The sequence below is a fragment of the Anopheles coluzzii genome, chromosome 2 (assembly GCF_943734685.1).
Source record: "Anopheles coluzzii chromosome 2, AcolN3, whole genome shotgun sequence".
In the NCBI taxonomy this organism is placed as follows: Eukaryota; Metazoa; Arthropoda; class Insecta; order Diptera; family Culicidae; genus Anopheles; species Anopheles coluzzii.
This window is the reverse complement of record NC_064670.1, coordinates 44205672-44277760: the sequence shown is the minus strand read 5'-3', so window position 1 is coordinate 44277760 and position 72089 is coordinate 44205672. Positions and strand designations below refer to the sequence as shown.

Genomic DNA, 72089 nt, shown 5'->3' with positions numbered 1-72089 from the left:
TCTAGAGTATGAATGATACACGCCATCTGGCCACCAAATTATCTAATTTACTTAACACTTTGCATAGATTGAATGAAATTTAGATGTTGGAAACATATTAATGGATAAAGTGTCGTTTTTAATATGCTGCTATAACTTAAACATACACCCAAATTCCGATGTTTGATTAACTACTTTTACTAATTTAGGAAATTTGTTTTTTCTTTCTTTTTTGCGTTTATCCTGGCTCAAAAATCTTTTCAAAAAGTATTGCAAAAGCATCTCATGGCCGTTCGTATCAACTAATACTCAATGTTTACACAATGTTTATAAAGAATGAATTTCGCAATGTGCAAGAATTTGGATATAGAATACAGCTTTTAATGGCATGAGGTAATAAATATACTATGAACGAGTTCCAATCTGTTTCCACTCTGTTGGTTGCCGCAGGAATGAAATTTGCATAATTTGTATGCGTGTTGAAACTACTACATCTAACAGTAATACAGCGTGGAAAAAGATGTCGGGTCAATGGAAACTTTTGACCGGAGAGATGGTTCAAAACTTTCGGGATCACAGTCCCACCTCATGGTAATTGCGGGTAAATTTATGCAAAGGAGAGAAAAAGGCAGGTTTCAACATGCAGCAGAAAGGTAGTAAACTTTATACCCAACAGGAAGGTCCTGCTAACGTTTTGTGACAAACACACTTTGTTCCGGTAACCATTACTTCATTTTTCATTGTGATAAAAAGAGCCACAAGTACACAAAAAGGAAACGTTGGAGCCACCAAAACGTCAACATTTCAATAAGTTGGAGTGAAAACATGATATACGACATTAATAATGACAAATGTGACTACAATCTAAACCTGCGCTCATACCATTGCATGCTGCTTTAACTGCGATTTCTTTCGGTCCAAGATTCTGAAGGATTCACCCCGAATATAATTCTGGAATTATTTTAGATAATTGTCATTTGTCTAGTCTTGGCGCTTTGTAACACTTTGAAACAAAACTAAACCACAAAAGGGTGAGGACAGGCAGAAAAGCATATTATGAATTCATACAGTCGGTTGAAATAAAAGAATTATTAAATAGATAACGACAACTTTTCTGATTGTCATCCTGTACAAACTCAGGAAGAGAGATTGAACATGTGTGATGTTTTTGTGTTTTGTGGAGGAGGAGGTATAAAAAGATTACGAAATACCAGAAGAGTCCTTACAAATATGACTACAGAATGGTGTGAAAAAATAAAAAAGAACGAAAAACCAATTCAATGTTAAAACAACAGCAAGTGGCGCAACAGAAGGCAACGTTCTTATAACCGACCGGGATAGGTCTGCAAATCGGCTTTGTTTCCGACTATATTTACGATTTACGTTTGTGGTTTACGCTGCCAGCGAAAACAATGAACGTGTGATTAAATAAATGCAGCATGCCCAAAAAGATTAGCCAGTGTCAGTCAGTATCTAAGGTATGCAAGCTGCATTTGTATCTGTTAGTATAGTTGTTGTTCGTCAACTTGTACGACTTAACAATATGCCCGTCATGGGTTCATGCCCCGAATAGACCGTGTCCCCATACGTAGGACTGACTATCCTGCTATGGTAACAATAAGTACATTAAAAAGTATGCTTCATAGGTGCAACTGGAAAATGTACATCACCCACAAATTAAATTTCCAGTTTTTATTGTTGGATAGATGAATCAATATTGATCACTCGTGTTCCTTTTATCTAGTATAGCATGCTGGCTTCATTATTAATATTGTTCAATTAAATTTCGTTTGAGTAATTGATATCGGGGAGCGAAACTCTTTCTGCGACATGTTACGTCGTTTGAGCTGCAGGGACAAAAAATAAATTGTTCCGCAAGTAAACCAGACGAAAGGGAAAGCAAATACTTGAGGCTCCAAGTTGAAGACTATTTGCTGTACCAAACAGAAAAGTAACGATATCAGGCGGGCCTAAATCATTGATGTTTTGAAAACGGACGAAGAATCGGTAAATATATAGCAAAAGAGTAGTACGACCACGGAAACAGCTCCTAAGCAGTACCAAATGTCTTCAAATGTTTTGACAAATTGCTCCCATCCTGATAACAAACACTCGAAACATCGAAAACGAATCTTTTTCATTTTGTTGCGAATATATCTGAGTGTTTTCTTAAATCTCTCTTTTCCTTCTTCTGATTTGATATTTAATCGTACAAATATCAATTAACTATGTGTTTTAACCACTTTACCCAGAGTACAAAAGCTGACTCTTCGATCCGGGGTGACTGTTGTCTGGAGCGAGTCATTGTATCGCAAGAGAGAAAAACAACAGTAGCACGCATCCAGAAACGCATATTGAACCTTAACTCGACCCGACTCTAACTCGCTACACCTATGGGTCGGAGTAGCTTATGCTTTCTTGCGCCTACTGAACATTCGGGTCGACCCGAACTCGTTTTAACTGCGTATTGGATATGATTCCGACTCCGATCTAGCAAACCCGTTACACCCACGGGTCGTAATCGATTCCGACTTGCTCGCACCCGACTCCGGGTCGGGTCGTGAAATGAATCGTAAGCCCCACCACTACTACGTATGACAGTTTATTTCAGATCTTGTTATTAGCTGAAATGGGGTCAGGCTATTATTTCATCTAATTGGAGATGGGGTTATTAAGTGGCTGACCTCCTTTCTTAATAGTTGATATTTTGGGACTGACGACGCTTTCCCAATGATACATAATTGGAGTTATCTCGCCGAGGTTTCAAGTGATAATGTTTTGTAGTAAATCTGCTATAATAAACAAATTATAAAGGCGGGCTACATTGTCCGTACTCGCTAGTATCATTTTGATTTTCACTAGTGCATATGGCGGCGACTGACCGAAGCATTTTCCCAAACAATTAATAGCCACTTCAGAAAATATGTTATGTTCTATATTTTTCACTTAAACTGAACTAGAAATCTTTGTAGTTTATAGATAAATATGTTGTGCAAGTTTTTTATCCATATTAGCATCAAATAACTACTTAAATTTCAGATCCGGCACGACCAGACCCTCAACGACCAAAAAACAACCATCCGCCACCAGAGGCGCTAGTGAAAATCGAAATTACACTAGCGAGTACGGACAATGTCCCTCGGTCTTTAGAAACGCAGCACAGGCACATATCGACAAACACCGAAAACAGCTTAGTGTAACACCGTAACAGCTTGGTCAATACGGTTCAATAGACATAACCACCACTTCAAATTATAATTGAGCACTAAAACCACCAACAAGTAGTACGAAGTCAATCGTCAATTTCCTCAAAAAAAAGCTTTGAATCACATTCAGCTATTTATTGATATTTGCTTGCTCGTATAAAAGATTATTAGAATTAAAATAAAAGTCTTGAAAATCTCGTTTTAGTATTCAGAGGCCATTTAGTAAAATGTAATGAAATCAAGCAAGATAATGTTCGAACGTTTACATTCTTTAACATTACAACGTTTTACATTCTTTAACAACCTATCTTTAATTTTTTTTTAATTCAAGTGGCTTATGTTTTTTTTTTCACAAAAACTTGTCAATACATTGCTTGCTGCGACATTATGTGTTACTAGTAGAAAAAACTTATTTAGTTATCTATCAAAAAATAATATTAAATCATACTGACAATTACCCATGATTGTGTGGCTTGGAATACATGCTTGGTGCAGCATTTGTGTTACAGAGCCAAAACTCAACAGCCACAAACAATACTGGGCAGGATAACAATTCGCGTTGAGCATGACCAATTAATCAGGCGACATAAACTCTCATTTTCGGACAACCACGCTTCCGTTCGATTGAATCCAATAAATAATTTAGTATGTTTTTCGAAACCAAAATGTTATGTGGCTACAGATTCATTTACAGACTAAATTGTTTTCAATGTTTGCGTGATTATCAGGGCATTATTAAAAATTAAATGTTGATCTTGTGGTTGATTGCGGAATCGCTGATCCATCACTTGCTGAAATTTCTTGGTATAAAAAAAAACAATAGACAAAAGTACAAGAGAATCTTTCTTGCTCAAGGCTTATAGAAAGGTTAACTTTATTGAAAAAATGTACTATCAAGATGACATAAAGTATGTTCAGCTAGACTCTTTACGGTCGTTTAATAGCCACTATTTAATTACCATTCCCAAATGCGTAACAAAATGCATATCGCTTACATCATTTCAAAACACCTTACATCGCCATTGCATGGGAGTCGGAAGAATGCCTTGTTAGACATCGGTTTTAAGTTAATGTATGCAATGTAGCTATGAATACATTATTTATAATTATATTTCTTTATTGTCCATTTCCAAGAAATGGCCTTAGCAAACAATAGCAAATTAAATAAAAAAAAAGATAGTCTACTTATCGGTTATTTAAATAGTTATTTGAAGTGTTATTGTATGTTTTTTGTAACATCTATTTGTATCTGACCAATTCCATAATCCTAGCGAACATTGTCGTAGATGTAGAATTTTTTGTTTGTTACAACCGTGGTTGATCAGTAGTAGTAGTAGTAGTAGTAGTAGTAGTTTTTATTGATTTGAAATTTGTGTACAGTGTACAATGGGTACTCTTGTAGATTTGTAATGGGTTCGAATTCGTTTTCTTTCCTCATTGTTTGAACAGTTTAGCTAGCCCTGCCAAGTTGAATTTTTAAACTTTTTTTTTGTGTTTAGGATTGTCGTTGTTGGAAAAATTAGAAGAAAAAAACCCCCGAGCAAAATTTTTGAATGAAACTAATCCTAACTAACCTATTTTAATCCTACATTAATCCTACGACCTAAGCTATATATTAATGATGAATTATTCATTAGGATTTAAGTGCTTTAATGTTTTGATAGAACTATAGTGCAAGGTTTTGTACCAAAGAGTTTTCGTTCATTTGACATTTGATGATGTATTGCCTGGATATTTTGTCGATATAATCTTTTACTTTAGATGTTTTTGTTCTTGAGTGCAAATCGCTAGTTCTGTACCAAGGTGGGACATTGAGTATTATTTTAAGTAATTTGTTTTGACAAACTTGTAGTTTTTTTATATGAGTTTTGGCACAGTTTTTCCAAACTGGAGCTGCATACGTTAGCAATGGTCTGAAGCAAGCATAATAAAGCAGTGTCTTGTTATGTGTGTTTAATTTTGATTTTCTATGCATGAATGGATACAAGGTTTTCAGGGTTTTTTCTACTTTATGAATGGAGTTTTCTATGTGGGTTTTGAATGTTATGCGTTTTTCAAAGGTTAAGCCGAGATATTTTACGGAATTTTTCCATGGAATTGCTATGTTGTTTAAGTTTATATTGTTTTGAGGGAGTTTACGCCGGTTCGTATATCTTGTGAAGAAAACAGCCTCAGATTTTGCTTCATTAATCTTTAGTTTCCATTTGATACAGAATTTACTATACTTCCTAAGTCCCATGTTTAAAGATCTGACTATTGCTTTAGGTTGTTTAGAAGATGCTGTAAGGGCGAAATCATCAGCGTAAAGGTATTGTTCGCAATTTTTCATGACTGGCATATCTGAGATGTATAAGTTGAAGAGTAGTGGTGATAATGGGCTGCCTTGGGGCACACATGCTACTGGTGTGAATGATGTTGATTTAATGTTGCCTATATAAACGTTATTGTTCCTGTTTGTGATGAAAGAATGAATGATTTTCACTAGGTATGAAGGGTAGTTGTTAGATATTAGTTTGAACAGTAAACCCTGATGCCAAATAGTATCAAAGGCTTTTTCACCATCAAGTAATACTAGGCCGGTTGATTTCCTTGTTGATCGATTTTTTAGAAGCTGTTGCTTTAATCTATCTATTTGATGTGTAGTTGACATGGAAGGCCGAAAGCCGAATTGGTATTTAGGGATGATGTTATGTTCATCAGTAAACGAGCGAAGCCGTGATGATACTATTTTTTCGAATATCTTTCCTGTGCAGTTGAGTAAACTGATTGGTCTATAGTTTTCTGGTTTTGTTGAATCTTTACCGGTTTTAGGTATTGCTATTATTTTCGATTTTTTCCATATTTCTGGGAAATATCCAAGCCTCAGGCAGCTATTAAAAATTATTGTCAAATAAACAATGGCTTTGCTAGGTAACCTTTTTAATGTACCGTTATTTACATTATCAAGACCGACTGATTTTTTGGTTTTGAGTATTTTAAGTAACCGCTTGATTTCAACGGGTTTTACCAAGCTGTCATGAGTGAGATTATTTATGTTTTGCCTATTTAAAAAAGCTCGATTTACTGATTGCACTTTTCGTTCTATCGGGCTATTCAAGTTGAAAGTAATTTTATGAGCGTTTTCAAATTTCTCTTTTAGTGCTTCGCATTTCTCTTGCGCACTCGTTAGTGTTTTGTTTTCTAAGTGTAGTGAAGGGATGGAATATTTTTTGTTTTTTATAATTCTAACAAATTTCCACAACCTATTTTTATCTTTATATCTGTTGATTTCAATTAAATTCTTATTCCAATTAGAATTCCGTAGGTTATTAAGTTTAAGTTTAATTAAATTGCGAAGGCCATAATAAATTCTTTTAAATTCTCTATTTCTTCTATGTCTTTGCCATTTTTGACGATACATATTACGAAGTTTGATTAATTTTAGAATGTCTTCGGGAATAATTAAGTTGTATTGACCCGGAATAATAGTAGGGACAGCCAAATTGTGTGCTGTAATTAAGGTTTCGTTTAGTTTAGTAATCATGTTGTCTATTTGCCTATGATTAACTATAAAATTATGATTGATATAAGGCAGATTTAGGTTATCATTTATATGATTTTTAAATGTTACCCAATTTGCTGCTGCATAATTATAAACACTGTGTGGTGGCTTAAAGCATGGTGCACTTTTTTTAATTTTGAAAAATGTTGGTAGGTGATCGGAGGTTAAGTTAGTGAAGGTTTTAGGAGTCGAGATATCATGAAGATTATTAGAGAGAATCAAATCCAAAGTAGACGGTAGTCGTTTCGAATCGGAAGGATAGAACGTTGGTGAGTCAGGGTAATGCACGGAAAAGGAACATTTTTGCATCAGATCAAAAAGGATTTTTCCTGAAGAGTTTGTTTTGCGGCAATTCCAAAATCTATGATGGGCGTTAAAGTCTCCACATATAACATAACTGCTTTGATATCGAGTCAAGACGGCAATGTCATTGCTGAAATCTTTGTAGTTTTTGTTTGAACCAGGATGGTATGCAGCCGTTAGCCTAATGTTGTTACCATCCTTAGTTTTTACTGCGATTTGCACTGCTTCCATTACTCTAAGCACAGGCGTGTTTACTCTATTGTGAACGATATCTTTTGCAGCGACCTTGGTCGCTACGATTCGCGTAACGTGTAAATGCGACTCGGGTGCTGATAATGAAGTGAGAGCGATCGGCACAGATCGATTGGAGAGAGAGATCGTGAACGGCGAAGAGAGATCGGAGAATGGAGACAGAAGCGAGGGCGGAGAGAAGCGGCTTGCGTGTAGTTCGGGTGTGTTTAGAGTGGTGGTTAAATTAATGTAGCGGGAAATAAAAGTTAATAAATAAAGTTAGTTATAATCTCTAAAATATTAATCTTTAGTTGTTTCATCTGGTGACAGCGGTAAAGCGCCTACTTTGTAGCGCACGTAACGTTATTTCTGGCTGGTGTTCTAAGTGATAGTGTAAAAGTAAAGGTATAAAGTATGTGGTGAAGGTAAATTGCAGCGTCATAGTATAAAGTGCTAATTATGATCTAATTATAAAAAAAAATCATTTTTCTTTCGTGTAACTAAGTTAACAACAGTTTATTTTTGTTACTATCATTACAATCATAGTCATCACAATCGGTAGGCTAATCAAATTAGTTGGTAAATTTTTGCAATCATAATCCGTCATTTTATTTTAGCCGCGTACGTAGAGAGTAATGAACCCTAAGGTGTTGGCGCTTAGAAACAGGACTGTCAAAATCAATAACGGTAACGTGGATAAAATTCATTCAACAAATCTGCAACACAATCTTAATTCAACTACAAATAGTGATCAGTGTCTACACAAAGAATATAATTATACGGAACACCTCAGAATTCTTAAGGAAGACTTTTTCAACCAGAGTATTGAAATCGAGCGTGCATTAAACACTACAATCCACAAAATGGGATATGAATTTCCACTCGAAAGGGCAATGTTATGTATTCCGGAATACAACGGAAATGCAAATGATTTAGATGGATTTCTTTATCAAGTTGAATTCTTTGCTAAACAAATACCAGCGGGTGAATCGGAGGAAGATTTAATTCGAACCGTAATGTTTAAATTAAAAGGTAGTGCAGCTGGTTTCTTTCATCGCATATTAGACGAATCGTGGGTAAAAGTAAAAACAAACCTTATTAAGCTGTTTGGAGAAAAAATGAGTTTGGAAGCCATTTTCCAACAAGTGGAAACACTACAACAAGGGGGAAATGAAGCTTTTTCCGCATTCAAAGAAAGGGTTCTTAAACTCAAAGAAAACACAATTAATGCAGATAAAAACAACACCGAGGACTCGTACGCCATACGAAACCTAAAAATACACTTTTTAGCTGGTTTGAGAAATTCGGAACTGCAAATACTGGCGAGAATGAACAAACACTTAGATTTCGATGAACTTTTAGAGTATTTGGAAGATGAAGTGGTTCAAATTGAGCACATGCGGAAAATCGAAACAAGGTTGAATCGCTCAGAAGCGCATAATACTCCTCAAACCAGTTACTGTAGTGGCTCATCTGCACAAGGCGTGATTGACGAAAGAAACCTGCAGCAAGAAGAATGTAGTGCCAATAGTTTTAGACGCTGCAACAATAGCACTAATTTCACTAACCCTTCAAATTCAAATAGTTTTTGGCAATCACAACACAATAGTACGGCATATAACACAAATACTCGTAACATTAACAGTAACTTTTCTCGGCCAAGAAGATATTTTGCTCCGCATAGTAGTTCCTACCATAATAATTATACACAACTAACACCATCACACAATTCAACACAACCACAAAATTATTATACACAACATTTTTCACAACAAACACCACCACAGAATCAACATGAAACTAATAATTCACGGGGGCAAAATCAATATTACCACCAACCATTGAATTCCAACACACATACAAAAAACTAAATCAAGGAACACTATGTGATGAAACAGTAATTAATAGTGTTCCGAAAAAACAGAAAAATTTATTTTTGCTCAGTCCTAAAGAAGAATATATGGATAACATAGAAGAAGTACCAAATGTCTGTGGAAATGAATATGAATCATTGGATATAGAATTTACTAGCGATGGTAAACTAATGGTTCATATTTTATCGCAGAGCTCAAAAAAATTAATGATAAAGTATTTAATTGATTCGGGAGCTTGCTTCAATGCATTGAGTTGGGAATCGGCAAAAGAATTAGGGCCTTCTTCCATAAATTACAATGACAAAATAACATTGTCAGGGTTTGATGGAACTTTGTCCGAAACCATTGGCTCAATTTATGTTAATTTAAATGTTGGAAAATCTTTATATGCTATAAAATTTTACATACTTAAAACACTCAGCGTTCCAGGAATAATCGGAGCTAGTTTTTTAAGAAAATACACGTTAGGAATAGGAAAAAAATTTGAAAACATTCATTTGCAAAAGAATATAAATGAAAATGAGAAGGAAAAAGGGAGCGAGGAAGCGAGTATGATCAAGAAGAAAAAAAATATCGGATAGTAGTCGATTTTCGTGCTCTCAATTTAATAACTAAACCTTTCGTATATCCTATTCCCAGAATAGATGACATCATGGATAATATTGGCAATAGTAAATTTTTTTCTACCATAGATTTGAAATCTGGATTTTTTCAAATACCCATCGCACTTAAAGACGCCGCAAAAACAGCTTTCTCTACAGCTAAAGGGCACTATGAATTTTTAAGAATGCCAATGGGCCTCAAAAACAGTCCTTCAACATTTCAGAAGCTGATGAACACTGTGATTTACACCATACAACCAATTAAAGCTTTCGTTTACTTAGATGATATTGTGGTGTTCGGGGATTCAATAGAAGAGCACACCAATAACCTACTAAAAGTGTTTAATGCTTTAAGAAATCACAATCTCAAAATAGAACCGTCAAAATGCAAATTACTCCACAAAGAAATAACATATTTAGGCCACACTATCAAGGAAACAGGTATTAAACCAACACAAGCAAATGTGAAAACAATTTTAGACATGCACACACCAAAAACCCTGAAGGAAGTACGATCGTTTTTAGGAATGATAATTTTTTATGGTAAATTTATACCAAACGTTTCTGATATTAGAAAGCCTTTGCATGAGCTTTTAAAGAAAAATGCTGAATTCATTTGGGATAAAAATTGCGATGAAGCATTTAAAACGTTAAAAAACCTACTTATCTCTGAACCAATTCTAGTGCGACCAAATTTTGAAGATTGTTTTGTAATTACAACAGATGCTAGCGATTATGCTCTTGGAGCAGTATTATCGAACGAAAAAACAGTAGAATGTCCGATCGCTTATGCCAGTAGATCCTTGGTTGGAGCCGAAAAACGGTATCACCCTATTGAAAAGGAACTATTAGCTATAGTATGGGCGGTGGAACACTTTAAACATTATATATATGGAAACAAATTTATCGTATATTCCGATCATAGGCCCCTAGTCTCTATATGGCGCCTTAGAGAAAACTCGCCGATTTTATCTCGACTTAGGTTGCGCTTGCAAGGATTGGAATGTGAAATACGATATAAGAAAGGGAAAGAGCACGTGGTTGCCGATTTTTTATCTCGGCTTCCAGAGCTAAAATCGAGTGAAAATCAAAAAGAGGAAGAAAACAATACGGTAGCTGTGTTCACACGCCAACAAAAGAAACTTCTTATGAATCCTAATCAAGGTAAGAAACAAAAAGAAAAAGTGGAAGAAAATAATAACATCCCTGAACATGAAGATCACTGGCAACAATTATTAAAATTAGATGTACAAAAAGAAACAAGCACTGAAGAACTAAAGAGGACAGAAAAGTTGGAGAAAAACAAACAAACACTTAAATCAAAATTTCAAAATTATAACCCGGGGACAGAGCGAATTCAGATTGAAAAACATGAAGTAGATACAGTGCTTAAAGAATTTCATGACTCTCCGGTAGGAGGACACGTGGGTGTTAAAAGAATGAAAAAAAGGATAAAGGAGTTATTCTTCTGGGCTGGTATGGATAGGAATATTGAGGGCTACGTAAAAAGTTGCAAATCTTGTCAATTAAATAAGATTGGTAGATACAACAAAATTCCTATGCAGATTACTACTACATCAACTTTTCCTTTTGAAAAGTTGTACATGGATATTGTAGTACTACCAGAATCAGAGAGGGGGAATAAGTACGGATTGGTAATACAAGATGATCTCACAAGATATTTGATAGTTACACCAATAGCAAATCAAGAAGCAACAACTGTAGCTAAAGCATTTGTGGAACATGTCATCTGTCTTGTTGGCGCTCCTGTGGAACTCGTTACTGATCAGGGAACAAACTTCATGAGTGCGGTTATGAAGGATGCTTGTAAATTATTAAAAATTAAAAAAATCAACACGTCAGCATACCATCCGCAAGGTAACATAGTCGAAAGAGCTAACAGGGAGCTTAAGATATACTTAAGACAGTTCGTCGGTAAAAACTATAAGGTGTGGGACGAAGTTTTACCATATTTTTCCCTACAATACAATACATGTATTAATTCGTCGACTGGTTATACTCCCTATGAATTAGTTTTTGGTAGGAAAGCTAGGTTACCAACTTCCATATACAAACAAATTGATAGGAAAAGGATGTACTCGGATTATTCTGAAGAGTTAATAAGAAATATTGCAGAGACACATTTCATAGCGAGAGAAAATTTGATAAAGTCAAAAGAGAAGCGTAAATTAATATACGATCAGAACGCAATAGAATGGCAACCTATGTGGGGAGAGATGGTACTCGTCAGAAATAACCAAATAGGAGTAGGGCAAAAGTTGCAAGGGCTGTGGAGAGGACCATACGAAGTGGTTGAAATACCGAGCGACCAAACATGTATAGTAAAGAATGGGAAAAAAATTAGAGAAAGTACACAACAACAGATTAAAAAAATTTAATTCATAAAATGAAAATGGGAAAACAAAAAGAGTAGAAATAGGATAAGGAAGATTCTTATATTCAGATTAGGATTTAGAAACATTAGAATTAGTAGTTTAGGGATTTGAAATCAAGGAAGACATAAATTGTAGGATAGTCTTGGTAGAAAAAGCTTAGTTACCAAAAAAAAAAAAAAAAAAAGTAGAAGTAGGATAGACAAGGGTCATAGGTTAGATTAGGATTAAGATACAGAATACGGGGTTTGAATTTTAGGAAATTATTATTTAGCTGCAGGATAGAGCCAAGATATAGTTAGTTTAGATTTCATTTATAGCTTTAAGTGATTATGTACATTTAGGAAGTAAGGATTATTAAAAAAAAAAAAAAAAAAAAAAAAAAAAAAAAAAAAAAAAAAAAAAAAAAAAAAAAAAAAAAAAGATTATCCCTAACTAGTTCCCTAAGCAACAGTAGCATATAGCCACAAATATCCACACGGCATATCCACACAAGCACGTATCGATGGAAGCAGCATTAAACAGACACAGGCACAAACGAGATATCGAGTTGAAGAAAAAAAACGTAGCACACACCACTAGCACAGGAAACAAACGCTATACGGGTTGAGCTGGTGAGGTTGAGCTAAGACGGTTGAATGATGGTTGAATGATAACTTTGCTCCCCCAGTTCCCAGTCCAAGAAGGCAGCTTATAGTCAGAATTATGCACCTAAAATATAGAAGGCCAATGAATTATTAAGTCACGCGGACGGACTTTACACGTATGTTACGTTGTTCGCACGTGAACGCAGCAGCAAAAAGAGCGATGAAAACGACAGCCCAGCACAAGGAGCGTTCTGACGGAAGTCCCTTCTGACGGCCTAGATCTATCATAAGACACATATAGATCACGAGATAACGATAAGAAATTGCTTGCAAAACAAATCGTACTATATAGTTTTCTTGCAAAACAATTTTCGTTAAAAAAAAAAAGTAAAAGGACATGCAGCGACCTTGGTCGCTACGATTCGCGTAACGTGTAAATGCGACTCGGGTGCTGATAATGAAGTGAAGCGATCGGCACAGATCGATTGGAGAGAGAGATCGTGAACGGCGAAGAGAGATCGGAGAATGGAGACAGAAGCGAGGGCGGAGAGAAGCGGGACTTCGGTGACGGCTTGCGTGTAGTTCGGGTGTGTTTAGAGTGGTGGTTAAATTAATGTAGCGGGAAATAAAAGTTAATAAATAAAGTTAGTTATAATCTCTAAAATATTAATCTTTAGTTGTTTCACTTTTCTAACTAAAATTGCAACCCCTCCTTTTGCACTGGTAGTTCTATCAGCTCTATGTATAGCATAATTGTTGACACAAAAAATAATCTCTGGTTTTAAGAATGTTTGTGTAACGGTCATGATGTGAATGTTGTTCAACTTTAAAAAATGGGCTAGCTCTGTTTTTTTTATTAAGAATGCTATTTGCATTCCAGTTTACGACTCTAATCTTCTCACTCGAATCAATCATCGCGAGAAACAAAATTTGCTGACTACTTCGAAGATCGCTGTGATAACGTCTTGTTTTGATTTACATTTTTGTAAGCGGTTAAACACTTCTCCCACAATTGGGGCTATTTCGTTCGGTGCAAACAGGTCATTGCTACTTGCTGTGTTTCCATTGTAACCATTAAACGGTGTTTGTGTGGGACGGTTAGGTGCGGTCTTGTATCCCGCTACATTATTGGTTTGTTGCAACAGTGGGAAATTGCAACGTGTCACATCAAAACCAGGAGGAATTTTCGGTGATTTTTGTTTTTCTCTTGAAACTGGTCGTTTAGGGCAGCCGTGAAAGCTAGCTGTGTGATTCCCATCACAATTGGCACATTTTAGTTTGTGATCGGGAATTTTGCCATCACCTGTTGACGAACTCGCAGTGAGCGGGCAGTTACGCGATTCATGCTCACCGGCACATTTATTGCATTTCGCCCCATGGTTACAGTTATCTGCTCCATGGCCATACACTTGGCATCTTTTACATTGCATTGGGCCGACTTTTTTTGAGAAATAACTCCATTTTACGATGCAATGCGCTAAGCCTCTGATTTGTTTTAAAAACGACATGTTGATTGATCCAGCAGGAAAATGTAGCAGATATACTGCATGATCGTCATACCGCTTATTTTTGAGCTCAAGCTTTTTGATGCTTGTTGGGAATACGTTTTCTTTGTTTAAAATGTCCTTAACTTCCTCATCAGGCAAATCGATCAGCCCGTGTAGAATAATCTTGGTAGATTTATCCTCCCCTAACTGGTATGAGTGAAAGGAGATATTGGTTGCCTTTAGATGTTTAACCACACATCGAAAATCATTAGTATTAGAGACGTGTACGATTGTCCCCGTATAGGTAGCTTTAGTGGTGTATCGCACTACACCAGCGGCGATGATCAGTTTGTGCACATACGACACAGATGTGCTTTTTATCACGATCGGTGGAATTTTTTGATTCGTTACGCTTTTTGCAGTAGTATTAGTGCTAATGTGTGGTTTTTTAGCACTAGCAGCTTGCAGCTGGTTGATGTCGCTTTCACAATCACTTAGAAGCTCGAAACTATTTTGCGATGGGTCAACACACATACTCTCGTTTTTGAACTTGCCTGCGTTAGGAGAGCTAAGCTTGAGCCGCTTGCTCTTGGTTCTTCCCCTGCCTCCCATTCTTGGAGGAGAGGTCAACGCACATTTATACCTAATTGTAATTGTTTTCTGTTTGGCGCACAGTCCGAAAAATACGTCCTATCTCAACCGAGGCTGATTGGCGAGTGGCGTGGTTGATCAATGCCTAACTAATTGTATATGTGAATTGAAGTTTTATTTAATAGGAATTTGCTTTATACGGTTATAAATCACAACGATTATCGTATAAAAGGTTTTTTTTTTCTTGAACCACGTCAAGTTTCTTTGCTTATAACTGATATTAAAGGCAGTTATTTGGTTCGAATGATACAGAAAAAGTGTAAAAAATGGAGCGATTAATTACCATTTATTAAAGTAACAAAATGTGAGAGTAACAAAAGGCACATGAAGTATAAGAACATGATAGAGCCGTTGGGATTTCGTCATTTTCGTTTTTTCCAACTCCATATTTAATTATCAATCACTACATATTCTAATTATTTCTCCATAATAGCAAAAGGCAGCATTTCGAGATGAACATTTTGTTACGACATTAGGTGACACCCCTATTGCAACGAATAATATCATCTTATCATTGGGAAAACGACAGTTGTCGGTCAGAGGTAGCTTGTATCACTAATGCGCATTGCTATATATGTCTATCCATAGCAGGATTGTCATTCCTGGTTTTGGAGAGTCGGTCCATATGGGAAAACTATAACGGGCATGTTGCTAAGTCGTTGCTAAGACCAGCCAATTTTATCATACGAACGAATGCCATAATTACAAAAAAGAACTTTCAAGAAAAAAATTTAGGTAAAGATCAATTGTTTGAATGATTTTATTAGAATTGCTCTAAAACCAACAAATCAACAATATCTGGCAGTATGTGATAGCATCTATACATTAAATCTATACGTATTATAGTATAAAATAACCAATACGTTTTCTTAGTATAGTACTAAGATAGAGTTTTCATTAACTTATTGTTCTTATTTATAAGTAAATATCAGTGTATGTCTTTAACAAGAGCTTTTTTTACAATCATTTGATTTTGCATCGTCGCATTCTGTTATTTGTTGTGGCATATACTTAAAAGAAAAAATGTTACGCGAAATTTTCTAAAGCTACCTTTCTACTAACGTTAACAATCAACAGCCTTTCTGATATTCATGTAGAGTAGAAACTTGCCGTCATACCTTCCAAATATTCAATCTAGACACGTGTACTCTCGACGCTGTGCAATGCTTGAATGCCTCTGCATTTCGTGACGGTCAATTGAAGTTTAATTGAATTTGATTTTAATTAAAACCCTGAAATTTACTCCAGCACTTGCGTGAACTGAAAGGCGGAAAACGATGGACAAACCGATTTCGTTACTGATACCAGACGTCTCCATTGTAGAGGATAAGAAGAAACTGGAGTATAGCTTTTACGGAACGGGGTTGAGCCGGAGATGTTACAACTTTCCGGCCGTGAGCTTTTTCGTCGGGCTAGAAAGGAGAAGCTCGAGAGGTAGACTGCAGTTCAGGTTGTATTTCCTCTAGCTATTGTTTTCCGCACAATTCAGGTAAAATCAAAGTTAAATAATGGGAAGGGGCTTATTTTTTAAATGCGAACGTCACCATTCTCTACTTTTACTACCTTTTAATCCTTTGAAATCGGATCTGTTGGGTAGGGTTTGAAGTTGACTCCTGAAACTGTTGCGAATGATTGTGTTGTAACAATATTCATTTCTAACGTTGCTGCTTGTGCTTATAAGCCGTAAAATAGCGGATGCAAGAAACATTGTTCGAGAGGGCAAAATAAACCATTTGATCGTTGGTAAATTTGCAGTTCAAATGCGTTTTTTTTTTAAATTTTATCCAACCGTCAGTCGGCTTACAATATGCAACAAAGTTCAAAACCTAATTTTACAGGAAGTTTTTTATTGATTCTTTGAAAGTTGATACAATTTGTCAGTTGTAAAAATATCTAGTTTCTGCATGTCCTTTTATGTTTCATTCCATAAGGTCCATTCACCGTAAAATATATTAAATGCATGGTATTTTATTTTTAAATATTATTTTAACACGTTGAGCTTTCTAATACAAATAATGGGGGCGTTTATGATACTAGCCAGCTTTTTTAAATGGAGTTGGACAGTTGGTGGCTGAAATTATGTAAACACTCCATAGAAAACTACACACAAAACTAGGCTCAGTATTTCATCCAAGATTATTTCATACTAAAAAATATATAAACAAACGCCGATTCGATCGGTTTTGTTTGCAGAAGGATAGATAGATTTTTCAAGATAAATAAGAGTTCTACAGCTCATTTCATACAGAAAAAATAAAACAATACGATTTTAAAATGCATCTTTGTTTGTTCACAAAGGCGGACCGCAACTGTCAAATTGATACAACCCATCGATACAAATTTGTCTTGCATTACAAGGTTGATGCAAGTTGGCTTTTACGACCGTTGGTGCTAGCAATAAAGAATGTGATGAGATCCCGTACGCTTACATAGATGAATGATGAATATTGTTCCACTGACAGGCTGAAATCACAGGTTGTTGGCTGGAAATATAAAACGGGTGAATAACTGTTTTGATGTCAAGGATTTTTTTAAAGAAGATATCTCTATCACGTATACCGTTTGTAAATATATAAGAGCAAATGGAGCAAAGGCAATACAATAATGATGCTTTGATTTAGTAATGATTTCTCCAATGGGTAAAACTACAACAACCAAACCACGTTTTTAAAAGCGTTTCGCAAGATGTCAATAACATATACCACATTTTCAGCAATATTTGTAGTTATAACAATGGTTGGTGTACAGATACACATATTATAAAACTCAAAACAACCAGTATGATATACATTTTTAATCGATTCTATCTGGCAGAACAGTAATACTTACCCACGCAAAAAGGTGTCGACTCAAATCCCGTCACTAATCAACAGTGGAAACTAACTAGAAAAATAAGCGATGCACTTCTAGTGCTTTATCGTTGACACTTAAACCCGTTGGTATATGCCATAAAAAAATCCTAGCGTGAGAAGTTGTCAAACGATGCAAGGAAGCAACACCTGTACACGGCTAACAAGAGAGTGGTTGTGAGGTTGGAAGGTTGTTATGCAGACAGATGGTTATTATGCTCATCGACCACCCAGCTGTGCTGGTATATTCAGCTGGTAGCCTTTAAGGAAAAGTTGTTGGTGTATTCTGGTGTGATCATTATTACTGTTTCTATTTTGTCTTGCATTACAAGGTTGATGCAAGTTGGTTTTAACGACCGTTGGTGCTAGCGATAAAGAGTGTGATGAGATCCCGTACGCTTACATAGGTGTAGTCTATGCCGGTTAGCCGAATTTGTGTGGGTTGGAAACCGCAGTGTTGTTTTCACGCTCCTATGTTAAGATGTGGGTTTATTCCATAGTAGTGTGTTTTTGTTCTGAGACCTGACGTGTGTCTTGCTTTTGACGGGGACAATGCGTTCATGATGGTTCTAATATTAGTTGGTGATAATAGTTTTCTTCATCCCAAACCGTTTTTTAACATGTGTAATCATTTTAGCTGTTGAAATGAGTAATAGCCTTTTAGATATTTTAAAACAGTAAAGTAGTAAAATACATAGCAAAACGTAAACACAAATATTTGTTGCTGATTTGATATGTAGATAAAACCACTTATTAAATTCATAAAAAAATACAAAAATCGTTGACTCACATTTTAATTTACCGATTAAAACAAAATTTTTGACGCTTTTTTAACTTGCCAAAGCCAGCTCGAGGACCGCTATTGTAGCCTAACGAGAACTGTCTATTTTCGGTATGGGTTCACAAAATTCTTTCTTTTCTTTTTTCTTTACTGCATGGAAGCATGGTTTCTTTCAGTGTTGGAATTGTGTGTGTATGAATGTGTGTGTGTGTGTGTATGAAAGACTCAACGAAGGGACCTGTATTCATTCGTGTGACTCGATCATTTGTGAGACGTGACTTGAAGTTCGATGCAGGCTTCTTCTTCGTAGCCTCTTTCCTCCGATCTAGATTAAACAAGAAAAACGAAACAGAGGAAAATAAAGTGTTGACTGACGATAAATAACTTTGCTCTCAAAACCTTAATGAAGATAAGACATCCTATAGGCGATGAATGTTTCTTTTTTGCTTGAAGAGAGCGAACTTATGCAGCATGATAAGGCCGTATTTATGAACACTATTCAAATTGATTAGGAATAAGGAGGTCCTGTGTACCAGGACTGTACCAGTCGTCAACTCGTCCTAAAGACCTAACAATTTGTCCGGCAAGGGTTCAAGTTTAATAAAAACCGCCTAGGTGTAGCAAGGACTCAGTAAGTTAATAAATAAGTCTCTTAAAAGAAAAATAAGCTGGCATTACCGCGTAAGTCGTTAAGCCAAAAAATAAAAAGAAGATATGAGCGTGGTATTTTTAACACGAAAATAGTTTTTCTTCAGTGAAGCGGACAATTAAACATGATATGTGATGGTTTATATTGAATTCAGTACAGATGAGAGCCACCAACAAAACACAATCCGTTGAACCAATCAAAAGGTTTTTCCTGAGATTGCTAAATTTATCCTTGTTTAAATCACTCAACTACCAGGTGAGGAAAATTCATTTTCAAAATTTGTTAAAACTGAAATAAAAATATTTAATTCAGGACAGTATGAAACTTCATTTTTACATTTGCTATGACCTTTTTCGATTGTTTTAAATACTGTTTTGGATTTTCAAATTTAACTGTAGTCAAGTCTTATTTTTATTTTTTTCATTTATCAATATTTTTTAAATTGCACACTATTAAAACTACTATGACCGGAGACTACAGAGTCGAAATCAAAAGAAGGATAATACTATATTAAAAAAAAATCTGCTATCACTTCAAACTTGCAACGCGCATTTCGTTGAGCCCTGTCCATTTCGTTGAGGCCCAAACCTTCCAGTATGTAACTCACAGTTTTATTTACGGAAGAATAGCAAGCAGCTATTTCCAAAAAGCTCCGAAATGACGACCGAACGAACGATGCAATCTTCGTGCTGGTATCGTGGTTTGCATTCGTTACGGATGTGGCTGCTCGGATCCTGACTCATTCGTTTCATCATCGGTATCCTGTCGACTACCTCAGTCAGCTGGTAGAAATAGTCCACGTTGAACGATATGTTGTAGGTCCTCATCTTACCGGTGAGAAGCCACGCGCCAGTTAGTGAATGAACGTTCCGATTGTCGGATGGGTTGACGTCCACAGTTTCTCGCATACACCCCCTAGTTGAAAGTGTGTGCGTAATTGTGTAACGATACCAGTCGAGTATTTGTGTCCCCGAATGTGTATGGAGAAGTGTATGTCAAATACGTATCTAAGTGAGTGTATTAAATCAGTCTTTGAGAATGAACGCATCCTTCAAAATAGTGATAAAGCTATGTTTGTTGGGTTGCATCACAATGCTCCGTGCTTTCTAATGGACAATTAATCGTTTAGTGCCGAACTCGACACATATGATAACCCGATTCGTGCACTTATCTACTTGACAAATTGTTATTTGACCTCTTTATCTTGATTCAAGTTTAAATAATAAAATTAGAGTCCGATATTTGGAAGGACAAATGTGCCGAGATTTCGATAGATAGCAGAAAAACAAATTGAACTCATTATTGAAAAGGCGGATTCAAGCGTCCTGTAAATGTTGAGTGCTCGAGGGTTGTGGGAGGTTTGGTATGAATTGCGCGAATCCGTACCCACTGTAAGATGTATAACCAATGTGATATGACTTATAATCCACGTGCCCACAAAGTCAACAGGGCCACTGGCAGCCGCTCAGTCTGCTAACCGTCTGTTACTGTGTATGGCGGCTTTCTGAGCTTACGGTGGAGCGCCTGGTACGCATATCATGCATCTCGAAGACATTTTCCGGCCGGATACCTTTGTTCTACGACACTCGCTCACTGCGTACGAAAGCCATCTTAGTATTGTATACGACCGTATGGTAACTTCCTGTTTTTACGCGGATGGTTTGATATGGACAGAGATAAAACAAATGTTTTTAGTGTGTTGTACCACTTCCAGTTTTCCTCGTGTTTAACTCCTCATTTCAATATCGATAGCACTTTGCGTCCTTCGCAATGATGGTCTATTGTGATGTTTATTTATTTAGCACACATTCACATTCACACATACACACTTGCGACACAAAAGACTAGTGGACGTGTGACAGTTGCATTCTTTGTTTGTATAATTTTTTTTGTATCTTTTCTGAGTGTTTTTTCCTACCCCTAAAGGAAACGAAAACAGAATTTACATCTTCTTCCCACAAAACGTGAACACTGGTTAATGCGTGCAAGTTATTTGGCAAACCAAAACAATGTGTTGTGCAGATCGCGCCCTGAACGTTTTCAGTGATAGCCTGGAACACTATAAACTAAGGTGAACACGTCCTATGCAAAAAACAGATACTCCCAAACAAGCACAAAAAACAATCAAGTTACTCCCGCAGATGCGCTACTCGGTCTATTGATGCAGAAAGTAAAGAACACACTACACTGAACCAACGCAACAACCACTATTCATGCTAACAGAGAGGTTAAATCTGCATCGATAGCTCACCTCTAGATCAGATGTGCTTGTGCGTTTGAACATGCGATCGCTCCAAACGGGCAGTTGAAACAATAGAAACAGTATACCAAGGGCATGAACACCGGGAATGCTGTCAAACCACCGATAACAGCGTTTTCGGGGAGACTTTGTTGGCAACCTTAATGGGATGCAGCTTGGTATGTGTGTGCCGTATTTGCGATAAAAAAACACCTCAACCCAACGAGTCGAATACCGGCGTGATTGGGGAACAGGGAACGCTCTATTCAACAAACTTTTAAAATTGTTTTCCTTCTTTTTTTACTTTGTTTCATTGGTGTGGCCACTGGTGTTGGTTGCTGCGGTTCTGATCGTTCAAGCGTATATGCCCGTTGTGGCATTTTTCCCCGTTTTACATTCCTTTATTCCATCCTTTCAACTATGTCCGTATCCTGCTCCCATGTTTAATTTCCTGCTTTAACATAGTTATAGAGGTTTTGGCTGGATAGTAACAGTTTCACCTGCATTTGCCCGCGGAGCTTCAGACGGTGACAGCGCCGTTGGGTCTAAAGAGTGTCCTGCTAAAAACATTACGGTTGTTGGTTATCCTCATCGCTTTTTTCAGCATGTTTCCTCTATGCAAGGGATACAAAAAAGTGCCACATAAAATAAAACCATCCACCAAGCACGTTCACACCTTGCCAACACAAGGAAATACAAACACATCAACCGCAAAGAGACAATGTAGGCGAGTAATAGCAGCGAGTAGAATGCACACATCGTGCACTATGTTCAACGAACTGGACAGCATCCGGCATACGTTGAGAAAGGTTTTCACCCGTGTTTCGAATGTATGTCACACGGTGGACAGTGTGGTGTGCTGTGTTGAAATCGCTTCATCCTAGTAGAGTTTGGTGTGCACAAAGTACTAAACTTCACACACCACTACAAATGTGACCGAATACTGTCGCAGTTTGACCAGGGTGGTTTTTGGCCGTCGTTTTGCAAAAGGTGATAATTCACCCCGATATGCCGGTATCGTTATCTGGCCTGCAACTTTTTTTTTCTTTTCAATGCACTGCAGCACAACCACCGTCTTTATTAGCGTGCAAACTGTGATAGAGGAACGCAAAAAGCAACTACAAATTGAAGATAAGAGAGAACCAATGCAAAATATTGTATACCTTTCTCTTCCTGTATTTTTTCCGTTGATGTTCATTTGGTGTTTGTTTTTGTACAATTAGCCTTTTAACTACTTACTGATTTTGTTTCCGAAATCGTTGTCTTTTTTATTTTCCATTTGGCTGGAAAAAAACTAAATACACATTAAATATAAAAATGTTCCTTGTCCATAGCATAGCATGCAATGCTTTGCACTCATTGAATCTAAAAGCTCACTTAATCAAATCATGTTGTGTAGACTATTTTGTTTCGAAAAACTCATTCAAAAATCATTTCACCAACTCCATAATTTGAAACTGCAACCAACCAGAACTCAACACGACGAAATGTTTAACTACCGTTCCCTTCATATGAATTTAGTGGCATGTAAGAAATACAATTCTTATCTCACTACAAAATCACTCGAGATGTGGAATTATCGGACACAATTATTCTGTTTCTGTCTACAAAACGCTCCTTCCATTGTTAAAAAACAATAACAATAAACCCTTCTAAATATGTTCCAATCAAAATTCAAGTAACTTAAAAATTATTCATAAAATTATATTACTTTTCTTTATTACAGTTGTTTATGTAACACGCCTACAAATCATTGGTAGTTTTAAGGTTCCAAAACAATAAAACCCTAAAGAATACTGAGTACGCCGGATTCAAGCTTGACAACGACAGTTTCATACTTTACAAGATCAGAATAGAACTAACTGCGTCCAATTGAGGGTTTACGACGCCAAAGTCACACTTGACGAAAACCGATAACTAGTTTACAATAGTGAATTGGATACGAAACCCCTATAAGCTTATGGCAAAGATTTATACTGATTGTTTTGATGCTTAACAAGTTAATGAAATATCTTGTGCTAATGGATCGTTATCATGTGCCAGTGGCTCGAAAATAATAAAATGTAGGAGTGTAGTTCATTTTTTTTCAATTAAATATTCACCTGATTTTAATTGACAATTAAGGTACAGAATCTTAACTAAAAACGGCTTAGAAATGAATTAAAAATCATCTCACTTACACTTGGATAAAGGAGTCATAAAAATGAGTTTAACCGAATTCGATTCAATGGCAGATACAAGCAGCAATTAAAACAAAGCTCACTAATACGATCTGTAAAAAACCACGTATACTTCAGATTATATATTCCTCAGAATCAAAATCATTCAAATAGATTCAACTGAATTTTGGATATGCTATTCAAAATCATTGTCATATAAAATTCGAAAAACTTTCAAACTGAAATATTTGAATGATTATACTGAATTTGTAAATTTAAGAATCAAACGATACGCAACAGTGCACTGAAGTTAGGAAATAAGATATATTTGCAGCAACTCATTTAAGTGAATGTTTGAAATAGTGAAAGTCTCTCTCTTTTTTTTTCTCTCTCTCTCTCTCTCTGCTCGCATATTTGGGTAATTTTCTGTCTAGTGCAATGAATCGGTCGTATTTTCGACAATGTTGTCAACGGCTATGGAATTTTGTGAGACTCGATTTCGTTGGATGCGATTTTGCTTTGCAGGCAAACTGAAGATTGTTAACATACAATGGTGTTGAATAATTTATGCAATTACAGCTCCCATCAGCTGCAGATGCAGCATCACACCTGCATCAGACCACCGCACCACGCTTCATGCGACGGTCATCATTCCTACACAAGCGTTGCGTGTATTTTCTAAGGCACTAGCACGAAAGTACACACACACAAAGGACACAGATGCCGGTCACTGTGCGACTTTAAACAGGGATCCTTGTTGCGTTGTATCAAGTATACGGGGTTTTGACTACAAAAGAAACAGGTCCTTCTTTCAAAATTTTCCTTTTCATGTGTTGCATGCTGATCATTGACTGCTTCTAGTTGGAAAGTAATGTACACTAAGATCGTTATTGTTACACTTTCCTTTGTACTTACCTTTCGTCATGCAGCATCTCTTAATTGTAAAGTTTTCATTTCAATTCCTTCAATGTATGTTCCGTCTAAGTTAAACAGATGACCTAAATCCACTGCAGCACTTGTAGCAAGCAATGTGATATAACCGTGGAAATCAGGAACGGTACCCTCACTCTTTCAGACTAGATTACAATCAATTATTAAAAGAGTAAATTATGAAAGCTAGTATCGAATCATCTGTGTACACAGCCGTAGATATTATGATGCAAGAACTGCTCAATTAATGATTTTGAGAGACTAAAGTGTGTTTGATTTGCCACACACACACAGTTGACAGTTTGTGGCTGAAATCATGTCAACACGCCAATCTAGCCTGACATTTTCCGCCTAAATTATTTCAGCAGGAAACATATGTAAACAAATTGAAGCTTGTTGGCTACAAATAGAAAATGGAATGAAACGGATATGAAACCATTTTAAAGGAAATCATTTAGAATGATTGATTTTGAGTTGCGAATAATTTGGAACAAGAAGTTTAAAAAAAAAGTTAAACAAATCAATCTACTGCATAATAAATTGATTTATAAAAGACAGATTTACATCTTTAGAACTTAATTCGTTGAAAGCACTGACTTTTTATTAAGTCTGTTTTAACTTACATAATTGTGTTGTTGATGGAGATATCATCTTGTAAAGATGCGACAAGTTATACATTCAATAATCTCTGAAAATAATCAAACGAATAGTAGAACCAACGTTTAAAAACAAAAATAATTGAAATAACGAAGAAACAAGTTTGCATGCCTCCAGCACTTCTAAACAATATTTTGGTACGTGGCGACTTTGAAAAATGTTTTTTTCCTTATTCGTTTCACAAAGTTTTTTGCTTTCACAAACTGAATGAAAAGACGTGATCGTTAGGATTTTGTTTGTCCTATGAGGATTGGCGGAAACACATGATCTTGAGCCATAGATGCAAAAAAGAAGCAGCAAGTTGGGAATTATTTCTTTCTTCTTCTTTGAAAGTTGTCTCTTATTGCCAGAAACTGCAGTTAAACTCAATACTTTCATGCAGTATGTTATAATTTTTAAGTTTATCCCCCAACAATTTTATTTCATGACTGCTTCTTACAGCTGTTGCAAAAAAATTGTTATAACATTTTGCGTATTTGAAGACGAGATTTATAAAATTGTTACTGAAGTGTGGGATAGCAAATCGATCGATCGATTAAGAATAAAAACTACGTATCATCTGCTCCATGTTTAAGTAAGGAGATAAGTTGAACTATAGGAGTATTAAAGAGTTGAATACTGCCTGTAAAATCCTGCATTCCTGATCCTGCAGGATTGCCTTGTACCTCACGTTGAAAAGATTGTTGGAAACTATCAAAGAGGATTCCGAAACGGAAAAATAACCACCTATGTTTACCATGTCTTTACCATGTTGCAGATCTTGGAGAAGATGGCAGAGTACAGACACCACACGTATCATCCCTTCATTGACTTCAAAGCCACATATTATAGCATAGCCAGGGTAAAACTATACGTCACTATGAGCTCTTTTGGAGTCCCGGCCAGATTGATAAAGCTAGTTAGAATGACTATTACGTCACTTGCCAGGTGAAGGTGGATGGAAAATACTCAGGGCCTGACGTACAGAAAGGTGAATGCACTTTTGAAGTCGTCCCAGAATTCACCTATCTTGGGTCAAAGGTCAGCAACGACAATAGCATGGTAACTTAGTTGCGCACAAGGAGGCTGGCTACCAACCGGTCATTCTACAGTCTGAGATAGCCAGTTCACCTCAAAGAACCTGTCGCGACGGACGAAGCTGGGACTATATAGCACTTAAATAGTACCGGTATTCACATACGCCTCTGAGACATGGACACTGTCCAAATCTGACGAAACCCTCTTGGCCACGTTTTAGAGGAATATGACATTACGAACAATTTTGCTACAGAGCGAGATAGTACTATATCAGTTACATATTAAAATGTGACTGTAAAACTATATAAGGGGGCGTCCATAAATTACGTAACGCTCAAAGGGGGGGGAGGGGGTTCCCTGTAGCGTTACGGTTTGTTACATAGGGGAGAGGGGGGGTTCACATTCTGTTACGTAACGTAATACAATCCTATCACTGGTCACTGACAAATGATCGCCCACCTGGGTAAGTTTTGCACTTTTATTTCTTTATATTTTTTGATAGGGAATACGTTTTGCTAAACGAGCATTTGAGAATGCATGCTAGCCAAGGAGAAGGGAAAAAAACCTTACTTCAGAACAAAAGAATGATGATAGGTTTAAAGAAGTAATACACAAACATAATGAAGATGCCACATGGAATGAAGAAGATGCCAATGTAATCGAAACAGATAGTGTTCCCATCATAAACATTACTGAACAATTGAAGCCAATCTGGCAAGATGTCTAAAAATGCTCAACATATATATTATGCGTTTCTTTAATTATAAATTTTTCATCTAACTTTCCTTTCATTAATTAAACATTAATTTTAATTAAACATTAATTAAAACAACTCTGCATACTTTATAAAAGCAATCAAATAAAAAAATATAAACCCATATTTTTTTGTATTTGTTGATGCAAAACCAAATAAAGGGGGGGTGTTCGATCATGCGTTACGTAATTTTGGAAGGGGGTCTCCTCCAACGTTACGTTTTGTTACGATAGGGGGGGGAGGGGGTCGAAAAATCCCAATTTCAGCGTTACGTAGTTTATGGACGGCCCTTAATAAATTTTGACTGGCGTTGGAAAATGTTTTGCCATTTATACATGCAAATTATTTTTCTGAAAATATCGTGTGAAGTAAAAAGTAAACCCTCATTTGTTTTAAACACAGACACTCTAACACGAAACAAATTGCAAGCAAAGGAGGGACTGATAGAGGTTGCAAACCGCAAGCAAAAGAGGAATCATGAACAAATGCAGTAAAACATCACAATGGAAATTTATTCCTATCAGTTTACAGCTGGTGTGACTGCAAGGTATGATATGGTAAGGTAACTGATTATACTGATAAAAAATACAGATCTTCTCGGACAAGGAAGGGTCGGCTCGACGAAGTGGAAGTTAAACGAGAGTGAACGGAGAAAATCCAAAGACGACAGCTAAATTTCTAAATTGAGCTGATTGTGAAAGGATGCTTACGACGAAAAAAAAATTATAGGTATAAGACGATTGCGCACGACAACTAAATTAAGTCGTTTTTCTAACCATTGCTAAGAAATGTACAAGAGACTTTGCTGCAACCTTATCTTGCAGCTCTTAAGACATGGCTAAAAGCGTGTGGTTTAAATTTGTTGTGACAGTTTTTAAATTTCTTGTGGTTTGATGCTACTTTGTTCGAACGAATATATCACCAATCAGGGTCATACGTGAGTCAACCTTTCTGGGATTTCTGTAGAATGGTCCTTGCTGTCGCATTTCTTATTGATTGATTGAGCTGCAAGCACATGCTCGAGGATAAAAAGTTGGTGGTTCACGATTAACAAGAAGAATGTTCGTCAACAAAAAATGTAAAGGATATTTATTTATGATTATATCGTAAAAACGCAAAATTCGAAAACATATTGTAAACCTCTATATTTTTGTTAAACTTATTAAAATGCTCCATTTCTATTCCGTAAACATAATTTCTTCACAATCTAATTATATTCAACAACTGCTTCAATATGTAATTTAGTCATAAAAACTTTTCATGTATTTGTTTCGTACAGTGACAGTAACGAAAACATTTTAATATTTTCGTAGACGCAACTCGTTTCTTCTTTGCATTACTTTTCTCTTAATATTTGATCTTGCATCTTTGTAATAGCAATCGCTTACTTTTATGATAATTTTACAGTTATGTCTTTTCTTGAAAGTACATTTTAGTTTTTCCTTCGCTGTTCCCCCGCATTCCTCGTGTTGCATAAAATGTAAAAAATAGAATTTCCATATCGTTTTGGTGTATCAAGAGTTGGAAGCTTCAACTGGGGCTAGTGTACAGTGAATGAAAAAAACCGTATCCTTTGCATCGTCCCAATTTTTTGTTGGTGTTATCTTGTAGGCTACATCAAATGTCTAAACTGGCGAACGGATTTTTCTATAATAGTCTCGCCATTTTGCTATGTTTGGCTGAAAAATATTCTTCATACAAACGCATTGAAATCGGTTGTCTATTGTGCATTTGTTATAACTAGTATCTGTATTTTTTATTTAACGGTATTATTTTGAAAATTTACGATATTAGTATAATATCTTTTGAAATCGCTCTCGTATTAGTGGTAATCCATGCTATGAAAAGTTGATTGTTAAAGCACTACATGATATTTTGAAATAATTTAAAGCACCCTAATCATAAGCACCTTTTTAATATCATCACAGCAACAATAAAATACACATATTCATATAAAACACTCATATTTTGCTCCAAAATACTATTTGCCATAATAGCTGTAAAATGTTTATTTGTCCATTCTGCGTGTGAACAATGCATTTGTTTATCTAAATAGCAACATGGCTGACACATATTGGAAACATCAATCAACAATCATATCAATAAATCTGCATTCCATTGACCTAAAGACTAGTTTTAAACACCACATAATTTTAGAAAGCATTTGGGAGGATTTTTAACTTTTAAAAAAAACTTTATGTAACGATAGCACCCGAAGTATGATGTACGCTGATTACATGGTTTCCTGATTACATGGATTACATGGAGGTATATGGTTTCTTAATTTCAACGATAACAGGAAAATCTTATTAAAACACTTTTTTGTTCTTTGGACACAATATATTTCATTAACAGATTAATAGTAACGAAAAATCTAAAAAAGACATTTCCTGTGGAATTCTAAAACATCATCCCAAATTGAAATTATGTATGCATCATATATTATAACTAATAATTATTATGGGGGATAATATCACCCACTACAAATACTATGACAAGAAAATTTAGTTTATTATGCCCAGAGTTTCCTTAATTTAAGATTCAACATGTGTTTAATTATAAATATTAAACATTTGGTTTTACGGCTCAAGTCTCAAATAAAAAGTCCGAAAATAAATTTAAGAATTTAGTATTTTTTCCCCTGAATATCATACTATATCTCATCAGTTGAATGTACCATTTATTCTGATTGTCACAGTTTATTTCCTAATACAACTTCCAGTAATTCGTTATAGTGGAAAATTAGTAGGATTTTACAGGAGCCAGGGCAAATAGTACGTGAATCTTCAGGATTTTATACCTAAACACTGCTCAGTACGTCGACTTTAAATCAATACTTTCAATTGCATTATGCGTCATTCCAAATGCATATATATATGTGATTTCATTAAAAAAAAATTCAATGCCATTCTATCAATGTTTTTTTGTTGTTCTCCTGATAATAATAGTTCACGTTGTAATTGATCTTTGACGGTCAGATTCACTTTTTGTGTTTCTTTGTACCTATGACAGTGGCTAAAGACGTTATCTTTCACTTTTTGTGTTTCTTTGTACCTATTACAGTGGCTAAAGACGTTATCTTTGCATTACACTACTCTTCTGTATGTTCACACAACATGAGATACTTAGTCAGGTAGCTACGACCATGTCTTATGGTTATGTAAACCTCAGTCACACCATTGTATTCATCGATACATCAAAATTACTGAGTGTCGATATTTATAGTGTTTGCAAAATCCTTCAACAATAACCCATCATCACATAAACCAAAATCCAACGGGTGATGGTGGTTTTCTATGATGATCGATGAGTTTTCACTTCTTTGTAATGGAATCCTCCCCTTGCATATACTATCACACGATTATGCATCAACCATTAAATTCATCATAACGTAACCACAACATCCTTCACCTCCATCTCTGTGTGCCTCATGTAATTTTTGTCAAAAATTTTGACCCTTTTTTAAAGCCTATCATTTTTCGTTTCCTTCAATTCGTCTCTTGCTATTGCTCCTTTCTCCTTTTAACACACTATCTTATATTCTCAGCGAAAGTTGAAGGTTGCTTCATTTCTCTCTCACTTTGCTATATTTCCCGTAGTCTCTGAGTCGTTGAAGGAAAAATGTGAAACTTACGGGTCGATTTTATCCTAACTGGTTTGAAGCCTTACCCCTCTATGAACATTATGACTAGAATGCGGGGTGAAAAATAATGCTCACTTTGCCTGTTCTTTTTTATCAATCCTCTGTTGAACTGGTTGAACTTTTTTGCTGCCCACACTTACGAGACCGAAATGGCAAGAAATGTGTTTGCGATTTATTGACACAAATTGGTTGGCATCGTTAACTGGGCGATGAAAGAAGGCTGGAGTGTGAGTTAGGTGTATTGATGTGAGGTATTTTATTGATACTTCCGTTGATAATTTCATTTCATGACCACAAACCATCGGTCATGATATCGGTCGAAAGGTTAAAGGTTCTTCGCGTGTGAAGGAAGGTGGGTGGAAGTGGATTGAAACCGATATCTATTCAATTTATTTACTGTATCGAAAATCAACTGTTGATTTGTAGAGCTGCTTCGATTCAATCGTTTTAGATAAATACTATTCATTTACTTTTTACAGGTATATTCTGGGATATCCGATAGCACTTATACGCTTGTTAGGAGATACGAGGTTTTTTAGATTTGACAGTTCTTCAAGCAAATAATACTGATTTGACTCATCAATTGGCCAAAGAAAAGAAAATTCCCTGATGTTTTTAAAAACCTTTTAAACATGCATTAAACAGTTATCTGCAGTCAGACTCATCTCATCTCACCTACCACTTCAAGCAAAATTATACAAAATTTATCTATATTTTGACAAAAAACGGATGGTTGATTCATTTTATTGAACCCTGGCGATTAACCCGCGATTAACCTTTAACACTTACTGCATACAGTGGTGGACGCTCTTCCTACCATGAAGATTAGGCACGGTTTATTTTGGTAGGTACAATTTTGCAAAGACAAAACGGATTCAAGCACATTACTTTTATTAAAGCAAGATGCAGTATAAACCATACATTCCAGCTATTCATAATATTGATTTTGTTAATACTGCAACAACCATAAGAAACTGTACCGAATCTGACCGTTGTGCAATCGAAGACGACAAATGTGTTATTGGACAGCGTAGTTTATACCATCTGACCTGTAATCAAGTGGTAGACAGTGATTCATAACAATGGTTAATGCTATAAATAAGTGGACAGTTGTAAACCCTGTAAGGTGAATTAAATAACATTTCGATAGTTGAATACCCTGAATCATGTTTTTCAATCGTACTCAACCAAGGGTAATGTAGCACAATTTGTATTAATTCAAACTCATTTATCTAAAAACGTTCTTTCAGCTTACACATTTTAGCGGTGTGGACAACATTTATTTTTCGCTTGGTAGTTTTTCTCCGCCCGCCAATTGAAAAACTTTTTCCATCAAGATTTTTTCGGTCAATACTATTATGACCTTCATACACAAGTAGCGGCTTTTGGTCTGCAGAAAAAAAGGATGGAAAATAACACGTTTTGGTCGTGCAATGAAGAAATGGTTGAACAAAAAGAGAACGGAAAAGAATGTGAACATCGAAAAGCAATTGGAATTAAAAATGGCATTTCAATAATTGGAACCACGGTTGCAGACCAAAACCACCAACTGTAATTGATGGAAGACCACAGGCGAGATAGGGCAAAGATGTTAAAGACATGAACAAAAATAAGTGAGAAAAACAACATACTTTCAATGGTTGCAGACGTTTGGGGGTGCCTTCTTTTGTGTTTCAAAACGTTGCACCAATTTCTCACCGGAAGCCATCAACTGATGATTATGAGGTCGGCAACGTTACGGATGATTGAACACACTCATATACAAGCACACGAGAGAACCACTGGAAAACACTCGTACCTGTGCAACGTTAACGTCGGTGTGCTTCTGTACCGAATTTTGTGTCGCACACAAACATAAATCCTGCCTCAGTGCACTTAGAGTTGAACCATGGCACGTTTTATTGCATCGTCATATGTGGTGTAGAAAACGAACATTTCGTATTGAACAACAAAACTGATAAAAATGTCACCCAAAGGGAATCGAAACTGCCATTGACAGTCGGTACCTAATGCTAGCTAAGAAAAGTGTCAATCCTTTGCACTGGGATTCAAAGAGTTCAATTTCTTCAAAACTCTAGTCGTTCGAACTGTGGATGGAAGGTGAGTTTAATCTAAACTCTCTTTCACTCACATAATAAGATTTCACCATACTAGCTTAAATTTCTAGTCAGCCCTTCCCTGTTTATCTCCACTTTATCCACCTTGTGCTATAAAACCCGAGTCAAGTCGCAGTAAACGAGGTGCTAGTAATAAGCACTACTTCAGGTTTAGCTCGCTTCTACAACTAAAAAAGGACGATGTGACTGTTAGTGAACCGGAAAACAAAAGTAACAAAAATAACATTGACCAAGCTTCCGTTATTATAACGCACATAAACCAACTCAATCAACCCCTCGTTTATGGACGAAAAAGTCGGCTATGAAGTCAGCAACCCTGGGGCGGCTAATGGCTATCGGCACAGCATGGTTTTGATGTTTGTGTGCACGTATTACGTGTTGTTACAAAAAGAAGTTGTGGGTGATGTGTGGTTCGAAAGTGGTCGTAGCGCATACCGCATTGAAGTAGACAACAAAACGAACTCCTTCTTTTTTATTTGATCATACCGTGCTTTAGATTTAACAGCGAGCAGCCTATGTGCATTGTGAAAGAGCTAATTCGCTAAAATACTTGTTTGCACAAATATGCGCGCAGTAGGCATTTGTTAGTATTAAAACATTTCACTCAACACACTTTGTTCGCGTTGTATAGAATGTAACATGCATGTAACAGAGTGATAAGGTTAGACATTAAAGTACGAATATTAAAAAAAAATAATAGAAAAGGTTTGCCTATCGCTCTCTGCAGCCTTGTTCCCTACTTTCGTTCCTTTGTTATTGAATACCTTTTCCGAATTTCTGCCTTCTCGGCCTCATAAGCACTCACACACAAACGCGATTGGTATCCACCGTGTTGTGGCCACGATCGGATTCGTCCAATCGTTTCCTCACTCGCTGTACGTTTCGCCTATGGTACTATTCGCCCACTGTACCAGTTATCGCTGCATGGCTCGCTTATGCTCGTTTAGTAACACTATGGTACTATTCGCCCACTGTACCAGTTATCGTTGCATGGCTCGCTTATGCTCGTTTAGTAACACTTCTTTTATTACTAAAACCATTTATGCTACAACTAATTTTATCTTTGTTATTTAAAACTTTCTTAACAAAATTTTAAGTTTTTAACCTACACAATTGGACCGATCTGGTGGTACAGTCGTCAACTCGTACGACGTAACAACATGCCCGTCATGGGTTCAAGTCCCGAATAGACCGTACCCCCATACGTACGACTGACTATCCTACTATGGGTAATCAATAAGTCAATGAAAGCCACACCTATATATCATTGGTACTGGCAGGCCTTGACCGAGAACGGTTGTTGAGCAAAAGAAGTAGAAAGATACTAGGGCAATGGGAAACTATCTTTACTATGTGATGTTACCTGTTACACCTCACAGCATCTGCAAAATTAATAGCAATCGTTTTGCCAGGCTACTGCATATACATGAAAAACAACTACAGCTTTTTGTATATAATTCCTTCTTCATGTTTCGCATGTTTGTATAGCCTGTTTATTTCCCTCACCAGCAATGGAGGCGCCCAGCCGTTAGTGCATCGTCGCATATCTGTCTCGTCTATCTCCGTCAGGCATTTCGCATGATCAGAGGCCATTACATTAAATTTCACCTTCTTCACCTAATTTTTCACCCGAGGCAATCTGTGCACGCGATCAGCGACTAGGTGGGAGATGCTACCAGTCGCCAGTTCTCGAACCCGTTGTGTTTTAGTTTTTTGTTGTTGTTGCTTATTTCGTTCTTAGTGCTTGTCAAGTTTCGACTAATTTGGTATTTGTCTATTTATGATCACTTGTCCAACATTTCACAGTGCCATGTTGCATGTTCAAGAGCTGTGTACTTTCACTGTGAAGACTTTTATACAGTTGAAGATAAAATGTAATAAATGCTTGCCAAAGCGACAAGGTACAATAAGATTAAGATGAACAAATCATGAGACTTTACCTCTTGCTCTTCTTTGCAATACATAACACGTTCTGAACATAGAATAAAAAGTATTTCAAGAAACAGTATCAAATTTCACCGGATTTAAACGAAATTCTTAACAAAAACTTGTCTTAGTAGACCGTTCTAGGTGTTAATTGCATGATTTGGGTTAATTCTGGCCCTCATTTAAAAAAAAAAAAACGCTTCCTTTTTTGTGTCATCAGCTCATTCCTCTTAAAACGTTAGCTGGTCTTCTAGAGGAAGTATCTTTGTATCTTTCGATTCATCTACCAAAGGTTCGTGTTTTAAAAAGCTGGACTAAAAAAAACCAGAATAAAACAAATGAGCACGGCCTCTCTGGCCGAAGTTAAAGCGCAATTTGATGAATGGTGGATGTTTTGTTTGAGATTTTTCATGGTTTTACCTTAACTGGACCTTGTTTGAAGGTTGCCAAAGTTATGGGACAACATAGAAATAAAAAATCTTGAACAACGAAATAAATATAAATAATGTTCAAGAATGTTGAGGAATTTGTAAAACTATGTCGACTAAAAAGGTTTCTTCTGATCAAGTCAATTGTGAACAGGTGCACATTTTTGTTTGATTGAAAATATAGCTTGAGTAGATTTGGTTGGATGCTGAATAGTGATCAAAACTATTGTTTAGTTTGTTTTAGTGTAGTTGTCTATAATATTTAATCCAAAGTTCATACTTCAAATAGAACATCTACTTGACACATATGTTTTCCTAGTTTTAAGCTCAATCGATAAACGGTTTGATTGTATATATATGAATAGAGCACTAGATTTGTTACACATTAGGAAAACCATGCCTGATCAATTTTAGTAACTCAAAGAATAAAGCTCTATTTATCGTTTGAACCCAACGATTGCCGTATTGGTATTGGTTAATGTTCACGGGGACGACAGTGTGCACACGCACACTGTCGCACACACTAAGCACGCAAGGCTGCGGGTGTTCCAAGGGTCGTACAGTGAAAAAGTGTGAAAAAGGCCGATTGGAAAGGAGCTCTCGGCAAGGGTGCTCGGTGCATCCAGCGTGCGGCTCGGAGTGTACGTTTGTAAAATATTTTAATTTTTTTATTTTATCGCGTGTAATAAATGTTTTGAATATAGTAAAACAAGTATATTTAAGTTACAACAGTTTAACACCAACTTAAAGTAAAAAAAAGTTCATAACATTTACAATATGGAAGGAAACGATTAAAAGACCAATCATTGCAAATGTTTCTATTGGTGCAACCGACATTATACTCCCCTAAGAGTAATGTTTCAATTAAAGATTTAGAGGTTGGGTTTGAGCTGGGGGAGTGCAATTGAAATTAATTGTTTTCAAACGAATCATCATCATCAACAAAAATGGAAATCAAAAGAAAAGTGCAAAGCGAAATATGTTTTAAGTAGCCGCGAAGCAGAGACAAAGCTTCTGAAAGGCCACGAATTGTTAGCTTCCGCAAAGATAACTTGAATAGAAATGTTAAAATATTATTTTTGTTTTGAAGGAAAAAGAATACTGTTCGCTTCATCAACGATAACAGGTTTATCGTTGGGAATAAATTATGCCCTACTCTATCCGGAATATGTCACGTCTGGATATAATTGAGTTTAATAGCCCTCTCGATCATTCGAGCAGGGAGGCGTTTTCAAATTGTTCCTTTTCAAACGCTGTGGCAGCACAACGCACTTAAGAAGAATGGATAAACCAAAGAGAAATTAAGTTCTTTTTGGACATCAAAATGTTGGGTGCATCAATTAGATGCCCTATTCGCCTATTTTTTCATTTTGCATTCTTTTATTCACTTTGATTTGATAGTTTTGTAGATAGGGAAACTTTATTTTATATTAGGGTTTGAATAAATATAATGTGTAGCAATAGTCTGAGTTCCGTTGAAAACGGAAGGTGAAAAGATAGATAGAGATAGATAGATAGAGATAGAGATAGAGATAGAGATAGAGATAGAGAGAGATAGATAGAGAGAGATAGAGAGAGAAGCCTTCATACCATACGGAACCGACGATGTATGTAATGCCGTTCATTGTGTTGTTTTTGACCCTGCCCAGCCTTTTTGAAAAGAAAGTGTATGTTAGGAGCGAGAGCACGACTTGTGGGCGAGCAGGCAGAGACGCGCTTTGAGGTTTTGTAGTGGTAGTGGTAAAAGTAAAAGGTGTTAAGAAATCGAATTGAAACAACATTATGTTAGTATCAAGTGGCTTAGCCAGACGCCAAATTAAGCAGCGATGTTAAGTTAAAAAAAGAAGAAAGTTACATACATTTTACCCTTCTTAAAACCTACTTTCCTAGAGACACATTCCTTTATATAAAGATTTCAATTTGTTCTACATTGCGCATATTCTTCATTTGAATATGACTGGGTGTATTCATTTCTTTCCTAGAATATGTAAGAAAATCTCATGTTCATGAAAGAAAGCTACAAGAAATAATAATCGTTTTTACACTTCTTCTTTTTCGTCTTCGACACAACAACCGTAGATTTATGAAAATCTAATGCGGTATTCTGTGTATGTGAAGCAGTAAGGTTTTTGGCAGATTTGTACCTTATTCGACACTGTATGGATAAGGAATACCTTGGCAATTAAATCATTTGGTTTTGCAACTGGTGAGTAAGTTTTCTTGATGATTATCTACTGCAGTAGTACCAAAATGGTTAAAAACTGTAAGGAACTTGAGTAATTTCATTGTGTCCATAGCATGTACGATACCTAATCCGGAGCTTTTTGTTCTATCTACCCTGAATTGTTCACTGTGTGATGCCATTGCACATAGGGAAAAAAATCTGTGTAAAAATCGAAAAACCAACTTCACGACAGGAAACCAGAAATCGGAGTGACTGGTAAAATATCGTGCCACGGATGTCGTTGTCTAGACCTGCTATTCGAATGACACCTTCCATGTTGAAGAGCATACAAGAGAGTCCGTCACCTTGCCTCAGACCTCTGTGAGATTTGAACTATTTAAACACCATGTTAGAATCTCTCACCTTGCATTGCACCCCGCTCGTAATGGCCTCTCGTAGTGGCCGGATCAACTTTCCCTGCAAAGTGGTACCGTTGCACGAGGTTCCATAGCTCATTCCGGTCTATGGTGCCGTAGGCCGCCTTGAAGTCTCGGCATCAGGAGATTCTCGCCACATCTGGAGGATCTGCCGTAGAGTAAAAATTTGGTCGGTGGTAGATTTGCCTCCAACAAGCCCAGCTTGGTAGTTGCCAACAAAATTTGTAGTAATGGACGCAAGTCGGCAGAACATGATCTGAGTCAGGAACTTATAGGCGGCATTGAGGCTGTTCGTTTGACTTTTCAAAAGAAGCGCAGGGTTTTCTGTATTCTCGGTCATCTGTAGTTTTTCGCCTTCAAGACGATGAAAGCAGGAGATACAACGAACGGAACGAGGAGATAGGACGAAGAAGTACAGATATTTTAAGCTAAAGGGCTTCTTATTTACACGTATTACAAGAAATTAAGACAGAACAGACGAAGAGCCTAGGACGAACGTTATGGGAGCTTCACATAGTCGACCGTACTACTCGGTAGTTGTGATCACTTATATATTTTATTCTATCTTGCTTCCTAACTAAATTATAATTACATCTAAATTCGTTTTAAAAACGTTACACGACAGATTGATTTCGATAAAATTAGTATTGATCCCATCTCAGCTCTATCTGAATCCCTACAACATATTATCAAAATGAGCTTGGAGCATTACTTCGTTATTTATTAGTAGGCCAAGACCACAAAGACAATCAGATCTAGGCACTAAACTATCTCTAATGCTGTACCTATTCATAAGTGGAGCTATTCTCCAAGATTTGGACATTAAAGCAAATTTATTTACATTCACATACATAGAGTTAAACGTACACCAATTGATAAAGTGAGACAAAGCGGATTGAAGTCTCTGATAGTCTGCTAAGTCTTGATAACATCATTGTGTAACATCATCAGTATAGAGCATTTTTCGGAATTTAGGAATAAAGCAAACACATTGATACGTCATTGATTAATATTAAAAATAACAGTGGACTAAAATAAGATAAAGACAGTACATTGCAGTATATGGAACTAAATAATCAGGTTTCCTACCATTCAATCTACGATTGTAAGAAGCCGTCGGAGAAAGCGAGCAACTAGCGACGGGTAGTGTAACATTAAAGACGATTACAGAATGAAATGTATTGTGTTTTTAGTTTGATGTATTTAGTTTCGTTGTTTTACTATATGCTATTGGTGTATTTTTTTGTATTCAAGATGTGCTTGCGGATTCATTGCATCGTTTAAATTTGCTATCGGTGTATGGTATATTATAGCAATAATTGTGTGTTTGTGAGACATGGACACTGTCCAAATCTGACGAAACCCTCTTAGCCGTGTTGGAGAGGAAGATGCTCAGAAGGATACTTGGCCCCGTATGTGTGGAAGGACGATAGAGGAGCCGCTATAATGACGAGCTATACGAGATGTACGGCGACCTCACTGTCGGGCAGCGTATCAAGCTCGCCAGGCTCCGGTGGGCTGGCCATGTTGTACGCATGGCATCGGACGACCCAGCCCGTAAAGTCTTTTTAGGCCGTCCACAAGGACAGAGGAGGCGTGGTAGGCCCAAATTGAGGTGGCAAGATGGCGTAGAGGCGTCGGCCATTAAGGCCGGGATAACGTGCTGGCAGACGAAGGCGCGAGACTGTGAGCGGTTTCGGACACTCCTGAGGCAGACCAAGACCGCAAAGCGGTTGTAGCGCTGGATAAGTAAGTAAGTAATGTGTTTGTTCAGGGACAATAGAACCATTTGATTTTTAAAATGCCGTCGAAAATGACTTCAAGTTGACGAAAACATTCAAATATTTTATATCTTACCAATCACCAAAACTAAGTTTCATACGAAACGATCCCATACAGCCAATTTCTAAACACTATTTCAAATACCCCGCAGCAAAACAAATATTTAACGGCTACCTGAGCCCAAAGTAAATAAGGCTAAAAAAGCTCATACCATTTTGCTAGCCGCGGAACACTATGATGATACCTAAAACATCTACACGAACGAATCAAAGTGCTACATTTTAATTAAACATCGCTACAGTTAAACGAGCAGAAATTCAATCGAGCATGTCAGCGGACTGTAATTAAGTTTAATTTACTGCATATATAATTTCTTCTCTATCAAACATTCATAGGAACTTCGTCAGACTTCGTACTTTGGCAATCAGTTTGTTTACTTGCCATCTAGACAATACAAAGCGGCACTCAAATTTGGGTTTCCCTATTTTATTAGCTTATGTAAAACTATTGGGTAAAGTGGTGAGTGAGATATTGGAAGTATTTTAAGTACCGTCCAGCATGCTAGGAACTCCGGTGAAGATAAAACCGAACCAAGAATGTTCTGTTCTTTACAGCATGCCAAAAGGTGCTCGTACGACGAATGAGTACTCGTATCTGAGTAGGTAAAATTCTGGAGTAAAGTTGAAGCACAGTAAAACTGTTCATGCACCTCTATGTACGACTTACAGGGTTTATCAGTCAGGTTTATTAGACTGGACGATAGATTGTGCGAGCGAATGCTAGGCGATAAGGAATTTTGCTCTCTCGTATCACAAATTTTGCGACAAGTGTTTCGTGTTGTACACTCGATGATGACGATCGTGTTATTAAATTGAACAGTGTATCTAACACCAGTCGTGTGATCAAATAGTAGATAGCGGTGTTTATTCAAAAAGATGACTATTTAAAACATGTGTGTACAGCTGTTTTTTGGACTGGTTATCTCTGTATCCTTCCACAACCACCAAAAAATGTTTGCTATTTTATTTCTTACTCTTGCAAAAAACACTGTAAAGCTGTCATTCCCACGCCCATTCCTAGGAAATTGAAACCAGAAAAAAAATTAGAACTACAGGGTCAATGATCACATCTTTTTCTTCGCATAGTGTACTATTTTACAACTAAAATCAAATTATTTATTTTTTCATTTCAAAATAACAATATTAATTAGAATATCAGTGTGATGAACTGCCCCAAAACCAGTTCATTATATTGTACTCACTAGCTTGCAAAGACACATTGAGGCCATTTCATTGCTAGAATAACACTACCGTGAACTGTTATTGTCTTCAAATGTCAGATTAATTTTTATACACTGTTGTGACAACGGCGTTTGCTAACATTCGTAAACCCCATACAGTAAACTGTTGTAGAGCTTTGTCATCAGTAGATCAAGGGCTAAAGTGACCTCGAATTTCAACGCCGAATGGGCGGTTAGGAATAATGTATAATTAAGACCGAAAGAGACTTCTTCGGACTCATTTGCGCCAAACGGTGGCCGAGTGTTTCATTACGCATAGATTTTAAAATAAATAAGCAATCATTCATTTAAAATCTAATTGGATTGAAATATGACTGTTTTGACCAACAATCAAAAATGTCTCTGTATCATGCCTTTAGAAGCTTAAATCTGCGTGCATGAGAACAGCCCATTTCCAAAATTTTAGTTAATAAGCTTATTTGAACTTATTTAATTGATTTTCCATGAATCTTTCATACACAATTGTCTGCTTTATTTAACACCATTTTTCACACATTAAGCAATTAGGCCATTTTGGACCGCTCGTCCTGAATAAAAAAAGCACACTCACGCGTTTTGCAATTAGCACTGACACCGAATTTTATAAATAATAAACCATTTCTTATTGAATTCTATTGGGAAAAAAAATGAACGAGAGTGCTTCTGTCAACTTTCCATGCACATTTTTTAATCCGCTTCATTTTCGTTGCCCAAAGGCGCATATTAAAAATCAATTAAACACAGTGAGTATTCTCCAACCCATCTCAAACCACATTCCATGATCCCGCTGTAAAAGCAATACAATTGCCATCCCTGGCACCCGGAATGGCATAAAATTGTACACACACATACACAATTTGAACGAACGTTTCACTTCTGGTGTGAATTGGAAGCTCAAGGCGAATAAACCACCGGTTGTTGATGATACATCACCATCTCCTTTTTCTTTATCCTACTCATACTGCTGGTATTATCAAAAAAATTATGAGTAGTCGCACGTTAATTTTGAGATATTGGGTATACCAAAAAGATTTTAGTTTTAATTTACGACAATGTTCAGTGCTCCTCGCGTTAAATTGCATCCATGCAGAAAATATGAAAAAATATAATAAAATAAATAAAAATCCCAAAATTAAATAATGATATAATTAAATCACACTACAATACAATTAGATTAAATACAAATTATAGTTTCAAATATTTTTTTCGTAAGTGGGTTCTTTAGCTGGTCATTTGCACAGACTATCAGATAACATGAACTTAAGGAATTAAAAAGTTTAACACAAGCGTAGCTTACACCAACATATTTGATAGACATGATAAAAAAGGTATAATTTATATTCGTATGCAATGATCTGCAGTGATTTATTACTTCTTAAAATAATGTTGGATGTGTGTTTAAGGTTTTGATTTGCATGATTTATTTTATTTTGAAGCTAGTTAAAATCTTTAACACTGCAAAAAACATAAAATAGCTTATTGATTCATGTTGGGCAAGTTTGAGATATTTTTAGAAATTAGATGATTTTTTAATTCAGAAAGGAAGAATAACCAATTTTCTTACATTATAATACATACATTTAGAGTTATGCAAAATATAAATGTATGATTAAAATATTCCGTATATTTTACTTTTAGTTATAATTGTGTAAAATTTTATGGAATTTTATTCAAAATGAAATTTATAGGCTTTAATCATTTCACATATTTACTCTTGAATTGAATAACGATAATGAGGCCCTTCAGATAGTCAAATTTTTTTTTGTCAATATGGAGTTTGACAGTGTGAGGCTGAAATCATGTAAACACTCCATACAAATCCACACACAAAACTAACCTGCGATTTTCAGTCTAGATTATTTCAGGCTCAAAGCTAGAATTAGATTCGAGAACCTACTCGAAAAAATGGCAAAACATTAGTGACGTTTTCATTTATACAAGGGTGCATTAGAGAGACCAGGTGGTGGAATCTAGAATCAAAGAGTGTGTGGACCAGGTGGTCTCATTGCATGTTTTCATAACCAGATTTGAACGACACTTTTTGACACAACGGGTGAAAACTATTGCTCAAACAGGCTTTCTGGTAGCTTTACGAATTCACAAAAAAACTCTTAAAACCTTCAATCAAAAGCAGAAGCGATAAAAGCCGTCTAAATACATACACCTTGGCATAAGCCAATCTATATACAATGCCCAGTTTGTTAGCTGCTCGAAAATTGCCATGCAATGCAAATAACTGATAGGCTGAAATTTCAACCTGCGAACTTGAAACTGAAAGGGGCCTAATAATAGTATTGGTTTATGTGAAATCTAAACTTGCTACTGAAACTTTCAGGCAGTCCAAATGTTTGAAGTATAAGTCATATTTTCCCTACATATAAAAACATATACAATATTTTTCTTATGTCATGTGCTTATGATTCCACCTTGAGAAATCCAGGTAAAAATAGAAGTAAACAATGGAAAACCTCTGTTATTTACTCGATACTTAAAGCTTTTCTGAAGGATTGTGTCACTGAAAGAGATTGGCATCGTCATTTAATAGAGTAAAAAGAAAAAATGACTAAGGTGAAAAAGAAAAAAATGAATTGAATAAAGGTTTTAAGAAACCTGTATAAAAAATATAAAAAAATAAAACAAACAACAATTATTTAATCTGCCAATCCTAATTAGTAATTGAAGTTTTGGAAAGTTCTAGCACACGGTCTCGTGTCGTATTGCTGTTACCATGATTTTATGAAATTATCAAATTTATAGCTTTAAATCCCTTCTCTTCACTTTCAACGACAAGCCGAAAGCTTTCCACTTTATTTGAGATCTCTTAAAAATGGAAATAAAGAACTTTTATCTTCCACCAGCGAGTAAGGAGATCGTACGCCATGGAACCAGAAAAAGGTGAAATGGAGAACACGGTCCCTCGGATGAAAACTGCCTCATTAAGTGGAATTAAGTAATAAATTGGGAGAAGCAATGAATGGTACAATTTTACCTTTATGATTCCGTGGGTAGTTGTCGAGGCTTTACTGTGACGCTGTTGTCATTTGTTTGTGCGTTTTATACCAATTGTGACTTTCACTGGTATTTTGGCAAGGTATTTTTATTATATCTCTCCTATTTATTTATATGTTTTAAAGCTTACATTGTATGTAGTTTTTGAGTGTTTCCTAGATATCCACAGTAAATGTTGCTGTGCGCTGCAGTCGGAGTGCAGCCGTGACAAGGATAAATTGTTGTAGTCTGTGTTTGTTTATTTCAGTTATTCATGAAAGTATCAAAAATACCAGTGCGTAGTGAGGATAGGAATAACATAAATTTTTATTTTTCTACACTTTTAAGTAACTACAGTGTTCAGCAGTGTATAGCGCTAAGCCGTAATTATGGAAAAAAAGTCCTTTAGTTCCTTTAGGTCCTTTAGATAATCGTAGTAAAACTCCTTTCTCCTTCGATGAATCCACCAGTGCAATATAGAAGCATTATACGGACGTCACACGAAGCGTAAAGTTTGGCGTAAACTGAATTTCAGTCATACAACCCTATAATCTTTTGACAGGAAATTTACGTTCTCCCATACAGTTCAAACGTTTTTTTTTTAGTTTACGCCTCGTGTGACGTCCGTATTACAAGTATGAAAAATATTCTTGCAGAGTCACTCTGGAGCATTTTATTTGCGGCACCAGAAGTGAATAAAACGATGTTTTTTGTTGTGTTAAGATAATGCTGATATATTACCGTAATCTGGTAATTTTTACCCTTTGCCAGGTATGTGGTTAATTTCTTCAAATACTTGAAATGAAAAGTTGAAATGAGATGTTGTTCTACTTTTTTACTTTTACTTTTACCGTTAACTATTAGACATTTACCTGAAGAGTAAACTGACGTTTTTTTATACTTTAATCTGTTTTGATATTATATCTAGTCCATATTACATACTGTTCTGTGCAATAAACAAGGTAACATTCGTTCTCAAACGGCACGCGTCAAATAAATTGACGGTTTGTTATTTTTTGCTGCCAATAGTAGTGTTATTGAATTACCTGCCAAGTTAAACATTTTGAAAGTTTTAATACAGTTGAAAAAGTTGGCATCCCATAAACAATGGCTTTAAAATTTATAAAATTTTATTTTTTTTTTCAAAAAAACACTATACAATGTTTTAAGAATTAATCTAAAATTATGAAATTACAATTGTAGCAAAATCTGCTCAAATACCTTATAAAATTACCATAATTGCTACAAAAGGGAATGATGACTTATAAGCACAACTAGGTGCCTAAGAGGCAAAAATTGATGCGCACTGTCAAAAACAGATGCCTTGGAGCCAAAATTGAATGGCAACGACTGTAAATTACGTTCGTTTCAACCATACCGCAAATGAGCAATGCCCACTTGAAAACATATACACTCAAGCTACACAATCATAATGAGTATAAGGCTCCTGCCGGTAAAACAATTATAACCAACGTGCCTTAATAGACTATAGGTGGGCGTTCCCATGGTACAGTTGTCTACTCTCACGACTTTACAACATGCCCGTCGTGGTTCCAAGTCTAAAATGGGCCGTCTCTCAAAACACGGGCTGACTATCCGGCTGCGTGGTGCCAATAAGTCTTGAAAGCTTGTTGTTGACACGTCTACACGTCACGTCACGATAAACCTACCTATCCATGTGGAACATTAACGCCATGTAGAAGAAGAAAAAGAAAATGTTTACAAGGTATATTGCTTTACGAGGTAGTCACTGTTTTGAGCAAATTGATTCTACAGAATTGTACAGATTATTACAGTGTTTTGGTAAAACAATGGGATGAGAAACGTAACGAATCTTTCCATCGTCAATAATGTTTTATGAACAATCAAGGCTCAGGTGTTCGTCAAATCAATTTGTAACATTGTCACAATCACCAGCACATTTTTCAACATGCCAACTAAAATTTTATTGTGCGCTAGATATTGAATATTGGAGCTTCGGAATATGAGGATGTGATTAACATATTTGGAACATTCCAACATGCTTTAAATTGTCTAAGCTATATGCATTACGTACGCTTTGCGGAAAATTTATTCAATGTCTGTAAGCCATGGCGCGAAGACACGTATATAACCAGAACGTGTTGCTTGCTGTCATTCCATTCAGGTCAAGTGTTGCTATACGCGAGTTGTTGTTGCTTCCAATATTCTACCAGCGGAACCGGAAGCTAGTGAAAAGTGCACCGGAAAATAATGAGGTTTGAAAACCTTTACTGGATATGCTCTACCATTTTGGCCTATCTGACCTATTTACATGTAGACGATAAACCGAACCGGCTTCTAACACACTTAAAAGCGTAGCGTTGTGGAGAGTGTTGTGAAAAGTGGATAGAAGTAAATTGCTAGTTTGAAATACAAATCACGATTTCGAATGTGGTTCCATTTCATCGTCTGTTCTCCACGACCCACCAAACCACAGGTTTGATGTCATGTACATAACGGACGTAAAATCGGTACCCGATTGTATTTAAGCAGCAGGGCCTTAAGATCTTAACAAGCACTCTTCCAGCATTTGGTTGTTGGGAAGTGGAAAACAATCTAGCCTGTGTCCGGTTAAGTGTTATTTGCTGCACTCGGTAACTATATCTATGGTTCAGCTTGTTTGGCAAACCTCAAGTAATGGAAGGAAGTGCCGGAAGTAGGAAAAACAATATCAACAGCCCAGGATGGAACTATGTTAGCCTCATTTCCGGGAACAACATAGCTGCTATTAGAATTACGTACTTTTTTCAGTAAACTTTACATTGTCTCGCTTGGTAGGTCATTAAACTTAGAAAAAGGAAAATCAATGTCTATATTAGACAGCTCATGCATCGATTTTCAATTGGCAACACTTGTGTCGACTTTAAGACCCGTGAGAATTGAATATCGATAGTAAGGCAGAAATGCACAGGAAGTGCATATGTATGTTATACATTCTACAATTACTAAAAAACTACAGTTATAGTTTTTTTTTGTTTATTGTAAGTACTTACATATATAACCGTATTGACCAAATGAGCGGCCATATCGCTGTGCTAAAAGCAAAACTTAAATAACTCGATTCTAGTAAAACTTTAATAACTAAGCAAAACTTAAATAACTTTAATAAATACTAAGACAACAAAAAACAAAACAAACAATGTGTACAAGATTCAAGACGATTCAACGAAAACTTGGAAAGTGGTGCCAGTCAAATGCCATGTAACGCTGATTAAATTTACGGGCCATCGTTATTATTTAATTATAGAACAGTCAGTAGTTGAATTTCTTACCAGACACCCTGATTCTTTCAGAATATTTAGGAAGTGATGTTCGTGTTTGTTCCTCTTTCTCGCAAACAATAGGCTAATTAAGCCTTCAATTTCGTATTACAACTTGTTGTTGATAAAACTGAAAATAGAAGTGCAACATTGATCTAGAACATTCGATATAGTCACTCATGTTACACTAACTCTATGAAATGGAAATGCCCTTCGACTGTATTTAATCGCTGTTTAGAGCATCTTGGGATCATTCCATGAAGATAATTGGATTGGGGACCAATTCTTATCCTAAGTATACATGCATTCCCAAGTACTGTCTCTTCCTTTAATCAACACATGGACTGTAATTCCAATCCACTCTAATTGGAATTACCTGGCCTTTTTCGGATGCCTTCCCGTCTCGGTAAGTAGTTCAATTATCAAATCTCAAATCACAAATAGAACAGAAAAAATCAAACTCTTTTCTGATTTCATCTACAACTGTATCGGTGGGTAGGCACGGTGAAAGAATAGTCACTTTCACCGTAGCACATTATCCTGCCGTGTCATGCGTGAAACGGGGAGGTTCCCTCTGCTTACATTACTGCTTTAACCAGTCAATCCCAACAGATGCGTGCCTGTCAGTTTCTGTCGCTTACAGCAAAGCTGTAATATAGATCTGGTTTACAAAAAAAAAATATATAGGAGGCTTCCCTCTCGAATAAAAGAAAAGAAACTGGATAACCGATCTTATTACGCCGTTAGCCGTTGGTCTCGTACTTACGTACGTACGTACCCTAATTTGCAGTCTGTCGGTGTCTTGTATCCGTACGGCCAAATTTGTTCTTCTAATTATCACATCATTTTCCCATTATCTACTGCGCTCATTTTCCTTAGTCGCAACGATTTTCACACGTTTTCCAAGTGGATGAAGAAGTTTACCACCTCTTTGGGGAGTATTAGCAGGTCCCGTCTGGGGACTTGATGAAACTGATGATGATATAAAATACGAGCAAATTTTTTGTAAAAAAAATCTGCCTACATTGTGAGCGCTTTCTTAATACCACTATATTGGTTACATCATTGAATACGTTAGTTTAATGTGTACCTGTTGGAATGACTAAATTGACTTGCAGACAAAAAGAACAAATTCTGAACAAAATGTGCTCATAATTAGTGCACGATAATCTCTAGTTGGGTCAACAATTCAATCAGTTCATGTGAAAACACGAATGAATTAGTTCACATGACTAGAATGCTATGGTTCTATTGATAAATTGAAATAAAATAAAAAAGTTGCATGCATTCAATCATGATCATTAAAAAAACTTTAAACATTGGCACATTTACATGCAAATCAAGAAACGGATGATTTTGAAAAGCGCAATGCGTTCTAGCGTCATATTGTGCCAATATTGCCAATATTGACTTGTTGTTGTGGTGATCAAAGCTACCGTATCATCTGTAGTTCTACTGAATTATTGAAAAGTGTACCGAATCACAGGTATTACTATTAGTAAGTAAATGTATGAACCGAGATCATTGCTATGAACGACTCGGTTCATTCATGTTAACTCAAAAGAGCCGAATTGCCCACCTCTAGTATTAATATGACATTATTTGATTTGAAAGTATTAATTGTAGGCATGAAGAAGTAGACGGGGTCGGTCTCGTGGTACAATCGTCAACTCGTACGACTTAACAACACATGACGGGTATGTACATATGGGTTCAAACCCCGAATGGACCGTGCTCCCATACATAGGACTGAGTATCCTGTTATGCGTAATCAGTAAGTGACTGAAAGCCAAACCAACTAGTACAGGCAGGGCTTGCCCGACAACGGTTGTTGTGCCAAAAAAAGAAGAAGAAAGCCTATAGTTCAGACCATTGCCCCATTCATTGACCATTACAACCATTGTTTAATTACTATCTCAAAATAGTCACAATATACCTGCTCGGTTTTATATGAAAGGCTATGTGATGGGTTGGTTCCTGCACACTTCCTTCACTAGGGTAGGGCTTTTGATATTTTCAGCAACATCCTGATCCTCATTCTCGCAAAATCCTATACTCGAAATAGAGCCAGAGGCTAACATGGAGCTACTTTACCTAGCACACTAAAACCTATTTCGCGTGCGCCTTTCATGCCTTCTAGCAAGTTGGTAGTCACTTTGGGATTTCAAACGCAACATCACAAGATTTTGTTGTCGTTAATCTTGTAACGCTTGTGTCCTGCTGTTTTCCCGAAAGGTGCCTCATACTTCCGAAATCATTCTGGTGGAAATACCAAATGAAAGTTAAATGGGGAAGGTATGTTGCGAATGACAGTGGCGCACCACATCGTGGCCAAACTTATTATGACTAACGTCACTTGATAGGGGAGTATTCTCGCACCTTTTAGGGTGGTCTCATTTTTTATCACCTTACCGAGCATGGCAGTATTTTACCAAAGACCGCGTAGCTTATCTTCATCGTAGATGTTTGGCTGTTATGTGGTTTCTTCCTGCTGTACGCATTTTACTACTGCTGACAATGTTATTTTTTAATGAAATGATTATTACCTGAACTGATATTATTTAACATAATTTATTTTACTATGTAGTAAGCTGAGCTAGATGCAATCACGTAGATTATGAGCAAAATGAAGTGATTATATTACATATTTAACGTAAATGTAGGAACAAAGGTTATACACTGATACAATAGCTACACTCATAGCGTCAATCGACACTTTTGCACTATTGTTGGTGTGCGTTTAAACAAATTGGTAGGAGACTGAACGAAAGAAAAATGTATGCCTTTTTTGGGGGATTAAGATGCCACAAGCTTCCTTCTGTTGGTATATTTAAATATTTAAACGAAAGACTCAGTAAGATAAAGTTCAAACAAGGATATTTAAAAAGTACTAAATATGTCATATTTAACATTAAAACCTCAGCACGCAAAAACTATGTTTAAATTTTGGGTAAAGAAAAAAAAACGATAATGAAAAAAGTTTTTTTTCTTTTCTTGACATTTTGACATATGTACACTAGTGTTGGGACATACGATTCATTTCACGACCCGACCCGGAGTCGGGTGCGAGCCAGCCGGAATCGATTCCGACCCGTGGGTGCAGCGGGTGCGCTGGGTCGGAGTTGGAATCAAATCTGACCCGCGGGTGCAACGAGTTCTGGACGAGCCGACTGATGAGTAGGTGCAAGAAAGCATAAGCAACTCCGACCCGTGGGTGCTGCGAGTTCGGGTCGGGTCGGGCCACGGTAGGTTCAGTTTGACCCGAGGGTGCAGCGAGTTCGGGTCGACCCGAAAGATCAGTAGGTGCGAGAAAGCATAAGCGACTCCGACCCGTTGGTGCAGCGAGTTCGGGTCGGGTCGAGTCAAGGTAGGTTCAATACCCGATCCAAACTCTCTGCACCAACGGGTCAGAGTCGTTTATGCTTTCTCGCACCTACTGATCTTTCGGGTCGACCCGAACTCGCTGCACCCTCGGGTCAAACTGAACCTACCGTGGCCCGACCCGACCCGAACTCGTTGCACCAACGGGTCGGAGTCGCTTATGCTTTCTCGCACTTCCGGAGTCATTGCACCCACTGAACCTACTTGTACCTATCGGGTCGACCCGAACGACTCCGGGTCGCTTACGGATGGCTCCGACCCGATAGGTTCGGGTCGACCCGCCCATCACTAATGTACACTGTACACTATACAGCAAAAATCATTTTTATTCGCAATGCTTAATCAATTAATTTGCCAATAAGTTCATTACAACCAGCGCTTTTGTATTTATTGTAAAGTGTTTTCAATATCAAAAAACTTGAATAATTAAATTAATTTTCCAAACAACTGAATAACATGACTGAAAAAAACTGTGTAAATATATTAAAAAAATACATTTCAATTTCGTTTCGAATCAATGCACCTAATCTATTTTCTTGCGACATACAAGTATCGTATTGCTTCGAATTATAAAGACTTGAGACATTTTTGGTATGGAATATTTTCTTAATAATTGAAATTTAACTGGCCATAAATCTGTTGCTGAAACAATCCTTCTAAAATTGAGAAAAATTCAAGGTTTCCAATAATTCCGAAGAGTTCAAAGATTTCCAGGCTACACTTTTTTGTGTAAACTTATTCTAAGATCCACAAAATGTTGAGGGTCAGTGTCGTCGTGGACCCACAGGACGACGGTCTTATTGACAACGGATTTTGGATGCTGTTTTTCTCTTGTTCTCGTAGATGCATTGAACTGAAGTACTACTCAGCGATTAGACGATTTTTCCGATGTTGAATGTTGACGATGTTGAAAAATGTGCATCCAGATGAAATGAACCATATTTATAGGAATTATCGAGGAAATTACACTGGCGTCGGTTTTTAGCAAAACTGCTTAGAATGTCTGCATTGGCGAACTAACCAACAGAACATATTTATTTACCATGTCATCAAGGCCTACTAGAGGTCAGACATATATTAAATTGAATGTAATACATCAGGGCAATTGTCTAAAATTTGAAATGTGGGCTGGTCCCCCACTGGATATGAAGAAGTTTTTTAAACGATTAAAAATAAAAAAATAAAACACGCTTAAAGGTAATTTTATTTTCATTTTGGTGCATATTTTTCTATTAGATAGTTTATTATACAATACAATTTTCGCAATTAACACAGTAAAGATGGATTATTTTAGTTATTTGAGAATAACTCAGTTTTCCGAGCCAGCTTGTAGGTGTTTAAAAGCTTATTATATGTTAAATTTTGATTCACTTACTACTGCTAACAAAATTTCACATTCATACGGGAGCCACAACTACACGTTTTTGATTATCTTGTATTCATATATGTACATTGTAAGTTGATTAAAACGAATAAAGCACTAGCAAACGTAAAACAATAAAAAGAATTGGACTGAAAGTTCAGTAAACTGAGATAAAACCTATTCTTAGAGCAATGCAATCAAGCTCATTCCAAGGCACAGCGCATAAAATGGTAAATGTAATCTGTTTATGCTCTCGGAGAATGTCTCTTTGCTCCTGAATGTTTGCAACCGACACTCAAACTATATAGAGTCAGTGTTGCTGCAACTCTCCATATACTGGTCCACTGATGTGTAAAAAGGTATGGCGTGACAGAATACGAGCACAAACCCTACGGCAGTACCTAAAACTGGCCGCTTAGATGACATCGGTTGCAGACTGGATGAACTTCTTTCTCATCGTTGCACAGGTGAAAGTACGAACCAGCCAGCTACAGACTAATGTCAGAGTGAACCAGCACTGAAAACTTTGCAAGCAGAAAAACCATACCAGCAGAACCGTCGTTGCAGAGTAAAACTTTTCCCACTTGTTTCTTTATGGTCGGTGTTTGCATCGTTTAGTTGTCTCTGGGCAACAGATGCCCATCCTGCGTTGGTCGACTTTCTACGCATGTAAACCATTTTTTGCCTTCAGGCCTTTATTGTGTGTTTTTACTCGCTGTTACACAATAACCGCAAATAACTCACCTATTCTGCAGCCACTTTCCAGGCAACTGTTTATTGCAGATGTTGTAGCAAGAAACAACTTTCGTGGAACGAAATCCTCGACCGTGAAAAGGGTTAGCTTCGAGCTAGATGCAGCAAAAGACAAAAACTTGCGGTGTGGTTGGCTCATTGTCCGAAGCTGCGTTAAAATGCACTGAAGTAAACTAGTGAAAAGGATAAATTTCTCGCAGTATTCGTACCGTACCTTCCCTTACATGACTATTGCAATGATTATCATGATGCAGCTGATGATCATGTCGCTCACCGAAGAATGTCGGTAAATAGTGGCGGACCTGCCGTTGCCATGAGGTACATTACTTTTTCCCCACCCCATTTTTCTTCAAGACACTACTGGAACATGTTGCTTTATCTGTACATGCTTCGAGAACAATGTACTCTAGTATCCCGCACCATTTGAGTTTCCATCTGATAGATGTTACGTTTAATCCCTCCAGTGTAGCTGCCAGTGAGCATTGCACAGTTTGGCGTTTTTTGAGTGGCCCACCACCTCTGTGGCTTGTTTTGTTTAGTTACTATTGGACTGGTAAGCTAAAGAAGGATAATGGTTTTGCAACCAGAACATTCTGGTTTTACATTGTATGCAATTTGTATCCGTAAGTTTACAATAAGGGTTGCAAAATGCACTATTATGATGTGATACATCACTTTCCCTTTCACTTCATCAAATTTGATTGAGCTGTTGTAGATTGTAAATGACGCTACATGAAAATTACCAGTTTCAAATAATGTAGCAGTGCTCTCAGGTGGTTTCGTTCTTGTACAGTATCATGAAAAACTTTACGATCAATAAATAGTACGAGGTTTGCCCGTTATTTCCTTTGGGTTGCAGTTGATTTATACTAATTACCGTTTGGCTACAAACAAAAACAAGACGAAAATAGTACTTTAGCATTAACTGGTAATCGTTTAAATTAAGTTGAGTTGTTGTAAATGATAGAAGTTGTAAAGGGTAAATAAATTACCACTAAAATGAGTTTCGTGATAAATAACTAGCCTGCAATTGAAGAAATCTACTAAAAGCTTTTCACTGCTTAAAAGATCTTAATACAAACTTTTCGTTCTTTGAGCACAACAACCGTGATCGGTCACAGCCTGGTTGTACCACTAGTGGGCTTGGCTTTCAGTGACTTATTGATTTCCACATTGCGGAATAGTCAGTCTTACATTTAGGGGCACAGTTCATTCGGGTTTGGATTCCATGACGAGCATGTTGTTGAGTCGTGCGAGTTGACGACTGTACCACGAGACCAGATATACAAACTTCTCGACAATATTTCTCTGATAATTATGGCCGGTAAATTACAAACACGTTTGTGAAGTAATGTGATTTGTAATAATGCATAAAACTTTAAATATACAAACAAACTTTATCGCTTTGCACTCTTTATTATCTTGTCTGTTATCTCCAATGAAGTTTTCGGGACAATCCTGTGGTGTTACCTATTTTATCTGTGGATGATCCGAATTGGCGGCTTACGTTAACAAGTGTGCGGTTGCTTCGAGCGACAACCTTACGAGGTTGCGTTACATAAATCACTAGAATGTGCTTTTGTTATTCAATTATGTACGATAAGAGCCTCTCCAAAATAACCGCACCTGGTAAGACCATCGATGAAACAGGTCGTAAGGAAAAGTGACGCTCGAACGGCGCGGGTTTACCATTCATTGAAATTTAACGATGGTCACATGAATTGATTACATTTTCATTCCATAACATAGCTCAAACACGATTTTTATAGCTTCACTTAACATGCCAACAGAACAATTATAGATGCATGCCAAATAATCACGCGCAATAATTTATTTTGTTTAACCTAAAGAAACTACCAGGCGTCTTGGTTAATGTTGTTGTGATTTCATATGTTTTGTCTTGTTTTTCATTACTTTTTATTTTCAGATACCATTGAATATATGGAAAAGATACATCTCCATTAGCCAATGACACTGCTGATGCGATAGTGTTTAATGCGTGAGCGTTCATCGGTTGATGTGTGTGTGCAATCCTTCCGGGGTCATCAATCGTGACGTCAACGGGGTTGACCGGCGAACACGCCTCACTCGAGAACTGGCAATATTAGCGAGCGCACGTAATAGAGCATGCCGGGAAGCAAATTGTATGTTCATATTTAAATTGTAATTTACGTGAATACAAAATGGATTGTGTGTCATTTAGCCAAAAAGTAAAACGCGTGTATTTCTCAGTGTCTATCCAAGAAAGAAAAGGAACATAGCATGCACAATATCTATTTATATGCAACGAGTCTATCGATTTATTTTCTTTATATTGATAAAGATAAACCTAAATAAGTATGAGTTGACCCATGTCTTTGTCTTATGGCATTTCATACCCTGCCTAATGTTATAATTAATAGATAGATTCGCTCACCTAATCATAGCAGTAAGGGCTCGGACGGCCCATATGGACAATAGCAGTTTGAGTCAATGGGATTTTGTGCCACATGTCCGAGATTTCTTCTCAGAGTCTTTGGGTGAGTGTCTAGAAAGTTACATGTTGCTACTTCATCATATGTTGGACTAGCAGATTCCCACACCGGCTATCTCCTCACTATGTCAAACGCTAGCCGACCAATTGTAGAGTGGTATAATAGAAACGAAAACGAATGGTGCTGATGATTAGAATGATGCATACAAAAAGGCGGACACTGTTCAAAAACCAAAATTTGCCCAGGATTGAATCTTGTTCATGGTGTTTGAAACGTATTCCTTCGTTCGCCAGAGTCCCTATATTTGTCCCGATCCACAGTTTAGAGATTCCTGTAGACCAGTAAACAGACAACATAAGATACGCCGATTGACGAGTGCGAGAGAATCTTTATAAAATTATTAGTGGAAAATAGTTCGAAGTGACGAGAAAAATATGTAAAGTTAACTGAGTGAAAGAAGAATACCGGTTAATATTTGTAAAAAAGTTTCAGAATCGTTTTCAAAGACAATAACCAATATATCCGTACAATTAGTTAGAACTCAACGCACAATCCGAACTTTTTTTTTCATTGGTTAACTTCAAATTGTATCTTTTTTCAGCAGTTGATTATTAGCCCTCCCCCATCCCCTTAACCTGTGAATCTTTTATCACCCTCCTGATTATGTTATTTTATGCTTATCCGGCGCTTCAACCGCTTTGCGTTCTTGGCCTGCCTCAGGAGTGTCCGAAACCGCTCACGGTCTCACGCCTTCGTCTGCCAGCCCGTTATCCCGGCCTTAATGGCGGACACCTCCACGCCATCTTGCCACCTCAATTTGGGCCTACCACGCCTCCTCTGTCCTTGTGGACGCCCTAAAAAGACTTTACGGGCTGGGTCGTCCGTTTCCATGCGTACAACATGGCCAGCCCACCGGAGCCTGGCGAGCTTTATACGCTGTACGACAGTGAGGTCGCCGTACATCTCGTATAGCTCGTCATTATAGCGGCTCCTCCATTGTCCTTCCACACATACGGAGCCAAGTATCCTTCTGAGCATCTTCCTCTCGAACGCGGCTAAGAGGGCTTCGTCAGATTTGGACAGTGTCCACGTCTCAGAGGCGTATGTGAGTACTGGTACTATAAAGGTACTATATAGTCCCAGCTTCGTCCGTCGCGACAGGTTCTTTGAGGTGAACTGCTTTTTCAGGCTGTAGAATGACAGGTTGGTAGCCAACCTCCTTGCACGCAACTCAGCTTCCATGCTATTATCGTTTCTGATCTTTGACCCAAGATAGTTGAATTGTGGGACGACTTCAAAAGTGCGTTCACCTATCTGTACATCACGCCTACGTAGATTCGGATTATTTATTGGTAGGTCCGCTGATGTTGCCACCATCAGTTTGGTCTTTGCCTCGTTTATCTGCAATCCAAGGTACTCTGCCGCCTGCACGATCCTTTGGTAGGCTTCTGCTACATAGGAGAGCCGCAGACCAATGATGTCTATATCATCAGCGTACGCCAGGATCTGGGTTGACTTATAGAAGATGGTTCCCGTAGTCTCCACCCTCGAGTCGCGGATGGCCCTCTCTAGTGCCAGGTTAAATAGGAGACAGACAAGCCCGTCTCCCTGGCGCAGAGCCTTGGTAGTAGCAAAAGGTCCTGAGAGTTTTCCCCCCACCCTCCCCTGGCAAATGACGTTGGTCATAGTCATTCTAACTAGCCTTATCAGTTTGGCCGGGATTCCAAAAGAGCACATAGCGTCGTACAGTTTTACCCTGGCTATGCTATCGTATGCGGCTTTGAAGTCTATGAAGAGATGGTATGTGTCGTTTTTGTATTCAGCCATCTTCTCCAAGATCTGCCGCATGGTGAAGATCTGATCAGTGGTTGATTTTCCGTTTCGGAATCCTCTTTGATAGTTTCCTACTATCTCTTCGACGTGCGGGACAAGGCGGTCCTGGAGGATCAGGGAGAATATTTTACAGGCGTTATTCAACTCCGTAATACCCCTGTAGTTGTTGCAGTCCAACCTATCTCCCTTCTTGTATATGGGGTAGATGATGCCGAGATTTCAATCACAAGGCATCGATTCGCTATCCCACACCTCAGTAACAATTCGATGAGTCTCGTTTTCTAGTCGTGCACCTCCATTCTTAACCAGTTCAGCTGCAATTCTGTCGGGTCCGGGTGCCTTGTTATTTTTCAGCCGACGGATAGCCTTTCGTGTTTCTTCTATGCTAGGTGGCAGTAGCATGACACTATCTGCTTGTGGCGCTTCTAGCTGTTTGTTAAACTGGTCATTGAGTAATTCATCAAAGTACTGAGCCCACCGCGAGAGGACCTCTGGCTGGTTACTACCCAGATCTCCATCCTTGTTGCGACAGCAGGTTACCTTAGGTACAACGTTGTTTCGGTGACCTGCTATCGCTTGGTAAAACTTTCGTGTCGGTCCGTACGCCTCTCTGGTTTGCTCGAGTTCCCGCATATTTTGCTCTTCCAAAGCATGCTTCTTGGAGCGGTGAACTCGTTTTTCTTTGCGTCTGAGCCGTGAATATTCCTCTGCGCATGCCCTCGTTCTATGCCGTTGCTGCATTGCTCGGTATGCAGTATTCTTACGTTCGGTCACTTGTCTGCATTCATTATGGTTCATGGTCATTCATGGTCACAGAATCGAACAAACTGGCTAATCAAAGACGGGTGCCAGTTGAGATTAAGAAATATTTTGTATGCTTTCATTTCAATTATTTTTATTTTTTTTATGTGTTCTTTTGTCCTACAACGTATTTACAGTGGTTTTGGATTTTTTGTATGACACAAGAAAATCCTTATTTTCAATCATTAATTCATTTTCCAGTCCAGGGGCTTTAGGAGTGGTCTTGAATTGTGCGTCGAGAAGTGTGTTGTCGTTACGTTTGCGAGAAAGCGGTGTCCCTTAGTGTTCGATTATGCGTTAAATGGATCTACCATTGAGCGCAAAATCTGTGTCAGGGATCTAGGACTGCTGCTTAACGAAAAGTTGAGATTCCACGACCAGCTAAATCATGTTGTCGCTAAGGGAAACCAATTGATCGGATTACTAAAGCATGTTGCAAGTTGGTAACTTCACTGACCCGATCTGCGTCAAGACGCGGTACTGCGCTTTGGTGCGGTTAGTGCTGGAATTCGCTTCGGTAGTATGGTGGCCATCAGCTGCTGGCCCCCTGTCCCGTTTGGAGTCGATTTAGCGCAAATTCACGCGGTTGGCTTAGGGGCTTCTGGAGAGTCTAAGTGGACTATGACGGTCAGTGTGCGCTGCTAGGGCTTCAGTGTTAGAGTCACTGAAGCAACGCTATTGCAACTGTTATTTGTTGCGGGACTGCTGGACTACTCCATTGACTCTCCGGCGCTACTCTCGAGCCTCAAGTTTTATGTCCCATCGCGATCGCTCCGCGCCAGATCGTTACTTGACGTAGAGAATCGCCGAACCCGCTTTGGCGATTCTGACCCCTTTCTACGTGTGTGCCGCAAGTTAAATATAGTATGTGATCGTCACCAACCGGACATGTCGCGCGCCGCGTTTATGAACTGTATTCGTGCCGTTCGACCTATTTTGTGTTAAATTACTTTTACTGCGATTAAGATCATGTTACATGTTTTAGTACCTTATTGTACTTCGCTTCAAGAGGGCCATATACGGCCCGCTGAATTTAACTAATAAAATATCAAATGTCAAATATCAAATACTGTTTATTAACGTTTATATTTTCACAGTGTTCATATAAGAAGACATTCAAACACAGTATAAAAAAGTACATTCTGTTTTTGTTATATATTATATGTTACAAACTATCACTAACCACTAATCAAGGTTAATAATTACTAAGTCACAGTCACTTCCTATCAAAACGCTGAAAAACTATAAACCTCTAACATACAAGCCATGAAAATTGGCTGTATTCTTCAGACTTCATCCGATGAGCCCACAAGCATCGTAAACTAAAGCATAATTGCAGATATCCTTTGTGTAGCGAGCTTTAGGATCCTCATAACATCATACTACACGAACATCATACTACAAGGGCCTGCGAACATCATGCTACACGAGCAAATGCGTTTGTTTGATACGTTTCGTATAGTGAGCAGCAACATCATGTGTAGGCATAGCACAACCGTTGCCACAATCGATACAATATTGTCTTTGCTAAGTCGAGTGTATCGTTTAATTAGATTTTGATTAAGGTATTCAACCGACGTGTGAAGCGCAGATAATGCGACGGTGTTGTGATAACACTAATAAATAGAAACATGTAGACCAGGCTTGGAATTGGATCACATGTAGAACATCGACAACGACACCTGGACTAACATTCAATGGAGAAAGTGGGAGGAAGGTATAAGACTATCTTCAACGCAAGCATATTAAACAATGTTAAATATTATTTCAAACTGTGTTCACAATGTTATTGTAGGAAAGTCATTCCAGAGTAAATAGCAATCTCTAAAATTCCAAACATTCCAGCATAGCTGCAGCCCAAACCCTTAACTGTACATGGCTGTTTAGGAAAACTCCTTAAATCTTTCATTTTATCATTTATTGCTGTGTTTCCAGCAACATCAACCTAAGATCTCTTGAACTGGTATTAAATACCTTATATGTACAACTCACTTTTGAATAAAAATGTTTTCAAAAGCTATCGTTAGTAAACATGTTCATAAGCTTTTCCTGGAAAATCAATCGAATTGATGCTGATTTAAGCTTGCAGCAACATGCTATTGTTTATTGGTTTGCCACTCCTGCATTTTGCGTATCAATTACATTGGCTGTAATCCTTACATTGTTTTATCGTTAACGAGCATCAATTATGGCTCCTATGCGAGGAATCGAATTTCATTCATGCATTTTCGCAACAAAAAATGTTCAGCAGAATATTATGTTCAATAATGGGAATAATCGCTTGAGCAAGACAATCAAGGCAACCTTCGGTTCTATGGATGCACAACTTCTTCGTCTCATAGCGCACATCTTTTTATGTTGCGATAAATTAATTACATGTGACTTGAAGGCAGGAATGATTTGACTGAAGCATTAAGCATGAATTAAATTACAATGGACAATACACTCAATGAAAAAACCTATAACCTTGCAAGCAATAGTTCAGGGAGCATCTTGGTAATGGGATATTATAACACATGAATGAAGGCGCTTCGGCAAACAATTTTAAAACGAAGACGAACTACATCAGCTCTTGTTACGGATTAATTCATTGTTTAGCACAAATTATAATCAATTTATTCAATAGTATAGTATTCAATAGTATCTGTTATCAATACTATCAAACTCCTTTGGCAGAGTGCCTGTTGACTTAATGTGAAACGGTTGTCAGATTCGTTTTTGCGCGTTTTTGCTCAACTCCAAAAACTAAACTTGTTACAAATTGGCATTTGCATTTAAAAATCGAATTGAGCTTTTTAAGGAAAGTACTAGGGATGGGTCAGATATATTTTATTATTCTCTTTATGTTATGTTCTCTTTATGTCTCTTTACGTTTATTCGAGTACAAAACGCCGAAAAAGAAAAATGCACAAATGATACGTTTGACACTGTTCAATGCTATGATTGTTTTATTGATAAAAAATAACTTTGATATTCGGTTCTTCTTTGATTTGACACTCATAAAAAAAATATTCCTAATGAATTGAACCTACAAACTACGATATGACTTCTCTTATCAAAATTCTCTATCAACTAGCATGTAACCAATGCACTGTGATTAATGTTTAATGAGTCGGAAAGAAATGAATAATAAAATCAACAATAATCGGCATGAGTCCTTAATTCGTCCATAATTTTGTGTTTTTTCTTGAATCAGTGTGAAGAATGAATCAAATGAAAAAGTGAAGTGTGATTTTAATATCCTTAGTAACATAATTTTATTCACTGTGCCCAAAAAACAATTCAATGAACCCTATTTTGATATGCATATTGTCTTGCTTTTTTTTTGTTTTTTGCTTGTTTTTTTTTTAGCGCAGTCGTTTGCAATGGTAAGGTTATGGTTAAAAAAAACTATGCTTCGCAAACAGATGTTTATTGTTGTACAATGGCTGGACAAGGTTAGTGGTTCATATAAATATAAATCGTGTCAAGGGGAATGCTCCAATTTCGAGCTACCACAGTCCTCAAGAACGCTCATAAGATGCCGTCTCAGATCCTGTTCTGCACTCTTTGCTCATCACCTGTTCATCGACTTCATCCTGTTCATCGTGGTCTATGACATCATAAACCGAAATCAGCTATGGAACATCATGTAGCGAAAATACTTTTTCTGGGAAATTGATCCGGCCGTTAGATGAAACTATGAGCGAGGTGCAGTGCAAGGTGAAAGTGTCGAATTTGATGTTAGAATGATTCGAATCTCATAGGGAGCAAGGTGATGTTCTCTCCTGTCTCCTCTGGAAGGTGTCATTCGAAGCGCGAGCCAAGAAGGCTATACCCAGACCAACTGGGAAGTGACAAACTCGAGATGATAAAGGAGTTCTGCTAACTTGGAACAGTTGTTACTTCGGACAACGATCAACAAAGATGTACAGCAACATCTGGATACGCGGATACGGGGGAAACCGTGCATACTACTCCCAATGAACCACGAGCTTATAAAGGTGTATACGATGGCATGGGCAGGATACGATGACTGGTGCATGTTATGCATCGCAAATGCCGTTACTCATGGATAATTTTCACAGTGCGTCACCTAGTGATCTTCTAAATTGTATACAGAAGTATTCATTAGGAGATCTGTATGAAAATGAAACGACAAGCTTCCGATTTTTTTAAATATTACTAATAACAGTAGCGTCATGTAAAACGAGTTTTTGTAAATAAAAAATAATTAAAAAAATATTTATGATCACCAAGGGACAGGAACGCCTCATTAACCTGTTACTAATTTCTATAGAAAACAAAATACTGTCTAAAATTCTATTGGATGCTATTGTAACCCAATTAGTTAATTTAAAAGCGAATGTGTTGCAGAATAACTGAACAAGGGTAGGGAAGGGTGGCCGAGGTCGCATGACTGTATTTCTTCCGAAGGCGTCAGATAACCAAGGCCCTGAGAATATAGAGCTGCTATATTTTTTATGTTACAAAATTAAGTTTTCAATCATTTGAATCATAAACAATAATATTAAAAAATATCTTACCAGCTCGTATGTAGTTTTGCCATTCTCTCAGTGTTACCGATTTTTTCCACAGCATACACATCTACCTGCCTATCACATTTCAGTCAGGTTGTATCCAAATGAATCCCACCTCAGTTTGATGACGTAGTTGTGTCAGCGTTCTATCGTTTTGTACGTGGAGGCCGCGCAGTTGGTGGAAAGCATATTTTTTACGTTCGAACGGGTGCTACTTGAGGGTGGAACCTTGTTTTTGTTGATGTGATTCGATTATTTGTGAGACGTGAGCTGAAATCTGATGCACGCTGCGCAACCGTATGGGTGACACCCTTTTTTAGCGAAATCGATATAACATGGAAGACCAAACAGACAAAAAGAAAATTAAGTGTTGACTGCCGATGAACAGAATATCCTTCAGAAAAGGTAAATAAATAGAAGCAGCGACAAAATTGAATACAATTTGTGATGCTGACGTTGCTGACAGGTGTGTTTTTGTGCAGCAACCTTCTTGAGGGCGCCATTGCTTAGACAGTGTAATGTGACGGCTTTTCAGCACCATTCCTACGTTAGGTGACGCCAAAAAAGGTGAGCTTTCTCGCAATCAATACATTTTTGTACATGAAGCAGACAAGAAAACATGTGTGTTGAAAATCAGTCGATAATGTGGTTTAAATTCTACTTATAAAAGGGAGACTCAAAACAAGTTCCATCAAATGATGTGCCGATCTAACGCTGATCCGATTTTACGAAGCAAAAACAAACTCATAAACGCATGATGAATCAAACGGTTATTCTTAAAAGGTTATTGTAACTCAATCAATTGATTAAGAGTTTGATATAGGATTTTAAGCATTTGATGCTTTTTGTTTGGTTGTAAGGAGTGTAGCTAGCTTAAACAATCTCTTTCGAAAGACATAAGATGAGCGTATAATTGTTATTAGCTAACAATGAAAATATCAAGAACTATTATATAAAAACTATTGCTTATTATTTTATCCCTTTTCCTGTTTGATTCTATTTTAAGTGCTTCAAATGTTTTACTTCCATTTGAAGCGATCTGCGTAGCAAATGTTTTCGTGTTATCATCACTAAATCACTAGATTATGAATCAACACCCGTTAGCGACTCTACTCAATTACTGTATCACCCTCTCACTCTCTTCTCACTTTCACACACATTTCCTCAACATTTTTACTTTTTCGGTAATTTTACCCGACGGGTTACCATTAATGGCTAAATTTAATGAAAATAATATAATTCCCAACTATTATGAATCACAGCTATAGTCAACCAGAATCGCAACTAAAGCCTGTTCGTGGTCATTTCAATACCACTGGAGCTAGGATGTAATGTTCATGCTAAGCTCATTCCATTGCTTTTGGTGCGGAATAACATAACCGTGGTGAGGTCAGGAGATTACTAGGGACCAGCTCCTAAATATAAATGGGTTCACCTTTAGCAGTAATAGTAATTGAGGTAACACCTTTATGGATTTTTTTTGCATTAATATTCATGTCGCTTGTGTCAAATTTCCGGCGGGATGTAAACAGGCATCCGGCGAGATTGGACACAATTTCAATGAATATATGAGTACGTGGATGCGGATTGAGCATTGAAAGTTCTGCGAATGTGGCAGTCAATTTGTATGTCCGGGTGTATCCTATTTTCATTTAAAATCTACATTTTTTAATGGACCTTAACAGTACCTTTTGAAGCAATTAAACTCCAATATTGTGCATCTTCCAATCTTTAACCTAACACTTGATATTACTTGTTTCGGACACTCCTGAGGCAGGTCAAGACCGCAAAGCGGTTGTAGCGCCGGATATTTACAGGGTGTGCGGGCTAAATTTGACACCTGGCCTTTGGGTTTATATCTCAGGGTTGAGTTGACGTATCGAAATGATTGATATGTCAATCGATTGCTAAAAGTTGTGCGAACAAGTGTAAAAAATGTCTAGCTCCGTAAATATGTGGAACCCGTCCGAATTGTACAAGTGCGTAATGTGTGTTATGATGGTTCGTGCCGGCCATACGAATGCCGAAATTCGGAAGGCGGCGATGTGTTCGCTGAACACCGTAAAAACAATACGGTGGCCAATGGGCGGCCGTACGTTTGGCAGCAGGATTCTGCACCATGCCATACGGCCGTAAAAACACGCCAGTGAGCCGCCAATTTCGACCGATACACCAGCACCGACGTTTGGCCACCCAGCTCCCCTGACCTTAATCCTATGGATTACTTTGTGTGGGGCACAGTTGAGCGGGACACCAACAGGGCGTCCTGCAATACCAAAGCGGAGCTGGTGGCCAGAATAAAGGCCGTGTTTACGGCCATCTCCAGAGACATGGTTGTCCGGGCTTGCACGCGGTTCCGGAAGCGGGTGCAAGTGGCCATCGACGCGGAGGGGGGGTACTTCGAAAAAAAGATGAAAGAAGTATTATTGTATTATTGTATAAAAGAAGTATTATTGTATGCACTTTTCTATTACAGCAAAATGACTCACATTATCGATTTATTACTCTTTTTATAAGAGTTGTAAGTTCTTTTTAAAAAGGATGAAATGAAGCAATCTTTTGTTAAAAAACTAAGTTTGAAGTTAAGAATGAACTAAAACCTACTTATTACAATTGCCACTGCAAGAGGGGATCAGAGTGAATAGAATGAACGAAAGCGATGAAAACATCACATTGATTTTGACCGATTTTCAACCGACACCCCGATAAGACTGGAGCTACCTGTAAGGAATGCAGCACAAACAAATCACAACACATCGATGTAGAAAACGCAGACCTTTACTCACAAAGACGTGCGGGTTGCTTTAAGTGCAAATAACACGAAAACGAAGGGAGAATGCCACAATCGAACGTAGTAAAATTTATTTTCTCTTTTCGATTGAAAAGAAAGTCAAAGGGTGTTGTAGTCGAAAAAAAAATCGAAAAGATTCGTACTCGGAAAACTCAAATGTTTCTTTTGCTTTTCTACTTTAGCCATAATACTAAGGTGACCTTTACTCCATATAAAGACATGTGCACTCAAACACTGAACTTATTAGGTAAATCTCCACGAAACGATTATTTAATAGCGAATCTTTCCCCTTCCACCGTCAAAAAAAGATTCGTCAACCGTTTTGCATTTTCATGACACGATTTTTCTGTGGATTAGAAAATGACGATTTTATGAAAGTATACTCATTAACACTTGTTTTTACAGTATGGAAATCACTAAAAACCGTTAAACGAATGTTCTCCCATGCGCAGGGATCCCAAAAATTTTTAGTAACAAAATTCACTGTTTTCCTCGCACCTGTCAAAAGACTACAACCTGCGGTGGATGGCAAAAATGGCACGAATAAGATTCGCCGAACTCTGCTCGATTTTCCGTTGCCATGGGAAACGGTGATTTTGACAGGAGTTTTCAAGTAGAAATCGTTTCGTCGAAACGCGGCTATTTGCTTCTTTATCCTTAGTTATTGGGTACAAAAAAGGTTCAACTGTATCCTTAAAATAAGTATAATTCGCAGTGAGAAAAAGTAGAAGTTCTTATGGTAACTAAACTCGGTGATAAGAAATGCGTCGGGTCTACAAAATCCTTTTCCACACCTTTTGCAGGAAGTGTGTTAACCTGAGATTTATGAAAGTCATTTTTTTAACATACAAAAATATGAGGGATTTTAATGTATAATATTTGATTTTAGGGTTTGCACCAGAAAAAGATAAGATTTACCAAGGAAATAGTAACGCTGTTTTTTTCTGGATTCAAACAAAGTAAACAAGTGTTTTTTGATACAAAATGTTATGAAAATCTGGCACATAAATTTAACCGCAGGCTCACTACTCACAACCACTTGGGAACAATATAATAATGCAATATGTAATACGCCATATTTAATAATATCCTCGAACATCGAAAGATTAGACAAATAACTATTGAAATCTACAGTTTATTCTTCCAAACAAAAAGGAATCTGTCGTTATTACCACACGATGTTTTGGATAAGAATAGAACCATAATCAGCCTTTACAGAAGCAGTTTTAGAAACCCCTCGATACTTGGACTTTATCATAACTGTTAGAATTCTGCTATGTTAATATCTTTCAATTGCTAACTCAATTAACCGAAGAGTGGCTTTGTGGCTGATAGAGGCATATTCATTAATAATACTTAAAGAGTTTCAAGTGATAAGCCTAATTATTGGACAAAGCATACACATGTGTGGAAGTATAAAGAAATCAATGAAGGGAAAAGAGCCGCTATCTAGGCAGCAATAAGCTACTGGCGACTCGAGAGCCATACTGTGCCGATCATTGTACTAGCCTCATCATCTTTATTCAGTATACTGTTCAGATTACCTTATCAACTTGGCTTAAGCTTGGCTCTATGTTTGTCGTTAGTTCATGGACTAGTTTTGACGACAAGGAACTAATTCGCTTTTGAACCCATGATGGGATTTTTGTTTTTGGACCGTTCGACTTCTTGGCCAAGCCAAGGTGCCAGTCTTTTTTTATATTTAAAAAGTTTAGAATATGCCAATACGATTAATTATGTTTTATTAATGTATTAGTTTTTGAAAATTGCTTACCAGTATGGTGATTAACCCAAAATGAAATGTTCCACTTAGCTGACACTAGTTTGATGTACTGAACGGAACTAAAAGTTTCGTTCCAGTTGAAAAAGTTATGCAGGAGTTTCGTAAAACGAGACAATTGTGAGGACAAAGAAAATTCAACAATTTTCATCACGCCAACCCCACAGCAGCTACACATCAATTTCCATAAATATGTAAATGGGGCAAGTGTCGATGCGGATGATTTGTTTATGCATGATTCAAAAACTTTTAATGCATTCTATTACCTTGCTGTATGCTAAGCTCTTTCTCATGTGGGACTACGTTGCATGTAACATCGAAAACGGAATATGCTTAAGATACCTACATGCTTTCAATGGTTTTCAAAAAGCATCGAATAAATAGTTTAAAAATGAGTTTCTGGAAACATTTTAAGAACACTTTGGAGATTTTATTTTTTATAATAACAATCCAACGCTTCGACATGATTAAGATATGTAATGCTATATTCTTTTATCAATCTTTTTTTAAATCATCTTACAATACACTTATAACATTAGATAAAGTATGTTGAAATACGTTGTTGTAACACATTCCAAGTTATGCTCAAATTTGATAAACTGATGGTTGGTAGCCTAATGATAAGAAGCTCTTTTTCACACATGTGCTCCATGCATAAGACGAATGCAATCAAACTCTTGTGCACCCGTGTTGACATACGACATTATTTATACATGCAAAATTCATCAAACGAATCTTTTCACACCTCTACCACCAAATTGGAGAAGGTAAAAATTACAATATTAAAAATCCGTTTAACTACGTGTTTCGGACGGCAACGAACATCAAAATATGCAAATCATATTTCGCTCTTTCGTGTACGTAACTCGTTTCCAATTTGCTACAGGAAATGACGCAACTCATCATCTGGACTCATTTTTTTGCACTGTGTACCCCGTGGTTTTGGTTTTGTAAAGGGCAATCGCATACTTTTGCGATAATTTTACCATCATATCTTCATTTTGATGGTCAGAGAAGGTGAGGTTTAATTTTTCTTTCCCCAAACCCGAGCAATGGGTTTCAGCAAACAGAAATTTTCTTTTCCATGAAGCAAGAATACGCCAATTTAAAAAGACAAGTTGACATGTTTCTAGTCATTAAAAATGTGGAATATTGCAACATATGAACATATTTTGTTGCAAAAAATGCAATAAAGGTCCGTACATAAGGACACCTTTTAATTTTGTATTTTTTGATTTGCTTTTTATAATCTGTTTTTGAATATTTATTTAATCATTCAGCTACTTTTTTTACCTTTGCTTAGTTTAGTTACGGATCAAAATAATATTTCTTTGAAAAAAAAAAATGGATATCCTTTTTTACTGTTAGTATTCGCTAATGTTTATCTTATCCTTGGATTGACGGCTGAATAACCATTTATCCCGATGAAATATGTTTAGCATAATCTGACCTGCACTTCTTGCTTCCTGTCAGATACATATCATCGATATATCGAGACGAACGATATATTTATAGACTGAAAATAATAAATGAAGAGAAATATGAAGTATGAATGAGATAATTATTGGTGTTGATAAAAATTAACGATATATTCGATCTGCCGGTGTTAAATTCTGTGATTCCGGACGGAACAAACACGTAGTTTAGGAAGCATCCTTCACTGATCGGGCCGAAAATTCTCGATCGCTCAAAGGCTCCCGAAAATCGTGGCTAGAGTAATCACCGAAGGCCACTTTTTTGTGACAGCCCAAGTGAAGCGATTAATATGTTTAGCGCCACAATAAAATATAAATTAAGATTGCCTATTAAACGCTTGTCTTCATAAATAAAAATCGATGCTTAAAAACTTGTTCTTGTTAAAAACCATTTGCTTCGGGTGACAGAATGAATCCTTTTGTCTTGTCGTTCGATTTCTGTAATTCTCAAAAGAGAGCGACAAAGAAAAGGGTTAGTGTGGTCAGGGTCTACCACTGATGAGGTCGATCATTCTCGAAGGATCTCGACCTGGGCTAAGTGAAAGATGAAAGGTCACTTTTTCGTCAAAGCCTGCAACAATTGACGGATTTGTAGCATCATCAAGTGTTTATTTAAATTCATATTATTACGGCTTTGGTTGTATATTCACCATCAAATATTAATTTTGTAAAATAAAAAAGCTACTTAAAAACACAATAAAATCTTAAATCCCCTTAAACCTAAAAAACAGGTTTTTGATTTTTCAATAGCTTAGGGCTACAGAAAGAGTTGTGTTGTTATGCTGCCAAAAATCAGGTCTTTTATATTTTCAGCCATCGAGCTGAAATTTCAACCTGTCACTGAGCCAATATTGATCATCCAGGTTGTATCCATTCGACAATAACGCTCCACCATATTGGATTTCCGCATTTGTGAACAAACAAAGATAATTTTTAAAATTGTTTTGTTTTATGTTTTTTAGTTTTAAATGATTTGTAATCCTTATTAGTTTTTAAAATATCGATTCGAAATTGTTTTAACCTTTTTTGTCCAAATATTTATGGTTCAGCATCAAGATTCAATCCTTTATGAGCTAACTTGATCGAGCCTGCAACAAATCGGCGTTTGCTATTTATATATTTATTTATACATATTTTACTGGCTGAAATAATGTATCAAGGTTTTTGAAAAAGAACAGCTCGATCCATGTAGAGTAAGTTGGCAGAAAGCCAATGGGAAAATTTTGACGGTGATATTGAAAAATGACTATGTTTAGCGATGAACGTTGCTATGGAGCGAATTTTCTATTGCGATTTAGAACAATGAGAATGTTTTATGGACTCAATCCAAGGATCTTTTCACTGGGTTATAAGCAAAGGGCGTGTGTATTGTACTTTTGTGTGCCGATTCAATGCTTCATTTTACTCTCAGAGGTTAATTGAAAGTTTAAAGGATTTCTCATATCGAGTTGGAACATGTACTGTGCTGTATTATAACTAATAATCTTTTGGTTCCTCCGGCAAGACCGTTGATGCTGCAGGAAATTGAAGCACTAAAAAATATCTAATATAAAATACATCTACTTTTCCGATTTAGCTATTACCCGTTTGTTTGTAGCCACTTTTCCATGAAACTGTTAAAAGCGACCTGAAACAGGCAACCTTGCTACGGGCTTTGCATCGACCTGTTCTCTAGCAAGTCTAGCTGGTAATGTGTAACTGATCAATAAACTCTTCCTAGCTACAAATCGATAAAAGTTCGAGTGACATTGTTATATTGCAGCAATGTTAGTGATGATGTTTCCTCTTATTTCTGCAAGCACCATACGGGCAAAGCAATTCTTGAATTCTTGGTGACTCTGTAAGCAATTCTTATTCTCCTGGTTAAGTCTTGCTATTTGACAACTATACCACGAGACCACGCATAATCCTGAAATGCTATAACGCTCCTGGTAAGCCATAAATTTGTTTGATAGCATACATTACTGTACAACAGTCCAGTTATCCTTTGTCGACTAACTCAGTCTTCGAATCATCCTGAATAATATCCCTAGGATAACACATAGGACAGCTAACAAAAGCAGCGCAAATTTTCACAGATTGTCAATACCGGATCAAACTTGTCTCATTCACACCTCTTTGACACGTTGTCTCCTGCCTTTCTCTACGAGCGTCCAAGCGTCCATGCATGCTTCAGGCGGTCGGTCGAGTAATTGATGGTTCCATGATGCAGTTTGCTATCGAACCATACTGTCAGATGAGACTAGATAGAGATGAGCAACAACTTCAACGTATCCCGAGGTCATCTCTACGATATATCAAACACATGAATCATTTGGGATGAGTGGATAAGTAAATAGGAAACACACCAAATATCATTGAAACAAACAATTACATCATTCAAGTTAGTGTACTCACCGTTTTCAGAGAAACCAAAAAAATATAAAATAGCCATTATTCATGCGATAGTTGCGCTTTTCCTTTTCCCTGGAATAACAATTGGAACTAAGCGTATCATAAAAAAGAAAACTTTATCTTACATGACATAACTCATATATTTATAAAACATTAATGAAAGCTAGTATTTTCCTTAGATATGGAGCATTTTTGCCACATATTAAACAATTTTATTTTTCTTTAAAAGCATTTTTTGATATTTTATACACAAATGAACATATTTCGACTGATTTCGATAAAATCGAATGGATTTCTTAGCAAAACCGCTAAGAATTGTGCCTCACCAGATAAGGTTTATTTTGCCCTGTGAATAACTTACACTTGATATGTTGATTATAATCAAGCAAATAAGGTTCGATTCGGTAGCAAAACAAAAAAAAAATAAAAAAAAATACTTATTTTAATCCACTGTTTAATTTTTGGAACAAAGAGAGTTCTTTGATCCTATTTATTGCACAGCACAAAGCCTCCTTTTTTCACTGTGCTATCATTTTGACAGTGTTTTGTTTACAATTGGCGTACGATTGCAGTTGCAAGTTCGCTAATTATTTTGCAGAGTTAGAGCTTGAACCAAGAACAAACATTTAATGAAACAGAGTTTCATATTCTCCTGAACACTATTCGATAGAAAAACATTCATTTCAGGACTTATTTTTGTCTATTTCAGTGTATTAAAAAGTGTGCAATAATTGGGTTTAAAGTGTGCAATAATAGTATTTGGAGTTTTTTTAAGTGTGCAATAATTGGATTTTCGAATGGGTTTAAAAATCAGTATTTCTTGCTTTTATTCGTCATTTTCATCCCTAAAATAAAATATACAAACTATTTTTGAAACAATAATTATGTGTGCTATAAACAAATATCAATATAATAATAAATATAATATGTTTTTTTTCATCTCAAACATATGAAATACGTTGGCTTACGTCCTTTAAGTGTACAACAATTGGCAAATCACCCTATGTCTTTTTCAAGAAGAATACTATTTTATTCTAAAAGAAACCCCTACGCATCATATGGTGGGATATGAATTACAGTGTTGTTAATTTACACTGGTTAAAGCAGTACGTAGTAGACGAATATGCAATAAGTTGGAATAATAAGGGGGTTCATAATATTAAAAAAAAACAATAACGTTGTCTCCATTTTTTCACCATTAACGTTCTGGCATATTCCCGAGCAGTTTCAGTCACTTCGACAGCTCGGGATAATATCGAAAGATTCTTGCAAAGCACCACAAACAGTTTACATTACATATTCTACATTACATTACATTACAGTTAACATGCAATATAACTTCATATATCGGCGCTTTCCTCAAAGATCCGAAACACGAATGCTGGTGGAATCTTCGTGTTGACAGAAAGTAAAAGGGTCAAACATGACATTCTTTTTTTCTGCACATTTTTTTTTTGCCTTCAAGCAGTGTTCTATCTTACTTGCTTCTTAACACGTTGCGTCAGAGGTTTGAATCAAAAATTTAAAGCTAAACATTATATATATATATATATATATATATATATATATATATATATATATATATATATA

The 72089-nt window shown here is 36.9% G+C and overlaps 1 long non-coding RNA gene across 1 annotated transcript; it reads left to right on the top strand.

Annotated features, from left to right (window-relative positions):
• The first annotated feature begins 19917 nt into the window (after positions 1–19917).
• Positions 19918–54714, top strand: LOC120952751 (uncharacterized). Its single transcript, XR_007451867.1, has 3 exons — positions 19918–20144; positions 24111–24257; positions 54359–54714. It is a non-coding gene; the product is annotated as an uncharacterized LOC120952751 (long non-coding RNA).
• The last annotated feature ends 17375 nt before the right edge of the window (positions 54715–72089 follow it).